Source organism: Cydia pomonella, chromosome 14 (assembly GCF_033807575.1).
Source record: "Cydia pomonella isolate Wapato2018A chromosome 14, ilCydPomo1, whole genome shotgun sequence".
NCBI classification, from domain to species: domain Eukaryota; kingdom Metazoa; phylum Arthropoda; class Insecta; order Lepidoptera; family Tortricidae; genus Cydia; species Cydia pomonella.
This window is the reverse complement of record NC_084716.1, coordinates 5,434,450-5,506,538: the sequence shown is the minus strand read 5'-3', so window position 1 is coordinate 5,506,538 and position 72,089 is coordinate 5,434,450. Positions and strand designations below refer to the sequence as shown.

The 72,089-nt window shown below is 38.0% G+C and overlaps 1 protein-coding gene, 1 long non-coding RNA gene and 1 pseudogene across 2 annotated transcripts; all 3 read right to left on the bottom strand.

Annotated features, from left to right (window-relative positions):
• Positions 1–27,729: 27,729 nt before the first annotated feature.
• LOC133525271 (uncharacterized) lies at positions 27,730–29,765 on the bottom strand. Its single transcript, XR_009800552.1, has 2 exons — positions 29,695–29,765; positions 27,730–29,520 (listed from the first exon to the last, which is right to left on the bottom strand). It is a non-coding gene; the product is annotated as an uncharacterized LOC133525271 (long non-coding RNA).
• A 5,908-nt stretch (positions 29,766–35,673) lies between these two features.
• On the bottom strand, positions 35,674–39,822 carry LOC133525339 (uncharacterized; annotated as a pseudogene).
• Positions 39,823–53,668: 13,846 nt separating this feature from the next.
• Positions 53,669–65,977, bottom strand: LOC133525338 (uncharacterized). The gene is made up of 3 exons (XM_061861626.1): positions 65,894–65,977; positions 54,591–54,798; positions 53,669–54,535 (listed from the first exon to the last, which is right to left on the bottom strand). Exons 1-3 carry the CDS (start codon positions 65,975–65,977, stop codon positions 54,291–54,293), a joined length of 537 nt encoding a protein of 178 aa, XP_061717610.1. The 3' UTR covers positions 53,669–54,290.
• Between the last annotated feature and the right edge of the window lie 6,112 nt (positions 65,978–72,089).

Here is a 72,089-nt window from a genome sequence, read left to right as displayed (position 1 = left end):
TTGAAACCTTCGCAACGCTCAAGATTCCATTTTTCGAACTACTCGCTACGCTCGTGGTTCAATTTTGGAATGTTTCGCTTGCTCGGGTATCAATATTAGCACGAGCGGTTAAACAACTTTGCCCCCTTGTAAAACAAATAACTATTTTTGGTCAAGTATCATTATCGTTTTTTCGCACTATACACGGTGTTGCAACACGTCGATTTTTTAAGTCTCTACTTTCATTTGCCAGACTCTAATTTGGACAGACTATAAATTATTAAATAATTGTAATAGTTCTAAAGTGTTACATTTTAAATGTAATATAAATTGTCATGTTTGCGCACGATAGCGCAATAAATTAATATTGTATTGTGACACTGCATATTTTGCGTGGATATTTCAGTATAACGTTTTTACAAATGTCTTAAATATAATATTTTTTTGGTATGGCAAGGAAGTCATTGAGATAGCAACAATACCTAATTAATAATGACAATTGAGGAACTACTGGCAGCTGGTAGTGTTGCTACTACAAATGAAATTTTAAATCATGGAACAATATTAATTAAAATTTTAAATGAAAAACTTAATTTATAATGACAAAAAGAGTCGAAATAAGTTTAGAGAATTAATTACCATTTATTTTTGTTTGTTGAACTTACATATAAAATTATTCCATGAACTTCAATATTTCCTGTTATTTTGGTCGTGTTATCCCAGGGGCAGTTAGACTTGAGATCATTTCCTGGTCAGTCTTCGCCCTGGATGGGTTGTTTCTAGATATAGAAGTGAAGCTAATATTTAGCTTCACTCGTGCCCTGGTAGCGTAAATCAGAGTCCAGAATAAGTTGTAGCCGCTGCGCTCATGAGTTAGGACACTTATGCAGTAGGTAGTTATTTCTCCACCAACAGTAAGTAGAATATATATTAATGTCTCCAGGGTTGAATTTTTTTGTTGAATCCTTGTTCTTGCATATGTGACCAATACGGAATACAAATTATTTCGAACGTGGTATAAAATAGTACAGACGAGGTACTATTTATACCACAGTGGAAAAAAGTTGTACCTTTTAGGTTTGCCAGTAATAAGTGATTTCAAGTGGCCGATAGAAAGTACCTATACTTTCCTTACATACTGGTCTATTACTGCTAAACCAAAGGAGTACAAATTATTTCGAACGTGGTATAATATAGTACATACGGGGTACTATTAATACCACAGTGGAAAAAAATGGTACCTTTTAGGTTTGCCAGTATTAAGTGATTTCAAGTGGCCGATCGGAAGTACCTACCTATACTTTCCTTACATACTGGTCTATTACTGCTAAACCAAAGGAGTACAAATTATTGCGGACGTGGTATAAAATAGTACATACGGGGTACTATTAATACCACAGTGGAAAAAAATTGTACCTTTTAGGTTTGCCAGTAATAAGTGATTTTAAGTGGCCGATAGAAAGTACCTATACTTTCCTTTCATTTTCATACTGGTCTATTACTGCTAAACCAAAGGAGTATAAATTATTTCGAACGTGGTATAAAATAGTACATACGGGGTACTATTTATACCACAGTGGAAAAAAAATGTACCTTTTAGGTTTGCCAGTAATAAGTGATTTCAAGTGGCCGATCGGAAGTAAGTACCTATACTGCCCTTTCATACTGGTCTATTACTGCTAAACCAAAGGAGTACAAATTATTTCGAACGTGGTATAAAATAGTACATACGGGGTACTATTTATACCACAGTGGAAAAAAATGTACCTTTTAGGTTTGCCAGTAATAAGTGATTTCAAGTGACCGATCGGAAGTAAGTACCTATACTGCCCTTTCATACTGGTCTATTAATGCTAAACCAAAGGAGTATAAATTATTTCGAACGTGGTATAAAATAGTACATACGGGGTACTATTTATACCACAGTGGAAAAAAAATGTACCTTTTAGGTTTGCCAGTAATAAGTGATTTCAAGTGGCCGATCGGAAGTAAGTATTACCTATACTGCCCTTTCATACTGGTCTATTACTGCTAAACCAAAGAAGTACAAATAAGTTCCGATATGGTACAGATTAGTACACAGTCGGTGGTACATCTTTTAAAGAATCAAAATATACGAGAATCATGAGATTATGGTTTCCTGGGTCATCTTATGGTTAAACCTTTCTCTGGAAAGAGGTACAAACAATTGATTAAGGTACATTTAGGTACAATATGGAACGATAAAAACTGGAGTACAATTTTTTTTTGACCTCTTGTTTACTGAAAAAGTAAGTGTCTATATGAAAAAAAAAAATGGGGTTGCTGGAGAGATGCTCTCCAAATCCAATTAATTGTACTCTTAATCTATTGAGGTGCAATTTTTTTTGAGTAAGTACAAATTAAGTAGGTACATTTTGAGTACATTTTTTTCGCGTCATAAAAAATCACAAAACTAAAAGTGGGGTTGCCAGGGAGCATGACATCAGTTTTGGGGGAACTCATGGCAGTCGGGTTTTTATTATAGATATGTTAGTTCACCAATGTATTAAGAATGTAGGGTTTTTCATTTTCACTCAATTACCAACATTATTTTCAGAGTCTGAGGAAATACTGGATGCAGTTGGTTTTATGACTTTGCCATTCCTGATGTCGGCCTCAATTATAAAAAAAGATAAAGCAAAAAAGCAATGGAGACCATCGAAGTATGAAGTACTAGAAAGTTTTATTAGCCACCTCAAGAGTGCAGCTGAAATAGAAGACACTATACAGCGACGTACAGTGAAACTGCAAGAGCTAGGAATGAGTCTTCAGCCTTTCATTGTTGTGGTTGGGCCTAGTCTGAAAACGATTTCTGCAAGGTACATAGTACTCAACAATTTGAGATATGAAATGCCATCCATATTGAAATCAGTGGATGCCTGCTTTAAACTGATTTTCTCATTGAATGCTGAATATCCTGCTGAGAGTAAACATGTATGGCAATTCATTCAAAAAGGAGTATACAAAATGACAACTAAATTTGACAAGATTTTTACAACAGTACGTACTCTGGCTTCTGACCTTGAATTAGTAATTTGAACACAAGTTATATGTTAGGACAGTTCTTTAAAATGATTACTTGCTTTTTATGTTTTAACAAATTTGTAGACGTTAGAAAATTGGTCTTTCACTTTACAATAGCTCACAGTGAACATAAATTTACAGTTTATCACTGTATAGATGATGACTGTGATCGTTCATTTTACTTGAGAAATACATTCTGTAAACATGTGAATAAATTTCATCTGTCACAAAACACTTTGCCTCCTAATGCCAATATGTTACTGTCACACGAAAGTACCGGTCCTGATTTAAGCCTACCAAGTACCTCTCAAACAGTTGAGATACAGCCACAATGTGAACCCACCGCTGATTTTGCGAGTTCTTTAAATGAAGTAAGACAATTCTCAGATGTTTCAAGTATATCATACTCTGATAATAATCATATACAATTATTTTTGTCTTCTCTGTACACAAACCCTTTGTTACCTAGAAAAACTGTTCAGGATGTAGTTGAAGGTGTCAATAAGTATGTTTGTGGTGCCATATCTTCTAACATAAGAAATATCTTTGACAATATAGATCAGTCTACAGCTGTAAATAACTTAGACTTAGTAAAACAAAAAGTGTTGTCAGCCATCTATGCCCCATTAGAAACATTTAATTCTGAACACAACCGCCTACAATATTTTGAAAAGGTTGGATCTTACATAGCCCCAAAAGAAATGGTTATTGGTCAAAGAAAAACTACTACAACTAAGCGCGGTGTAGTAAAAGCCGTTACAAAGGAATGTACACAGCAATTTATCTCACTTCGCAATGTTCTTCAAAAATATTTTTCCTTAGATGGAGTGTTAAAAGAAACATTAGATTACATAAATACTTTGACAAATGGTAATAATAATGTTACCATTTTTATACAGGGTGCATTTTGGACAAAATTTATGATGAAGTACAAAGACAAACTAGTGTTTCCGTTATTTTTATTTTTTGACGATTACGAAAGTGGTAATGTACTAGGAAGCCATTCTGGGATTCATAAGTTGGGAGCTGTGTACATTTCTGTAGGTTGCGTACCTCCAGAAAGAGCTTCTACTTTGACCAATATTTTTTTAGCACTACTATTTCATTCTTCTGACAGAGTGGCATTTGGTAACAACATTATATTCAAGCCATTAATTGATGAATTAAATTTTCTATTTGACACTGGTGTTGAAATTACAGTTCCTACGTTTCAAGGTCAGCTATATTTTGCTTTAGCTTTAATAGTCGGTGACAACCTTGGCATACATTCAATTATCGGTTTTAATGAATCGTTTTCCTCTAATCATCCCTGTCGAATTTGCAACGTATCAAAAGATATTATGAAAACTCAGATTTTTGAAGAAACAAATTTGCTTTACTATCTTTAATGTTAAATATTTCGTATTCTAAATATATATACAAGGTGGTCGCGAGGAACCCGAAGAACTTTAACAGCATATTCCTGACCTTAATCTAAGTTAAAAATGTTATATGGACTTAGGTCGAATTAAGACTTTTTTTTCTTTTTCATTTCAAGCAAAATAATTTGAATTAATTTCTAAAGTAGTAGAAACGAGCCTTTGGGATGGCCTGACAATGTCTGTTATTGCTGTAATGCATGTAAAACCATACACAAAAAGAAGTTACGGGGCCGCAAATGTCAGATTTCGGGTTATTTAGAAGAAAATTTTTCAAAAATTGTATCTCCAGAACCATGTCTCCTGACACCTGACACCATCAGCACCACAAAAAATGTTGACGGGTCATGTGCCAAACACCCTGTATGTATTAAAAATACACCATTATAAATCAAAATAAGCTGCATAAACTTAAGTCTAAAGTGGTAACCGAAGAGTTGCATAATTTAGGCCCCTTGAAGTAACATTTACATGACAAAGTGCGTGTGACACTAGGGTATCATGAAAAGTGTACACCGTGCGCTCTCTTTCAGGTTTTTGTACTTCAAAACAATGGAAGTGATCATCAAAACATATCGTATTTAATAATGAACACTCAAAAATAAATGCAGTAGTATCATGAATAAATATACTTTTAATGACCATAAAAGTAATTTCGGCAGGATCCTCTACAATGTAGAGGGTCCGTCTTAGTCCATGATGTAGAGTCTACATCATGGACTAAGACGGATCCAAGCTTATATTGTATACCTTTTATATTAGCCCATGTCACAAGAGTTAGTGAACTGCCTAGAGGTAATTTTAGTGAGTTTATGACATCATTATATTTGTTTTCTAGAAGCTTTTTAGAAGGACTTGCGGAAACTGTAGCATCCAACGTACCTCTAATAAAAATCTCATTTAATTGCAATTGGTGTTTTATTACAATTGATTTCGTAATGTTGCGACGATTAAACGAAGCTCGAGCACATATTTTTGACACCCTGTGTTTAGCTTCAAAACGCATTGACCAAATATTACATAAAGGTCCAAATTTCAATAAAAGGCTATGGTAATAAGTAAGGAAATGAAATTTTGGTTTTAATGTTTGACCTGAGAGTGTTAAATAAAGTTCGTTTAATTCAGACACTAAATATTGTAACAACTGACAACAGTTTTCATTGGTTCCAGTGGACATCAATAGGTCAATAATTTTGCGCAAAACTATATATAATTGCCAATAATCATCGCCAGTTGGTATGAAGTCACCTATAATAAGGCCAAAGTATCGCAAAAATGACAACATTTCAGACGCAGAGAGTCGAATATTTCCTTTAGAAATATATTCCATACTTAATAAACATGGTTTGCTAGAACTATCAGGCCCATAGTCGAATGACATGGAATACCAAAAACACATAAACATGTAAAAATAAATGTAGAACTCTTTGCTACTTTAGTGAAAACCAATGCTGAAGGTGAATTAATACGTGATCTAAAGTCATTCAACACAAAAACGTGGCTCAGCATTGAGAATGTATGGATTTTCCATCGTATTTTGAATAAATATTCTTGTGTATTTCCAAAAAATATGAAGACTTGAGCGGGACAGCGGTTGGGCGCTCGAGAAGATTGGGTTTCTCAACGTCAACATTAACAAATATTAACCACTCAAAGGATCTACATAAATACCACTCCCGCCATAGGTGCAATCGAAGAAAGCATGTGTTAACGTGAAAAATTGTGATAAGTGTTTTTTTTGGGCCATCATTAGTGCTCTCTATCCAGTTGATAAACATAGTGATCGTACCTGATCGTACCCACGTACAGACATTTCTAATGTGACAGGTATAAAAGATCCGGTTCGTCTCTCGGACATTAAACAAATTGAAAAATTAAATAAATTCAGTGTTAATGTATATGGTATTGATACAGATAAGAAAAGGGATGACATGGGTCTGACCATTGTACCTCTAAATATTTCGAAAATGTCTTGTGACAATCATGTAAATTTGTTTTAGAATTTAATTCCGTTGGATAATGAAAAGTCTACTACTACAAGTGCTACTCATAATATTCATAAACTTGTACCATGTAGCTTTTCCTATCATATTCATTATTACAATAATTTATCAAAATTTGTTATCTATCACGGTGAAGATTGTGTGGAGAAATTTATAGAGAGCATTTGTGAAAATGCTGATAGAATCATAAAAATCTTGAAAAAAGTTATACCACCAAAAAAATAACATCGACAGCAGTGGTGCTAGCACCTCCTCCAACATATGTCATATTTGTAGGAAAAAAATTGGAATAGATGAAGCTTATGTAATTGACCATTGTCTTTAACGGGTAATATAAAAGGCAAAGCACATAATTCATGTAATTTGAATCACCAAATAGTTTATACCGGTCGTCTTTCACAATTTGAGCGGTTACCGTTGTCATCTATTCATTAAAGAATTAAGCCAAGATTAAGGGAACGTTAACTTGCATTCCCAATTACAAGGAAATACACTCGGCGTCACGGAAATCGCACACCCACCGATTTTTGTTTCAAGCAAATATAGCTCTTATAATATGTATTATACTGTATCAATATTAATATCATTTAAAAGCACAATTAATAAGCTTTAAAACATGAATAAAGCATTTTCTGAAAAAATTATAATAATCACGAAATTATGGCGTTCTGAAAGAACACCTAGAATACGCGTTGGAAGGGTCGCTGGTTGGGTTACCTTGGCTAGGTATAAAAGGGGGGGTAAAAGTGAAATATGGGTCATTAGATCCCGAACGAGGCGCTACGTCACCTACCACTGCGCTCCATAGTGGCGGTGACCAGCCTCTTCAACGGGATCATGCGCTCGGGGCACTACCCGACCCCCTGGAAGCTTGGTCGGGTGATTATGCTGCCTAAGCCTGGCAAGGACCGTGGAAGACCGGAGAACTACAGGCCCATCACCCTACTCAGCACCCTCTCCAAGGTGTTTGAGCGACTTCTCCTAGGAAGACTGCAACCATACATAGAGCCCAGACCGGAGCAGTTTGGGTTCAGAGATGGCCACTCAACGACACTGCAGCTGACAAGAGTGCTCCACTACATGTCGACGGCCATGAACAAGAAGGAGCACACCGCCGCCGTATGCCTGGACATGGAGAAGGCCTTCGACAGAGTGTGGCATGAGGGACTAATCTACAAGTTGTCGAAGGCCGAAGCACCGCACTCCGAAGCATCACACCCTGCACCCCGTCGTTTAGTCAAGGTGGTGTACTCCTTCTTGACTGATCGGCGCTTCATGGTCGCCGTCGAGGACGCAACCTCAGGAGAACATCCCATCCACGCGGGCGTTCCCCAGGGGAGCGTACTCTCACCAGCCTGCTACGCCCTGTTCACGGACGACTTCCCAGTCGTCGGAGACGTCAAGTTGGGCCTCTACGCGGACGACGCGGCACTCTTCGCCGCGTCCATGAACCCCTCGCACGCCGCCAAGAAGATCCAGAGGTCCCTCGACGCCCTCCCCGACTGGCTCTCCAGGTGGAGGATGTCCGTCAACGTGGGGAAAACGCAGGCCATGCTCACCGGCTTCACCAACAAGCCCCCCCGCCTCTTCGCCTGAACAACGAAGACATAGCCTGGCTGCCGCAGGTCAAGTATCTGGGAGTGACGCTTGACCGGCGGCTCACAATGAAGCCGCACGTGGACGAGGTGGTTCGGCGCGTAAAAACCGCACGAACCCTATTGCGTCCAGTGCTCTGCAGCAACCTCCCCCGCCGCACGAAGCTGGGGATTTACAAGACATACATACGGTCCCGCCTGACGTACGCAGCACCAGCCTGGTACGCCCTGACGGCTGAAACCAACAAGAAAAGGCTGCGTGCGCAGGAGAATATGTCTCTACGTACCGTGGTAAATGCCCCCCGCTTCGTGCGCAACATCGATATCCAGCGTGGACTGAAATGGCAGGGCCTGGACGCCTTCATCAGTCATCTCTCGGGCAGAATGTTCGAGCGCGCCGACCACTCCAGACACCGCCACCTGCAGGGCATCGCGCCACTCCACGCGCGCCCGCCAGACACCCGAAGGCAGCGCCAGCTCCCTAGGACGCTGGCACAACCTGCAAAGGAGAAGGAAGGAGACAATTAAAGGAAAAGAAGAGAAGAAGCAGGGCCTCAGCAGCGGAGAAGCCTACCAGCCTCAAAGCCGCAGAAAGGCCCACACTTCTACCACTTCAAAGAAGCCCCGCCTAAAAGGCAACAATTGACCCGCCCGTCGTTACGGGCGGCGAACACCATACCGCCAAAAATCCAATGAAAGGATGGGAAGGCTACCCACTCCTCACACCAGAGGAGTTGGCAGATGTACGACTGGTTAAATATGGGTCATTCGGTATCCGAAGTTGACACAGGTCACACCGGAACAACTGGAGAAAGAAAACACCCCAAGAAATGGATACCACGGAAGCAGTAGCAGCTCAAGCAGTAGCCCTGGTGGAATCAGGAATGACGAAGTCTGCGGTTGCTCGGCAGCTCAACATAAGCCGTTTCCGAGTTCTCCGAGCAGTTCATCGATTCCAGAGAACTGGAAACTTCACCAGTAAGCCCGGATCCGGAGGACAGCGCTGCACTTCCGAGAGAGACGACCGCTTTATTGTGTCGTCTTCTTTGCGGAACCGTTTCTCCAACGCTGTTCAGCTGCAGCAGCAGCTACGAGCAGTTCGGAGAACCGTTGTGAGCGTCTCTACAGTAAGAAGAAGGTTGCGGGAGAAGAAGATCATGCCCCATAGAGCGGCTATGGGTCCCAAATTGACAGCAGAGCATCGGCGAATCAGACGTGAGTTTGCTCGCGAACACAAGGATTGGACGGTCGACCAGTGGAAGGCTGTCCTTACCTTACCAGTACCGTTACTTTCACTCGTGACGAACACACACTTGAACAAAATAAACTCTACATACGAAAACCGACTCAACTTCTTCAAGAAACATTTCGAGATCACCCCGCTAACGTTCAACAGGCACGCAATATTATAGGTAGTTTGTGCAATGTAAACGATATTGTCAACTCTGAAATCAAGTGTTATGCCGCCGATATTTTGTATAATACCTATATTTTCGATTGAAGCGGTTAAAGATTTATGAAAAAAAAACAATAACTAACCTATTTTTTTATTTATTTTAACATAGGAACCCTTATCTCTCTTCTTCACCTCCACCAATGCAATTTTAAGTGGTATAGTAATAACGCGCAGTAATAATTGAATAGCGCGCCTTTTTCTACTCACACATATTGGAGAAAGCCTTCAAAGGTGATTGACATGGAATACCAAAAACACATAAACATGTAAAAATAAATGTAGAACTCTTTGCTACTTTAGTGAAAACCAATGCTGAAGGTGAATTAATACGTGATCTAAAGTCATTCAACACAAAAACGTGGCTCAGCATTGAGAATGTATGGATTTTCCATCGTATTTTGAATAAATATTCTTGTGTATTTCCAAAAAATATGAAGACTTGAGCGGGACAGCGGTTGGGCGCTCGAGAAGATTGGGTTTCTCAACGTCAACATTAACAAATATTAACCACTCAAAGGATCTACATAAATACCACTCCCGCCATAGGTGCAATCGAAGAAAGCATGTGTTAACGTGAAAAATTGTGATAAGTGTTTTTTTTGGGCCATCATTAGTGCTCTCTATCCAGTTGATAAACATAGTGATCGTACCTGATCGTACCCACGTACAGACATTTCTAATGTGACAGGTATAAAAGATCCGGTTCGTCTCTCGGACATTAAACAAATTGAAAAATTAAATAAATTCAGTGTTAATGTATATGGTATTGATACAGATAAGAAAAGGGATGACATGGGTCTGACCATTGTACCTCTAAATATTTCGAAAATGTCTTGTGACAATCATGTAAATTTGTTTTAGAATTTAATTCCGTTGGATAATGAAAAGTCTACTACTACAAGTGCTACTCATAATATTCATAAACTTGTACCATGTAGCTTTTCCTATCATATTCATTATTACAATAATTTATCAAAATTTGTTATCTATCACGGTGAAGATTGTGTGGAGAAATTTATAGAGAGCATTTGTGAAAATGCTGATAGAATCATAAAAATCTTGAAAAAAGTTATACCACCAAAAAAATAACATCGACAGCAGTGGTGCTAGCACCTCGTCCAACATATGTCATATTTGTAGGAAAAAAATTGGAATAGATGAAGCTTATGTAATTGACCATTGTCTTTAACGGGTAATATAAAAGGCAAAGCACATAATTCATGTAATTTGAATCACCAAATACCAAAGTTTATACCGGTCGTCTTTCACAATTTGAGCGGTTACCATTGTCATCTATTCATTAAAGAATTAAGCCAAGATTAAGGGAACGTTAACTTGCATTCCCAATTACAACTATATATAATGTCAAGTAGCTTGGATAAACCAGTTTCAAACCTTTCAAGGGAGATATTCAAAATATTACCACATTTCTTACCACCATCCGATAATTGTTACGAGCGTGAGAAATATATGAAGTTGCTTACGCGTAAGGGAGTTTTCCCTTATCAATAAGTAAGTAACTGGAGGCGGCTTGGGGAAACTGCGCTGCCCCCTCAGGCCGCATTCTATAGCAGCCTTACCGACTTAAGAGGAAACGGGACGAGCGATTCTCCATACAAACGTAGACGCGTTCAATATTTAGAACTCGGGGGAATACTGTGACTTACATTTAAAGACCGACGTTTTATTATTGGTTGTCGTGTTTGAAAACTTTAGACAAGCGTGTATAGGTGCGTATGAATTAGATCCGTTTCAATGTCACTGCACCCGGTTTGAGTTGGGACGCCATGATGAATCATACCGAAGTATGGCTAGACTTGTTTACGGACTATGAAATGATTCAATTTATAAAGAAAGGTATAAGAACCACCTCTTCAAATCCTCGTCTGTCAAATCGCAAATCGTTATGCTAAGGCCAATAATATATTTATGCATGAATATGATGCGAACCAGGACAGCAGTTTTATCATCTATTTTGATATAAATAATGTTTACGGTCATGCCATGCGGCGCTCGCTTCCAATCGACAACTTTAGGAGGATGAGTGAAGACGAGATTAAACGGTTTGTGATATATCAACACAGCGGATAAACTCTGATGTTGGATATATATTGGAAGTAGATTTGGAGTATCCGCATAGCTTACATGACTTACATAATGATTACCCTTTCTATGCTGAAACTAAACTACCGATTGAGGGTAAAATTAAAAAGTTATTACTAACGTTCGATAAAAACCAATAATGTTGTGCACTATGCTAACCTCAAACTTTATATTGAAACAGGTTTAATTTGTAGAATTCTCACTTTCAATCAATCATCTTGGCTTAAATCATATAATAATAAGTCGCAAATCTGAATCCAGCCTAAAAACAGTTTTGAAAAAGATTTATTTTAAACTCATGAATAACTCCAAATTCGGGAAAACTATTGAGAATGTCGAAAGGGTTGAACTGTGGGATTCTTTACACAGCAAACATAAACAACGAACAAAACCTACATATGATCTTGATCGCTACATTTCCAGATCAAATTTCCACAGTGCCTCTATTTTAAATGAAGAACTGGTTGTTGTGCCTATGAGGTTTCAGTGTATTCGATTTGAGTAAACTAAGCTTTTGAAAAATAAAACTTAAACTATTTCTATTTAGCTTAGAATAAATTTCAAAGTGGAAAAAAGTAAGTAAAGTAGTAAGTCTGGAGTATCGATCCAGAGGCCTACGGGAAATATACCTTATAGCAATACTGAGCTTATGGCTCACTTAGACTTATCAAAACTAAAATTAGCTGACCCTGACCTTGATAAGGCGCGGGATGTGGACATCATTCTGGGAATAGATACGCTCAATTATATATTCACTGGTTCAAAGATGCTCAGTGAGCATCTTTGAAGTGAGCATTGCTCACTAACATTCCAGGTGTTGAAGCGTATGACACCTGCTTCGGTCACGTCCTGATGGGGGCAATTCCATCATCATCGGCTCAAGCAGAAGGAACGTCAGTCGAGGACTACGGTGTCCATGCTACTCGGCTTGAGGAAGTTTTAGAGAAGTTTTGGAAGGTGGAGCAGCCTCCAGAGGAGCGACTGCAACACCCTGAACATCTCGAATGTGAAAGGTTGTATACATCCACTACTCAACGTCTAGATAATGGGCAGTATATGGTACGTCTGCCATTGCTGGCTGACAGACCCAAGCTGGGCGAGTCTCGGGCTCTCGCCATGCGTAGACTGATATCATTAGAGGCCAGGTTAGCCAAGAATCGTCTTTGCAAATAAAGAGTTCATGCGCGAATATGAGGCCCTCGGCCACATGTCCAAGTCAGACTTTGATTTTGAGAGCGACCACTATGTAATACTGGAATTTTCAAAAAAGGATCCGAAAAGATCCGTGTGGTGTATAATGCTGCAGCTAAATCTAGCACCGGAGTATCTCTCAATCAATGCCTTCACTCAGGCAAACCACTTCAGAATGATATTACTCAGATATTGTTAAATTTCAAATTTTCATCAAGTTGTCTTCACGACCGACATCAGAATGATGTTCCGCCGTTCCGGCAGACGTGGATACACCGCAGCGATAGGTGCTACACGGAGAAAAAAGTCTCGTCCATGATACCTAAATACTGTAATCTGAACGAGAAAATCTAGTAAATTCTGAGACAATTGTTCACATAGTATGATCAACTAAACCAGTGTTTTTCAACCTTTTTCATGATGCGACCCCCCTGGTATAAAAAATATTTCGCGACCCCCTTGACCCTTCGGTTTTTTTATCATTTATGTATGTGTATGTTACTGAATTACCAATATTCATTCCATACAACGTATTTATGGTCTCCATGATTAGGATATAAGTACATACTTATCGGATATAAAAACACTTTTACAATTACGTACATCGGATACGACGCCATACGGTACGTACGCACGACTAATGCCGATGCCTGCCGCCCGGCGAGTGTGGAGTGGTGGTGGTGGCTTACGAGTTGTTGAGAGTGAACAAGCGAGCGGAACACAACGAACGATGCGGGGGAGGGGTGCGGGACGAAGCGGAGCGATACTCACTCAGTTCACGTCAACAATCAATTGTAGAAATAGTTTTTAACTTGTTGTAATAATTACGCATTTGTAGTGATTTGTCATAGTTTAAAATGGATAAATTCCTGAAAAGATCAACAGAACCATCAACTTCTGGTGATAGTAGTGGAAGTAAAATAAAGAAAAAACGTCTTTATGACGACAATTATTTGAAATTCGGGTTTACTGTGATTGACAATAAACCACAGTGCGTTATTTGCTTTGAAACTTTATCAAGAGAAAGCATGAAGCCATCGAAGTTAACACGCCACCTTAACACAAAACATCCAAATGAAAAAAATAAGCCCGTGGATTTTTTTGAGAGAAAATTGCAAGCTCTTCAACATCAAAAAATTGGTATAGTACAAATGTCCAACCTAAATGAGAAAGCGTTGCTTGCTAGTTATCGAGTAGCTTTTCGTGTGGCTAAAGTAGGAAAACCTCACACTATTGCCGAAAATTTGATTTTACCAGCTATATTAGATATAGCAGATGTTATGTTTGGGAAACCAGAGGTTGAAAAACTCAAAAGTATACCTCTCTGACAATACCGTTCAACGCAGGATAAGCGATATGGCCACTGATGTTCGTGATCAAGTCATAGAAAAAATAAAGGAAAGTACTTTTGTATCTTTACAATTTGACGAATCCACGGACATTGCGGGTTGTGCGCAGTTTGTAGCTTTTGTGCGTTTTGAATCCAGCGATAAATTAATAGAAGAAATACTATTTTGCAAAGCCCTTCCCACAAATACTACAGGTCAGTGTTTGCATAAGATGTTCCTTGAAGCTACGAAAGATATGAATATCGATTGGGCAAATAAATGCATTGCTATTTGCAGCGACGGAGCAAAAGCGATGACTGGTGCGAAGAGTGGATTTATTGCTAGGCTGAAAGAACAGATGCCAAACGCTTGTTGGGTGCATTGCTATTTGAATGTGTGGCAATTACAAGATAACTAGTTCACTAAGCTCAACGAATTTAAACAGATTGGTTTAGTAACTATTGGTTTAGTTATGATTACTAGAATATTTAGTAATCATAACAAGTGGAACGTACAAATAAAGAATATTTTTTGCAGAGCTTAATGAATGATATGTAAACTTAACTGTAACTGTACCCATTCTAGAAACCAGAAATCTGGGGATGGAAGGTGTCAAATTATTGTTTCGGAGCAAATCTGAGCTAAAAAAGTCATTAGCAATTTGTGCTGATTTAAAAGATACTGCAACTTTGTTGCGACCAAGAGATTTAATGGAGCCCTCAACAATACCTTCTATTCTATTCTTGCGAAGGAGCTGAGCCATTCTTAGGGCTTGAAGGGACAGCCCAGCAGACGGATCAGCTTCTGCTCTCTGAATGTGAACCACGAAGGGCCCCTTATCAGCATCTGAATACTTTAATGGAGCATCCGAATCACCATATCCAGGTGCTACGTATGATGTTTGGGTGGCATCAGCTGGGGAGTTTTTTTTTTTTGATTGCGTAGAATTTTTTTCATCATTTCCTCGTTTGAGATTATTTTGAGGCACCACTTCCATCATTACAGATGAAGAAATTGCATCCAGAAAACTTTCATTCGTCTTTTGTTTTAACATGGAGTCGGCGTCTCCCCCATCAGGGGGATCCGTACCATTCATAATTACAGCTAATTACTTACCAGTGTCCAGTAAACTAAGCTACAATAGTAACTACCACACTAAAATAACTCAACACTAAAGAGATATACGGAAATTCCACCGGTAACGATTATTTTCAAAACTATTCAACCCGAGCACATGTGTTTACCAACGCAGCAACGAGCAGAATCGCATGACGCAATGCAACGCCGCGCTGAGCCGCTGACAATGCTGACATTGACATTGCGTTTCGTTAGACAAGCGAAACATTTATTTATACGAACTTAATTTTTTTGAACAGAATTATTTTTTCGGTATATATTACGAGAATATTATTGTTATTTTTTACAAGAGGCGCAAAGTAACGCCAGCTATATAAACTATACTGCTACGTACTGCATTAACTACGATACCAAATGGTACTTATACATGGCGTTTCGTTACACAAACGAAACACATATTTATACTAACTAAATACTTTTTAAACAGAACTATTTGTTCACCAGTATACATTACGAGAATATTATGGTCATTTCTTTACAAGAGCTGCAAAGTAACACCAACTTATGAAACAGTCAAATCAACTATACTGCGATGGCATTCACTACGATGCAAATAGTAAAGCGCTCCACGACTGCGTTGAGTTGACAGCAATGCACAGATATTTATACAAACTTAATATTTTTAAACAGAACTCTTTGTTGAGTATACATTACAAGAATATTATTTTTATTTCTGTAATAGAACTAGACGCAGCACTCGCTGAGCAGCTACTGTCAGATTCGGAACAACTGGAACAGCGGTGCTACTTCTAGACGCAGCACTCGCTGAGCAGCTACTGTCGGATTAGGAACAACTGGAACAGCGGTGCTACTTCTAGACGCAGCACTCGCTGAGCAGCTACTGTCGGATTAAGAACAACTGGAACAGCGGTGCTACTTCTAGACGCAGCACTCGCTGAGCAGCTACTGTCGGATTAGGAACAACTGGAACAGCGGTGCTACTTCTAGACGCAGCACTCGCTGAGCAGCTACTGTCGGATTAGGAACAACTGGAACAGCGGTGCTACTTCTAGACGCAGCACTCGCTGAGCAGCTACTGCCGGATTTGGAACAACTGGAAGCTACTGTCGGATTTGAAAGTAAAAGCAAAGATTCAGTTTACTTTAATATTTCAATAATTTCCAACCATGTTCATACTCGTATCGATTTTAATTGAGAACCAAACAATTAGACCTCTGATTGTATAGAGTTGTCATTCCTCCCTTTATTCCCGTACCTAGAACGTAGGCTTGCAACCAACGTATACCAAATCATTAAAATAACTCATTTACAGTTGGAGTACATAAGAAAAAAAAACACAAAATAGTATATTTTATATCCCATGGTGTTACCAAGTCAGCTTATTGTTCTTTCTGTAGTAAGTATTGAGGCATTGACCTACGAAATATATACTTTTTTTAAATGTTTGAACTAGGTACTTATATACATACTGTGTTCCAACTAAACACAGTCGTTGCATTGAATTTTTAGTTAAATACATTTTTCTAAGTCACCTCTTCAACTCTAGTTATATGGCATATAAACTGACCGAAAATGCATTTCACTAGTAAAAAAATATCTATAACCCCATTCAACAATGGCAACCTTTCATGACAAGCATGTTAATATAACATGGATACAAGTTATATAGCAAATATACTACAAGTGACCCTTTAGTTGAAGAGACATGATAGCAACAAAATAATTGACCCACAAAAAAAATGTTCAAGTTGTACTGTATTTGTTAAAAATAAGAAATGTTGAATGATCCCATGTTAACAATGAAGTGAACAATTACATTTTGGCTCCAGTAATAGAAACGATTATGCAACGATAACGATACAAACGATATGTAGTGATGACGATGAGTAACCATAATATTTGTCATGAACTTATGATCATTGAGTAGTTGACTTATTTATTTTTGTAAACAAATTATTCTAGTTTTATTGCGTCGTATAGGTTTATGATAACATATACAAGTGTGTTTATTGCAAGTTTCAGACAAAAACGAATTATAGAGGATGATGACGACAATGGCCAGCCAGGGCAAGCAAATCCAAGCAGCCCAATGCTACATAGGCCAAGGACTGCTTCTGCCAGACGCCGTGTGCCGATCGAGACCGCCGGTAACCAAGAAGATACAAGGTCAGAGAGAATTCTATCTACCCCTAGGCAGAGTCGCCTCCGTAGACGTACTGGTAGTATTCGAACGGCTAGGAGTCGCAGTCGTGAACGAAACCCTAGTGGCTTCGGCTCAATCGCTAGAAGGCTAAGTGCGGCATCGTTTCATGAATATCCATTAACTATTTTAGAATTACATATTTAAATAGTTTCAGTTTTCTACCTTTGAATTCCGTAATATTGAAAAACTGCCTTAAGGCATTAAGTTTTAGTCCGGCCAATTCGTTATTTATCATAAAATTTAAGTTAACTCAGTACATAGGTAAATATTCAGTTGGTCCTTTAATATGTTAATAACTAAACCAAAAAGAATACAGAATAAGAGTATTATAACCATAAGGAATATATAAAAAAATATTCCGAGCGACGGCATGAAAGCAGCGGGCCTACCGCGAAAATCGAAATTTGTCAATTGCGGGCATTTTTCTCTGTCACTCTAATTACGTCTTAGTGAGGGTAAAAGAGAAAGATCCCCGCAATTTGCGAATTTCGGTTTTCGCGGTAGGTCCCCAGAGCCGGACAGTGAGATGCCATTGTTTATGCCCACTGCCCTTTTCATCTGAATACAAGCGTAAAAGAGAGACCTCTATTCTAGTTTGTTATCGTGGACAGAGTATAACACAGCGGTTCCTAACCGTGGGGGTACAACTGGTATTTCACGGGGTTAATAACCTTAATTAAAGATAACAAAGATTAGACCTTTAAGAAAGACTATTAATGATTATTGGAAAGAGGGGTAAAATCACGATCCCTAGTTAGCCTTAGGGGTGACAGGACTGAAAAGGTTAGGAACCATTAGTATAATAACTTAAAGATACTTCAATGGTAAATTATATATCTTCAGAAACACTTAAAATAATGCTTTGTGATCCTAGCGAAATTACGGTACTTCTATGAAATTCATTTCGGGAGAAAACGTTTTCCACTAACTAAATCTTAACAAATCACTTTTATTTTGATGTCGATCGCTTCAGCATAATATATTCTAGGTTTATAGGTTTCACTTAAAAATATATATATATATATATATATATATATATTTATGGAAAGACATTTTCTCTTTTTGTATGGACAATCATGTCGTATACTTCCCTAAGGTAAGTTCATTTGATCAGTAATATACCTCCATCGCCGAACTAAGATAGGAGGAGCATTCAGAAAGCATGTTCACATTAATTCATGAAGCTAAACCTTTAGATAATGATTTTGTTTGTCATGTATTCTTTCAGTTTTATTTTACAATTTCACTATACTTTTAATTTAAGTCTGAACTAAAATTATTTGTTTTTAACCATATTTAATACATTTAAACGCATGTAAATTTGTTTCAGGCCGAGTGCTTGGCAATAGAAAAGGCATGCAATATGTGTCTCAAACTTAACTCACTCAACTCTGGAACAAGCTACCATTGAACCATAAAATTCCAGATTAATATGCTAAATTTCTTCTATCATCTCACAAATTAAATCACCCTATATATGCAATAAAAACAAGTCAGAAGGAATTGGCCGTGAAATAAAACTGAGCAATAAAAATTAACATCAACCAAATAATATAAAAAAATCATGACACTTCAAAAGTTCAATAATACACAACACTCAGCCTAGTTTGGGCACAACTGTCATTTTTTTATGATGTAGTATTTTTGCAACATGCATTTAGATAAAGTAAGGACATACATGGAACCTTCAAGGTTGCTAGTGCTCCAGATAAAATGAGAGAAGCCCATGTGTTGGTATGGCCATGTTATAAGACACGAAGATGAGCACATCCAACAAAAGAGTACTTGCCATAGATGAACATAAACTAGGCCCGGAATGACAAGCAGCTACCTGGACACAAACTATTCAAAACAACCTGAAGGCTATCAATGTAGTACCAGAGACCCACCCCTCAGAACCCACAACTGTGTGATGTGGCGCAAAAATACTAGGAGGGCCCAAGTAGCCAGGACCATGAAGAAGACATAATATTTCCACCTCAATAAACCCTTTTCATTCTTTTTTCATGACCAACAACTTAAATACGATAAACAGTACTAAATAACAATAGAAAAAACTAAACCTTACAATCTCTATAGTATTAACAAACACAGACTTAAAGGTTAAAGGTTAACGGTTAACCTTTAAGTCAGTGCTTGTTAATGCAGTTAACCATTAACATAAGCATAACCCAAAATATCCAGCAGTAAAGCCCAACAGTCACCAATATCATTAGAGAGTATAGTTCTTACACCAAACAAAACTGGACTTCTTTTTAAAAAACTGCTCAAGTGCCTAATGTGTCTGGGCATTAGTATTTCCCTTGTTTTCTATATTTAAACCACACATATTCCACACCATATTCTATACAAAAAATAGGGGGTGGAATAACACAAATACAATGTTTTTATGGTTATTAATAGGCAAATGAAGAACTAAATATAACCTACAAAATGCCAACGAAATTTAGACACCCCGGTAGAGAGAGCTCTCGGAGAGCTTAAAATGTCAATACTATTAAAATATTAGATCATATCACACAACACGGGATCTTGAACGGAGCCCATGTTCGAGGTCGGGTCGGTAATGCGAAGGATAACGCAAGCCATTGCTGAAAATTAGGTAACAAAGGTTTGCTATCTATAACCTCGGTGCGGTGCCGTACGTAACGAGTTGTAGGTACGTTTAGTGAACTACCATGTAACATTTGCCATGTGTTGCTGATGCCGCTCATTAGATACCAAAATATAAATTGAGACTAAAACTAATTGACGCCAATGCAAAGAAATGAAATAATAATGCAATGCAGTAAGTGACGTTGACATAAAATGCCAATTACATCCACACTTTATCAGGCCTGATATCAGACCCGATTTCGAGCCCGAGAAAGAGCATTTTTCCGTTTCATGATATATCAGCACATCGTTTACAATATTCAAAATGTAAAAAAATGTTCACATACAAAAACATCAAATATGAAACATTTTTGGCAATTAGAGACAATGCGGCAATTAAAAAAACGATTATCAATCCTGAAATCGGGATAGATTTCGGGGCCGTTATCGGGAAATGTGGATGTAATTGGCGCTTAGCGATTAGTGCAATATAATATATTATTATATCCAGCCCAACAATACCCGACCGATCATTGCGTTGAGTATAGGCCAGGGGGCGACACTTAAAAATTGAGTTAACATTAGTAAAGAAGGCGTTTTTTTTTTAACTATTATGGCCTGGATGAGGCAATTTCTATTAATAGGATCCAGAACACCCGACAACCTACTTTTGCGTAAAGTTGAATTCCGATAGGGACTGTGCGCGTTGGAGGGTCTGCCATCTTGTGGTCTGAATCGGAACCATAAACAGACACATTTACACGTCAAGTGTTTTCTTGTGCATAGTAGGTTCTGCCATCTTGTGGGCTACATCGGAACAAAAAACATCACATTTACGCCTCGCGCCAAAAATGTGTGACGTATACATGTGCATGTTGATGACTCACTTGACGTGTACATGTGCATGTTTATGGTTCCGATTCAGGCCACAAGATGGCAGACCCTCCAACGCGCACGGTCCCTATTTCCTGTCATAAAAAATAAATATCGTTAACATCAAAGCTATGGTGTGTGGAATTAAAAGGAAGAAAATCTCTTATGGCAGAACTATTGCAAAAATGACTAGCTTTCAGATTTAAATAATAGTTCCTAATCCCTTCGGTGGCGCTAAGTAGGCTCATGGATTACATAAACCCTATGGTTTATACCTCTATAGGTATAATAATATAGAGATGAAATGGGGGAGAAAAGAAAAAGAAAGAACCCGACCAAATTACGTAGGTTGTTTGTGCTATGTTGTCAGGAATGTTAAAACGTGTTTTTAATTTTGTCGCATTGCGTATATTCTGTCCTTCACGGGCGCACGCGTATAGCTCATCTAAATAAATACTAGGTCTATGACGTTTCATTTCGGTGTATTGTGGCATTTGTGGCGCCGCCTATTCTATTTAATATTTTTGATGGACACTTTTCATCAAAGAATACAATACTCACTAGGGAAGACGCTAACTCCATACAAAATAATGTCAAAACTTCGTTTATACTAGTGGCGTTCTCTTTGTATCTCGTAGATCTCCTGGTTTCGGGGTTTATCTACTGATCTACTTGTTTTCCAAAAAATCTTCTGGATTTTAAAAGATCACAACCATATTATTATTTTACTCTGAAAAATCCAGTTTTCAGTACAAATAGGCGCGAAATTCAAATTTGGTATGGAAGACGGGCCCATCGCGCCTATTTTTGTTCAATTTTGGCTTTTTAAACTGACGAAAATGGCTTGCGAAGCTGGTGTCGTTCTCATCGATATTAAAATTATTGTTACATCGTAGGTTTAAAGACCACCCAGACGGTACAATAAAATTGGCAATTTGATCGGCTAATCTATATACCAACTTTCCTAGTGATTTCGTCAGATCAAAAGGTCTGTAGAGCAATAAAGTATATGAAAATTATATATTTATGATAGTTTATTGAATACATACATTTAATTAAATGAATTAATAAAATTATTGTTCTTTATTTTCAAATTCCCAACAATGTGGTGGTGTGTGGTGAGGTTTACAAACTACTTTTATTTTATGTATCTAACGATATACGTTGTCATTGCTATTACGAGTGTTTATTGAAATTGTTACGTGTTATTATGGATTCGCAAGATTCGGGAATAGAGCCATGTTCATCAAAATGTTCGCCTCCGACAAAAAGGAGAAAAAAATCTATTAGTGAAACTGAAAAAGAGATGATTCATCGAGTTTTCGTATATATTTATAATGAGATCGTAGACAGATTGCAGGACGAACAAGATATCCCAGAGGACATTCATATCAATAAAAACGAGTGTGTCATGAAAACATCCGAAATTCCTGGTATTTTGAGAAGTTCAGTTTTTAAAGTTTTGAAGGAACACAAAGAACAAGAGAAGTTTACTTCGCCTCTGAAACTTGGTCCAAAATTAACGTTCAAAGATAAGGTGGACGACTTTACTTTTGCGGCAATACGTCGAAGAGTGCATATGTTTTTTGAAAAAAACGAGGCCCCGACTGTTGCAAAGGTAAATTGTATTGCGATCTCCTAGTGAGTATTATATTCTTTGATTGCGATTTTCAATTATTTCCGTTAAGTTTGTTGTGTATGTAATATAGTCTGGCAACCCAAGTCCGACAGTAGAATATATTTTTTAATTTATACGACTCTCTTTTTTTCGCTCCGAAATATAAATTTAAAAAATATTCCACCGCCAGATTGTGGTTGTCAAACTATAGCTAAATTTTTATTTTATAACATACTTACATATTATCCACTTTGTCCACAATCACTTAAATTTCGTCATCATTAAAATTTGGATGACGATGCCTCCCGTACTACGCCTGTCACACGTGCGTGGCTTTGTGGACGATATAAACCTCAGTGTATCGTTAACCAGCATATACTCGTACAGATTATCCTAGCTAATGATACGGAGGTATGATTTGATACGCTGATACGCTATAGTTTCGGTGATAGTGGTACGATATGCCCCGTGTTAGCGTAAGTATATAGGGACCGTGCGCGTTGGAGCGTCTGCCATCTTGTGGTCTGAATCGGAATCGGAACCATAAACAGGCACATTTACACGTCAAGTGTTTTCTTGTGCATAGTAGGTTCTGCCATCTTTTGGGCTCCATCGGAACAAAAAACATCACATTTACGCCTCGCGCCAATAATCAGACGGCTCCTGTGCTGCCTCCTATAGTTCATGTACGCTCCCTAACTCCCTATACGCAAGCTCGATACGATACGCGTGCGATCGGCAAACTGATACAGGTATGGACCCAGCTTTATTAAACATAAAGTGGCAACACCTGCACTTATGTCATTTATTAACATGACATCAACGCAAAACGCCAATTGCCAAGCCATGAAGCCAAATATGCAGAGACCCATAGTATTAAAAAAACTATTATCTTCTCTGATAGTAGAAGCTGCCTACAGGCTATTGTAGGCAACCAATTCAAACTTAAAGCCAAATTTCCTTTGATTTTAGAAATCAAAGCTGTACTGCGTAGGTGTGAATTAAGGGGCCTAAATATTGTTCTCGGATGGGTTCCAAGCCACTGTGGTATTAGCGGCAATGAGATGGCTGATACATGGGCAAAACGAGCTATTGAGATTGGATCAATAAAAGAGGATATTTACAGTACAGACCTTCTGAGTGGATCACTGTCGGATCTATTTAATCATGTTTAGGTGTGGATGGAAAAACACCCCGGAATGCGATTGCGGAGCGCCTATACAATCTATCCACCATATTATTAATGAGTGCCCGAACCGAATGTACCCTGGTGACCCTCTGGACTTAATAGCGTTTAGTGAGAACGCAGCCCAATGGGTAAAGAACCTAGATATAAATCTGTAAAAATAAAACTGTAGAACGACTCATGATCATAATGCCATACGAATAAATAAATACATGGCAGCAGCATTGGGATACCTCGAGATTAGTGACGGGTAGACATTATGGCGTATACAACCTCGTATAACTCGAAAACCGTGGTTCTATCGATTCCGTACGTCTCCGAAATGGGTAATATCCACCATCTGTCGTTTACGTTTGGGCAAAGTATGTACTTTGTGAAATCGTGCTCGCCTGGATTCCTAGTCATTCAGGTATTCCGGGAAATGAAATTGCGGACCATACAGCTAAACAGGCTGTAGCATGTGGGGACAAAATTCCTTTCAAAAATTGTGCTTTCGACCTGCTCTCTCTTCCTAAAAAATATCTTTATAATTCCTGGAACGCTCGTTGGCATGTATCGAGTAGGACTAAGGCTAAAAATTACGGGTTGTTGCAGCCGGACATAGGGCAAAAACCCTGGTTTTATAAGCTTTTCTTGAGCAAAAGGGCGACTTCAACTATTATCCGAATGAGATTAAATCACTGCCTCTCCCTAGTTCACCTATCTAAGATGCATTATCGAGACACATCCTTATGTGAGTGTGGCCTGGATGTTGGAACCCTGAACCATATTTTCCTGAATTGCCCCCGTCTTAATTATTCTCATTTGTACTCTGGTCTCATTTTTCAAAAAATTCCTCTTCCGACACTTATGCCCTCTCTTTTAACTCCTAATCCCTCTGTATTTCGAATCCTTTCAAATTTTATCAAAATTAACAATTTAAAATTATAACTATTCCCTGCTCCTTAATCTGACCAACACTTTCGTGCTAAATTCGCAATCCCGTTTTATGGGGAACTATATTGACGTGATGCTGGCAAATGCCTTCATGGTGATAGCCATAAAAAAAAAGCTTGTTTTCCTGGATTATCTAGAATAGTTTATTGAAGCTTTGTATTACTTATTGGTTATTAAACATTTGGTAAATGAGGTGGTCTGGTGATAGTAAACTGTCAAAATATCTTAAGTGTTTCCTAGAGAGTGGTGGGTGACCTAACCTTTTCAAATCAGATGAATTTTGGAATCATTTGTAAATAAAATGATCATTCCGATCTATGGATTGTGACCGCTATTTTACTGTCAGCAATTGTGAGTTGGTTACAGTCATACAGTGTCTAATGTTCTTGGAGTTCAGAGTATTGATAGGGGAAGTCTTTTAAGGAACAAATATCTGAAGATTGTACTTCTTGAATTTTTGGTAACCATTATAGATAGGCTAACTTGGTTGTGTTGTGCACATCATAGTTATTTTGTCAAGGATTAACTTAGGAAAATAGTTTTAAAGTGTCTAACATAACGCAACTAAAAAAATTGCTTATGTGCTAGTCTATTGAACCTGGTATCTGATATTGTAAATTAAAGTAATAAGCCCAAACATTCTGTATAAAAGAATACTTAGTATTAGTAGTCATATAAATATGTACCATGCTTTGCAATAAATGATATTAAAAATTAAACCTGCTTCATATTTATTTAGGTATTTTTATTGGTATTGAACATTAAAAAAGATTTTTGTGGTGACTACTAATACTAAGTATTCTTTTATACAGAATGTTTGGGCTTATTACTTTAATTTACAATATCAGATACCAGGTTCAATATTTTTTTTTTAGTTCAGGAACCAAACAGTCATATCTTATACCTTTAAACGAGCAATTCTTGTATATATATAGTACCTGGGCGACCGAGCTTTGCTCGGTTATAACTATTTATTGTAATATGGTGGTGTATAGGTGATAATCTTAACTACATTTTTATCACCTATACACCACCATATTACAATAAATAGTTATAACCGAGCAAAGCTCGGTCGCCCAGGTACTTAACACATTAAAAAGGCAATACAAATGTACTGCAACAAAAGAACAAGGCAACAAAAAGACCTGGAGGTTCATACTTATAAATTATGTTAACTGAAATAAGTACTTACAGGTACAAGTACATCTAATGTATAAGTAAATCAAATGTATCAGATGGAAAATGAACTGCATACAACATAAATATATAAGTACATGGATACTAAAACAACTTATGTTTAACTATATTTTTTATACTAGCCTGATGAACTTTGAAACTTTTGATTGCAAACTACATCGTATAAATTTAATGTTTATTATAGTAACTCGGAACTCGTCTGAAAAAAGTATGTCTGGAGTAGTTCTTCACAGAGAAACTGATATGAAACCGCGATCGAGGGCGTAAGGGGAGATGCGGACAACTGAAAGTAATTAAACTTAAGAGATTATGACAATTAATAATACCTTTAAGCATTTTAAACAAAAACATGACGTCTAAGTATATCCCACGGTTAAAAAGGGAAGGCACACCAAAATGTTTTGCCGACAATGTAGAATTTACGAAATAAATACCTGTTCTATAACTTAATGATTTTAGGAAAATGTTTTGTATCCTTTCCAGACGGTCGATATGTGTTAGAGTACTTGCTAACTTTAACATTTACTTGATAAATATCTTGATAGTAATGTGAAACACGAAAGACGAATTCTTGAGATAAACTTGCTTTATTATAACATGATAGGTGTGCACACTTATATAATAGCGAACGTGAATATTTAGTGAATGAATAGGTACTTATTGACTAATTACAACACTTTTATATAAACTAAATGCTGATGGGGCAAATGAGCAATACGATGCATATGCAATTTACTTGTACAATATGGACTTGGTATTGTGGTGTCCAAATTACACTTCCGAATTCAAGGATACTCCTAACTAAAGAATAAAATAATAATTTATAAGTGTTTGGCCGTTTGAAGGGCTGCCCGACACGAAGCACGCCTACATAGATTATCAATATTTATTTATTTATTTTCATTATAGTTCAATTGCGAGTCCATAGTGACGCCTAAGTCCTTAATGGAAGATACTCGCGCTATGTTAATACTAGATAAATTATAATTGTAAATGATAGGATTCTGTTTCCGATTAAAAGTAATAACAAAGCATTTTTCTGTATTTAAAAACAGATGTTTGTTAGAGCAGTATAAGACGAAATTTAGGGGCTATCCAGTTTTGTGGATGCTAAATATGAATGAACTCCAATGTAGTTACATACTATGATTTTAATATTAAAAACTATACAAGAATGTAATCGGAGCCGAGCCATTGCCGCGGTGGCTATGGCTAGTAAGTCACGTCATCACTTCGGCTGCCCCCCGCTGTCACCTCACACATTTTCCTAAACATTTTCCTAAAATCATTAAGTTATAGAAAAATATCTGGCATTTCTGACAAACTACCGTTGTCTTTTTGTCACAGCCAGGCTTGCGGCAACGATGTTGCTTTTCGGTATTATATCTTGGCAGAGGAGCAGCTTGTTTTATTCTACTTTCCTGGGTAGGAACAGGGTTAATTAATATCCTGCGCTTTTAATGCTTTGGCTCCAGTTCTTCATAGTCAGAAAAGCGGTCATCCTCATCTTTCTCTTAATTTTCCGCGATTAATTTCATGCCCAAGTCCAACTTATATGATCTTAGTTGCATCATTTGTTTTTAGGATACCTTTTTGTTGTGTTGTTATAATAACTTTTTGTATTAGCACTGATCTGTACCGCAACCAAACGCTTACAACTGCTAAATCAAGAAGATGCGAAATCACACGAATCGTCCATTTTTTTGTCCGATTGCGAGCAGGGCAGACTAAAAGCATATGATCGGCAAGATCGACGCCGCCCATATTTTGATTATACATCTTTATGACTTCAGGTCGTGTATTGTCTCGTAACATTTCTTTTTCTTAGACCAGCGCTCACATGAATCGGTTTTTTCATCGTCATAACAAGTGGACATCAACAAGACTGGTTTGATATCCAACCACCCCTTCGGCCGCGTACGCAACCAGAGCTTCGTAACCAGATGCGATCGAAAACTATTTCTGCCTTGTACGAAACCGGTTGCGATCAAAAACTAATTTCGTCTTACCCGTAACCAGTTACGATCGAACACTTCTCGTTCTTATACGAAACCAATGTCTGGGCCATCTAGCTATAGGTTTTTTTCAAATATTTTGTCATGATACTCATGATAATTTCTTATCCTGAATGTCAGTGCTCCATGTCTCTTAAGCCAGTGTCTTTTAAGGAACGAGGTTACATTGTATTTGCCAACAAAATATTTGAATATTATCAACTGGTACAATTTTTGTGTTCTGATTTTTGACTAGATATATAACGTGTACAGTACTTATACTGTATAACAAGGTGTATAAATATAATCTTAGCTGACTTTATCAACGGTCGAAAGGTTTCGTACAACAAAGAAAAGTGTTCGATCGTAACTGATAACTAGTAAGACGGAATTAGTTTTTGATCGCAACCGGTTTCGTACAAGGCAGAAATAGTTTTCGATCGCATCTGGTTACGAAGCTCTGGTTGCGTACGCGGCCGAAGGGCCAACCACGTCGTAAGTGCAATTTTTTCGTCATTCCTTACTTTCATCTCACTACTGCCTCTAGAGTCATGCGTTCCAAGTGTGCGCACTTAAGGTTTGAACCGTTGTAACATCTAAAATTAGCAATATAATCAAACAAAACTTGTTGATTTGTCAAAGCGTTTATTAATCTATAATTAACATAAACAACAGACCTCCTACTTGGCACTCATTTTTAGCAATTGACGAAATTCTAGCACAGTCAAAATGGGGTAGAAATACACATCAGTGCGGGTAATCATACGCAATTGTAATAAATCACAGCACAACAAATACAATTGTATTTAATACAAATATTAATAAAACTTAAACATTCCTTTAGGTTAGGAGCAAATCTAATTAAGTATGTCATTAACATTAATAGAGTTTTGCGAAACAATCAACATAATATTTATATCTTATGTAAATATCTTTATCAATAAAAAATCACTAACTCCTTCGATAAATAAAGGTTGCAGTAACGTTAACAGTCATAGACTTATCTAAAAGAAAAATCAACGTAGCTTAGCAGTCTTATTCATAAAAATAATCTTGCTTAACATAATTACTCAGTGCATTTATCACAAATGAAATTACCCCGCTCGAAGCTGGTGTACTGTTCGTGCCACCAGCTATTGCAAAGGCTACACTTAATCCAGTCTTCTGTAGGTGGATCTTCACATTTGCCATAACAAAAGGGGCAATAGTAATCGTTTTCGTCTACTGGCTCTTTATTTGAAGTAGATTTTGTGCACTTTTTCGCAGTCTTATCTTTAGAAGTCTTACTCTTTGTAGTCTTAGTCTTATTATTATTATCAGTCTTATTCGATAGCCACTTATCAAACCTTCAAGCGTTTCCTCAAGGTACTTTCTTTCATTCCTGCTTGAGCTGCTGCTTGACGTTGACGCCTTGGGCAATAAATAACGTTGCCGCTTCAAATTGTTGCGCAGTTATGTTGCATCTATCGGGATGTTTTCTTTTATAGTTTCGGGGCATTTTTGATGGCAGGCGCAATAGATTAAAGCTCTATTTCAGTGGATGTGGGGTGAAGATTTTTAGTCTACAATACATGGAATGTTCAAATATAAATTGTAGAAAGACTTACGATTTAAAGTGTCTCGCGTTACAATCGGCGGAATTCGAACATATACATATACATCTGTCTCTTTTTGTTGTCGATTTTGCATGGCTGCACGTAAGCTGCAAGCAAATGCGTTATGCATGGAATCAATCTTTGACTTACACTTAATCCATGATATATAAAAATCACCTATGGTGCGCTGCTCTGTTTGTAACACTATGGTACAGATATGAAAAGGCTCCAAGCAAGTCAACGTATCTGAAATTTCCTCCTAAAATGCGGATGACACCAACCTTGCTATGGACTCCATGCTGTCACAAAAAGTTCTTAGATCTTGTAAACGCAGAAGCATGTTGTATTCAGATGTCCACCGAGTAGCACAGTTTATAATTGGGACTTTTAAGTTAGCCAACTTCAATAACTTTCTATTAGAAGGTGTTCGCAAGGTTCTAGCAATTTTCCTTGCTAAATCCAACGGTGATTGAGCCTCTACATCGTTTTCAATGGCGTCTTTTATTGCTAGTTGCATGGTATGTGCCGCACACAGCATCCCTCTGTTGAAGAAAGTTCCACGTCTGTTAATTCATTTAATGCAATTAGCTCTTCATCAGCGTTCTCGCCTTCATCGCTATTGTCTTTTTCATCATTTTCAAGATTAAGGTCGTCGTCGTCGGTACAAAAGTTACCTTTCATCAGTTTCGTCATTTTTTTCATATTACCACCATTATCAGTAGTAATTGAATTTATTTCTTCGGTGGGAATTACAAAATGAAAAAATGATAATATTTTATTGGTTTATGTAATGAGAAATTCGTTTAAAACTTCTTTTAAGTTTTTCTACAGAAGAAGTCTACAGATTATTGAGAATGTGACTGTGGAGACGGCTGGAAGTCTGAATATTCTTGGGAATGTGACTGTGGAGATGACTGAATATTTCCTCGCCGTTGAGAATGAGACTGTGGAGATGGCTGAAAGTTAGTTTTTTGTTGAGAAAATGATGTTTGATAACCAACTGAAGATTGCATGATTGATGATGATACATGTATAGGTTATGTTAGTTATAAGTTTGTAAAATCCACTATATTATGTTAAATAACTTTGTAAGTTACTTAAATTGTTTTGTATTTGCTACACCCTATTCAGGGTCCATGTGATACCGTAAGAAATGTGTAACTACTGCCTAAAAATGTACCATGGAAGCAAGAAATAAATGAATACTGAATACTGTTTTGATAATAATTAGAAGCTATTGGATTTGGATGCAAGTGAAATCCTGCATATGGTTGATTAGGGGGACTCTGAAATCGTGGGAACGCTTGCTGTTGTTTTAAGCGAAACATTACATTATCAATCTCATGCATGGCGATGTCACGAGTCAATGTGTCCATGGATTTTAACTTTGCACATAATAATTTTTTTGTATAAAGTGCATTCATCTTCAACTAGTTCTGGCTCTGCACTTATTTTTTTTCGAAAGCTTGGTCAATTTGATTTTCAATTTTTCTCTTATTTAGATCCCTTTTATTGTTTGGCTTCTTGAAAACAATTGTGTCAGCAGTAGATTCATATTCACGATCAGTTACATTATCTTCCTGAATAATTACTTCCTCTTCGGTTAGTTCAACATCAAGATCAACGGTGTCCTGAAAAAGTAAACTTGACATTAATATATTTTAAAATTTGATTGTGTAATTTTCTACATTGCATTGGTGCGCTTGATGGAAAACACATATTAATACAGAGCCCCATTCACAGTGGTACAGCATATTTCAATTTCCCCGGAACATTTAGTGTGGTGCTATTAGCATTAGTAGATGCTAACTATAATTTTACATATGTGGACATAGGGTGCCAAGGTAGAATTAGTGATGGTGGAGTCTACCGAAACTCCAGCATGTACCAAAAAATTAAAGACAAAGCACTAGATTTTCCGCCGGATAAACCTCTTCCACTTAAAAATGACCCTCTGCCCTACGTGATAGTAGCAGATAGTGCATTTGCATTAACGGAAAACATGATGAAACCGTACCCCGGGATTCATGATAAAGGGACAAAGGAGAGAGTATTCAACTACCGTTTATCGCGCGCCCGCAGAATCGTGGAAAATGTGTTTGAGATAATGTCTTCTGTTTTTCGCATACTTAGATCTCCAATTATGCTGGCACCAGAAAAAGTATCAGTTATCGTTATGACATGTGTTTTGCTACATAACTTTATGAGGAGGAGTAAGAATTCAAAACAGATTTATACGACGCATGCAACTTTCGATACCGAAATTGACGGTGAGTTTCAAGCTGGCTTGTGGCGAAATGATCAAAACGGAATTACATCACTAGTACCAATTAGGAAAATACCTAGAAGAGCAACCTTAGCGGCTAAAACTGTACGAGATAAATTTGCTGAATACTTCATAACAAATGGCGCATTAAGCTGGCAAAATAAATATTAAAATGGTCTTGATATTTTAATCATGTTTTAATAGTAAAAATCCCTATATAAATATAAATAAATACTTAAATATTATAGAAGAATGTCCTATAATAAGAACACAGATTGACTGAGTCCCGTTTGCGCTGTACGCTTTCGATCTTTTGGAAAATCATGTACACCTTTATTTTTGCAATTTAGAGCACTGCACTGTCATTTCGTATCAGAAATATCAAAAAAAAATGTTCACATTAATTGTTTACAAAAAAACAATAGGATTTGACAGATTACAAGTTGAGGTTAAGCACAGTCGATTATACGACATCTGGCGTGATATAAGGCAGTTTTTCTCCTAATTGTGTAAAAATATCGTTTACTTTATCTGACATAGTGGTAATACTGGTAATGGAAGTTTTACCTAATAGTTCTTGTGGCGTTTTTTTGTATCATCACTACTTCTTGTGATTTATCGAGTTCTACGTCTCTAGGTGATAAAAAATCTATTTCTTTAGTATTCGTAATCGGGGATTGCTGGGTAGCAGGTGGACGGAAACCCCGATACATTCGGCTGCCCGGTTGATTTCGTGAAATTTGATGGTGTAAGCGTTGGATTTTGGGTAAGTGTTTTCAAAGCGATGCCGGACTTAATACGTGAACTTAGTTTCTCATAATGCTGAAAACTGAATTGAAATATTAACTTTACAAATATAGGAAATCACAAGCGGCTTGTATGTACGGTAATTTGTAGTTTTTAACATTATTTTTCTAAAATATTACTACACTTAAGGGGAATTACGGTCTAGTGCTCGTCACTCCTTATAAAAAGTTGCATTTCGAGCCGTATGTTGAGATGATTTCGACATGTGTTAAGAATTAGTGAAAGAAGGCTAATAAAGAGAGTGTATAAGGGAGAAGTAGAAGGTGGAGCTGGATGGAGTAGACCTCGGCGGACTTTGTCTGATCAAACCGGAGAAATTCTGATGCTGAAAAGCTGTATGGCGATGGAGACATGCTGGACAAGCCATGACTCAGAACGCGGGTCATTTCCTTTTTCCCTGAGTCGCTTGCTAAGCTCTCGTAAGAGCTCACGCGCCTCCCGCCCCCAGGGCCCGGCTGTCTCGACGGCGACGGGCACGAAGTCGTAGGTGGCTTCCAAGGCAGAGTATTTCAGGCGCTTACTTTTGGCGGCAGTCTGCCGCTGAGCCTGCCGACTTAGGCCCTTTCCCCATTTGGCGACGCGGTATCAGTATGTAGTATTTTATACGTTACCGCGAGCTTACTGATGTCGACAAGATCTCCTCACTTAGCGATATACTGCCAGTGTACTGTCGATATAAAAACTATAGAATCTTGCAGAAACGTTTGCGTTATCGCGAGATAATGTCGTCGTCCGAGGAAGATACATTAGCGTGTTATATGTATTTGCGATTGCGCAAAAAAAGAAGAAAGTATTGGTTACATCCCTACATTAGAAAAAATATTAATTGCAGACTTTTTGTTGCGGAACAACAACTCTCGCAAGATGATGCAAAATTTCAGGCAATGTACATGATGTCAAAACAAACTTATCGTGAGCTATTGTGCCTTATTTCACCCATGATTACTAAACAAAATACAAGATTAAGGGAATGTCTTAGTGCCGAAGAAAGATTGCTGATAACTTTAAGGTAAGTACTACACAACTAATATAAATAAAACGATATATTATATTTTATCTTGAATGAATCAATTTTAATAATTAAATTCAGATAAAAAATTATCATCTCTCGAGCCGGACGGCACGTCAGGGTTAAAAGGTATCTGAGCAGAAAAGTTTATAGGCGTAGTTTGGTTCTGGTATCCTGGCGAGAGTTTAGACTGGTAGTTAATTGGAGCCCGGGGTTCACTTTCATAGTTGATCTGTGCAGAAGTTTCATGTCGGTAATTCGTCATTGCTGGTGCTGGAGAGCCAAATACAAATACAAATACAAAATTATTTATTTGTCCAACATAGGTGTACATAGGATGTTACAGATTAGTCAGTTTCACTATGTGGGGCCTTACGGCATACAAATTTTGAGAGCATGCATGTCGGAATATAAATGTATGTACATATTTACAAGTCATTATCATCTAAAAATTCTTTTATAGAGTAGTAACTCTTTTGAACTAACAATAGTTTTAAGGCATTTTTAAACTTGTTAAGCTGTAATACTTGAATGTTTTGAGGTATTTTATTAAATATTCTTGGGGCCATTCCAACCACATTTTTTTGGAATAACATTGTCTTTGGTACAACGGAATGTAATATTTTACCCCGTAATCTTGAACTTTTAAAGCTTAAGAATAGATGAGAGTTACATTTCACAAAAACACACATTTCATAAATATATAAACTAGGTAGTGTCAAGATCTTAAGATTTTGAAAATAAGGCTTACAGGATTCTTCGATGCTAATACCACACAAAGATCTTACACACTTTTTTTGAGCGAGAAAAGCCAGTTCCCGGTCTGTAGAGTTACCCCAAAATATTAATCCATACCTTAAAGTCGATGTTACAAAAGCATGGTAAACGGTGAGCACTGCAGATGGATTCACTCTTTTTCTTAAATTAAATAATGCATAGGAATATTGGTTTAATTTCTTACATATAGAGTCAATTTGATATTTCCATGTCAGCTTATCGTCTACATACAATCCTAGAAATTTTATCATGTTTGTCTCATCAACTTTTTGCCCCTTATAATCTACAGTTAAATTAGGTGTGTAATTAGTCCTTTGTTTAAATGTCATAAGTTTCGTTTTGTCCAAATTAATTCTCAAGTTATTATTGGTTAGCCAATCTATAATTTTAATTAATGTTCTATTGATATCATCCTCATAAGAATGCAAAACATTGTCAGAAAATATAATGGTGCTGTCGTCAGCAAAAAGAACCATTGGATGATCAGTTGCCTTTGGCATGTCATTTATATAAATCAGAAACAACAGGGGCCCTAAAACGCTCCCCTGTGGTACACCATAGCGAACTTCTCTTATATCCGATGAATATGTTACTTCCATCTTTGACTTAGGACATAGTTGATCAATTTGAGTAATTTGTCTCCTACCGCTTAAATAAGATTTTATTAAAGAGTGGACATTACCACGTATTCCGTAGCGATAAAGTTTGTCCAAAAGTATTCGATGGTCAACATAATCAAACGCTTTCGACATATCCATGTACAATGCAGAGACTGGACGTTTTTTATCTAAATTCTTTAAGACGGTTTGAATTAGGTCGTAGATAGCCATATTGATCGACATACTTTTGCGGAAACCTTTTTGTTCATTAGCAAATAAATGATTGCGTTCAAAGTAATTTGATACGCTGTTATAAATACATTTTTCTATGATTTTTGAAAATACGGGAATTAGCGCTATTGGTCTGTAATTGTTAATGTTTTTTTTACTATCTTTTTTATGAAGAGGTTTTACAATGGTTAACTTTAATTTCTCCGGAAATTCTCCACACGTAATGGATAAGTTTATGATATGACTGAGAATAGGTGAGATTATATCAGAAACTTTCTTTATTATAATAGTACTAACGCCGTCATAGCCAGTGCTGTTCGTATTTTTAAGAGAGGTTATTATTATTTTTATGTCTTCGGTAATAGTCGGTTGCATAAATAAAGAATTAAGTGAATTGAATGTCAAATTGTTATAAGTCATGTTAATGCCATTAATTACTGTACTAATTGGTTGAATTTGGTCAATGAAATTATTGTTAAATTCTTGTGCAATACTTTGCGGGTTAAATATAACATTATTATTCTTTACTATTTGTGAGATATATTGCTTCGGTTGATTTAATTTTGCGTTATTAATTATTTTCCAGGTGGCTTTGGATTTGTTTGGAGCCAACAGATGATATTGGTGAATAGACTGTGTAATACGATTCTCTGGATGTACAGGGGGTGGAGTCGCTCGGGGGTGGAGTTGTCGACGGTGCGGTCTTAATTTTGTCTATGAGTTGTAGAACTTGAATTTTAAAGTTACGGATTTGTTACCCATTCATATCGGTAAATTCTGGTATCAAACTTTGAAAGAAAAGTGACATTTGTTGTTCGTTTTTATTTGTGCTGTGAAGAAAGTCTTCCGCCTTTCTCGTTTTATTTTTTAAAGAGTTAATCATTGCGGCGTCTATTTCTGAAGCTGGTGTCTTGCGGCGGCGTACTCCGTGGGTTGATTGAGACATTTGAGAAGCCGGTGGTTGGTGCGGCTGCGAAGAATCAGTCTGACCATTATCTGACACTTGCTCTGTAGTTTCCACGTCGCTGGTCGTTTCTGCATCTAGGGTAACTGGGGTTGGTGGAATGTTACCGCGATTACCGGATTCATTTAAAGGTTTTACGTACGGTAAAACGAACGTTAAATATTCGCTTAAATAGTACGGCTTTTTTGTTTTTGAGCCACTTGGTTGACCTTTGATGCTTCTTGTAAATGTGCACCTAATGTTGCGCCATTTGTCCTTGCATTCAGCAGCTAAAACAAATATTACATACTTCAAATTAATCGACGATCGGTCGCTGTGGAAATCTCTGAGGGAGGCCTATGTCTAGCAGTGGACGTGATTTGGCTGATAATGATGATAGTGTATAAAATCCTACTATTAATTTAAACAGAACGAAAGAGGAAGGAAAGTTTGTACCTAGTATTAAATTCCGAGTAATTAAAAAATAAGTAGGTATTTACCACCCACCCAGATCCACCCTAGGGGCAGTGCGCAAGCTATTGGAAATCGTATTAGACCATCTCGAGTCAAAAAGGTACGTTGCTGCTATATTTTTTGATTTGTCTCGTGCATTCGACTTAGTTGACCTGACCATGAGTTGACAGCGGCGAAGCTTGAACATTACGGTGTCCGAGGTAAGGCCCTAGATATAGTAAAATCATTCTTAGCCACTGATGTGAATGGCGAGATTTCTGAATGTGGCTCAGTCGGAGATAGGTCCGTTCCGCAGGGCTCAAACGTCGGTAATAGCATATCCGCGATACTGATGAATGACTTGCCGTTCCCAAGTCCTATTGCAAAATTCATCATGTACGCGGATGATATATGTGCAATAATCCACGGTCGTAGCCAAGAGGAACTGCAGACGAATGCTAAAGGCATAATTCTAAAATTGCTGCACTGGTTTAAAGCTAACGGCATGCAGTTAAATATCGAGAAAACGAACCTCCTACACTTCTCACTTAATTATAAGGTACAGCTACAGCTAGATTTGTCTGTTAACGGGGTTCAAATAGAACCTGTAAGTTATGCTCGTTACGTTGGTTTTTGTTTCTACCTAGCTGACGGCCTATGTCGGTTTACGCGTTTGGACGCAACACTAATTTCGCTCAAGAACTCCGACAACGCGACTAAGTCGGGAGTTCCGCTATTAGATTGCCTATACTTTGCCCATTCGTAACGAGTGTATACTGTAGTTTCCTAAATGGCAGTTAATACCATTCTCATTTTTTTCCACTTTTTATTTTTCTCGTAAGCTTCATTTATCAATAGCAATTATAATCATTCTCATATTTACCCATTCTATGTATTTATTAGTAGCTTATTTTCTCGATATGTTTTTGAACCGTTTTCATATTTTCCCATTCTGTGCATTTATTAGTAGCTTATTTTCTGGATATGTTTTTTAACCATTCGCATTATTCCCATTCTATGTATCTAGACGGGTCAAGATTAGGATGATATGAACAAATTAATATCGTTTATTGAAACTTAAAGAATGTTTTTTTTTATTCTTAAAAATTATGTTTCATAAATATGACTGACAACTGTGAAAGTTAAAATCAGTATTCATTAACTTAACTGACAAGCATATTAATACTTCAAGCAGGCCAAAAGTAAGATGGTTTTTTTAATGTCATATTTTCCCAGCAGAAAATTATTAACAATGTTATCGATTTTCATGTCCATTGCAATGTATTTTTTAGCCCTTTTCCGAAAGACATCAGGGCGAACATCATTTTGTAGCTCTTGGAAATCCACTGCCTGTGCCTCGTCCTTCAGTTCTGAGAGCACTAATAAAATATTAGAATTTTTTCTAATGATATTATTAATCTTTTTGTGCCAGCTCTCAGTCACGTTGTTCGTTCGGTGACGCTGCTTAAAGCACGATACTATGTGGATCATTTCTATTTGAACCCATTGCGATGACATGTATTCATTAAAGTTTTTGATGCCTGGCATTTGTGGCATGTCTGACGAAATTTCGATCCAACCTTCGTGAATTTTTAGGGCCGGCAGATGGGCAAGGGCCGCACATTTTGCTACATAGGTACAACCCTCGCGTCTAGATAATATATTAAATTTTTCTGCATTGTTGTACACTGCTTGCGAAAAATGAAAATAACATCCGGTGATTTTTGCTAACGGGTACAGTTTGCGGAACGCGTTGATTGCCGCTTTCTCAAAATCCACTTTTAATTCATCAGGTTGAAACCCAGGAATGTTTTGTTGAAAACTTTTAAACATTTTTTCATAGGTCTCCTGCTGCTTGTTGGGCAATAGAACATAAATGCAAGGCAGTACTCTTGTGTGGTCAGCAGTAGACCCAATGTCCGCATGAAAAGTGTACAATTGCACAAACGGTTCTGGAACGATCCGAAAAGTACCGTCTGCAAAAAACTTCTTACAATTTGCGAGCCATTCCTTGGATTTTTCAGTAACAAATATTAAAAAGTCGTCTTCTTTGACACAAAGCCAGTCCTGGGCTAAGCTTTCTGGTAACAGGATGTCTTCGCAGCATTCGAAAGATTCTTCCTCGCGGCGGGCTCTATATAAACTATCTTTTTTGTTGCGTAGAATCGGCAGTTTGTCTACATACTCTTCGGTCATAAACTGCCTCATTTCTTCCTTAAACAAGGTTGGGATTGGTTTATATGACGTGGTCACCATCTTTTTTAAATTAATTATGCTGCGCTCTATCTCAATGGTCTCATGGTCTGGTATACAGCAATGTTCGCGCTCTCGAATTATCTCAGTTTTGTCAGGGTTGAGCAATACTGAGCCATAGCAATGACCAACCTTGTCGCAAGTCCATACAGAAGTCCGGCATTTGTGATTTTCGCGTTTTAAGTAATGCCTCCGACCGCCCTTGATCAAAATTTTACCTCTGCGGTTGCTTTCAATGAAGCTAAAAGTTGCAACACTATCTTTCAAATTGCTTGAAGCCATTGAAAGTCCTGACAAATTACTTTTTTGAGAAGATAAGAATTATATTCTCACAACGACTAAATTATGTTATGTCACATATGACAATGATAGATACGTATGTTGAAGTGTATGCATATTGATTATTATCTAGTGTCTATGATTATTTAAACGTTTATGCCTAATCAACTAGTTTTCAACCTTAGAGTATTTACTAATCATCAATTTACGAACCGACTACTATTACTTCTTTGCTAACAAAAATATTTGAATATTTATTATTTATTTATTTAATTATGCGGCTGGTCATAAAACATATAGGGATATTAAGCTATTCATAAAAAAAATGTATGGAAAATAATGCGAATGGTTACAAAACATACCGTGAAAATAAGTTTTTCAAAAAAAAATACAATGGAAAAATATGCGAATGACTAAAGTTGCTATAGGGAAAGGAAGATTACGAGAAAAATATAAAGTGAGAAATAATGCGAATGGTATTAACTGCAATTAGGAAATAACGATTTTCGGAACATACAGTATACACTCTTCGTAACGCACTATCAGATTAAATTTGTCCACGATTTTATTTACAAGTTCAGGCGCGTATAGGTACTTATCTTGCCGTAACGATTTGATGGTAGCGACGGCGTTAGCGATATGCGCGGCGAAAGAGGCTATATTGCCATTGTCCTCGGCCAATCGCGGCACACGCTTCACGTTATGCAACTCGGTGAGCACTATCTCTTCCGGGTCGCCGAATTTCCGTTCTAGCGCCTCCATAATTTCGTACGGGTCCTGAACTGTGTACATGATGGATTTTACGGCTGTCCGAGCCTCCCCTTTGAGTGCGCGCCTAATCCGACTCACGTTGTTGGCGGCACTAAACTAGCGATCCATTCGGTTATATCGCCTGAAAACGCGGGTAACTCGGGTGGTTTATGAAAGATCGGCGCGTAATTACTATGCGGGACCTCGCGGTTGTGGTCGGCTAGGCCGGTCGACGTCGGCGGGCGGCGCGGTCTCTTTCGGTAGAGGGAATTTATCATCGTTCGCGATCTCGTGTTGTGGTCTAGCATGTCGTCCTTACCAATTTCTAGTACGCCGCTCAGAGTCGTCAGCCACGACACTGCCGCCGTCAGAGTGCGCCTCCATTTGCGCAATCTGCAGCCGTACTTTGGCAGTCTCGGACTTCGTCTGGGCGACGGCTAGAGTGGCTTTATGGACCTCCAGCTCGGCCAGTAACACGGTTATTTGACTATCGCGATCCCTAATTACCGAATCGCGGTCTACGTTCGATGCGCGAACGGACGGCGCGCGCGGCGACGGCGGTGCGACTACGGCGTCTTTGTTGACTAGCGTACTCGACCTACTGCGGGGTATAACCGTATGTTCTAATTCGTTCTCCGAGTTACGCACTGATTCCCTATCTCCACGAGCGGCTTCGGGAGAGGGGTGCGCCGGTCCGTCTGCGGGATCGTGCGGCCGGCCACGGTGAGGGCCGCCTTAATGTCCTCCGTGATTGTTGCTTCTGCTGTGTTGACCTCTTCTGCGGTCGAGATGGGACCTGTACGGAGAGTGTTTACCATGGCTTCTGAGAAAGCCGTCCAGTCGTAGCGGCGTCCAGACCCTCTGGTGAGTCTCGTTGTCGGCTGGTCTGCGATGGTCAGGAGCACCGGCCTGTGGTCGGATGAGAGATCATGGAATACCTCGTGCCGCGTAAGGGCATTGACTCCGCGAGAGATCGCGAAGTCGATGGTGGTGCCTCTGTTGTACACATCGGAGTTGTGGTAGTGGGTGGTCCTCCACGATCCGGTAGATGATGTTTCCCGGTTGGGAGTGCGCGGAGGAGTTCCAAGCGGGATGCTCGGCGTTGAAGTACCCGGCCAGGATGGTCGGCACGGGGGAGTCCACCAGTAGCTGCTTTAGGTCGGCTTGCATCTCTGCCGTCCGGCAGTGACCGCAAGGCCTGTAGATAGCAAACAAGCGCAGATTATGTCTTTGCAGTTTGATATCTACCCCTAGTGCAGAGAATGATGATGGCTGTTGTATGTCCACCGGTTGGTGGATGATAGTCCTCTTTATGAGGATTGCGAGGCCTCGGTAAGGGGCCCCGTCGTCGGGCCTTCTTTGGTCGAAGCGGTACGCGATGTAGCCGCTGGCTGTGAGCGTCATTGACGGTTTCAGCTTCGTCTCGCTGATCAGCATGATGTCGATGTCCTGGCTGTGGAGAAAAGTGCGGAGATCATTAATTTTACCATTTAATGTCTGCGCGTTCCAATATACAACTCTTAAATCTTTCTCTTTAAGGCCGTATAAAAGTGCAGCTGGTGAATAACTTGCGTTATTGCTGAGAGGGGTGGGCTAAGTCTGGGTTTTAGCCAGACTTAGACAGAGACTTAATCGCTAGTACAAACTCATCCAGCGCTGGTTTCAAGGACTCAGTTACCGCGGTTTGCACCGCGGTGACTGTCCTTGTGCAGCGCTGTGACGTCGAGCGCGGGGGGCGCTGCGGGTGGCGTCGTTCTGGGCTCTACTTGCGGCTTCCTCTGCTGCTGTTGTTGTTGTTGCGGCTGCCTCCGCTGCTGTCCTGTCGTCCGGGTCCTCGGCTGGTTGGCTGGTGCCATTAGGGAACCTCTGGAGGACTCTCCTACCAAGTTTGGTGTGTTCGAGGCCCTCGTGTCAGGGCCTCGTTGCGGCTGGCGGCGGGTGTGGGAGCGTGTACCCGCACGCCAATTCCTTAGCTCTATGAGGTACGCGGGGCACTGCCTGTGGTTGGCAGGGTGGTCCCCGAAGCAGTTGCAGCATGTGGCTGGTTCCTCCTTCGGTCTCCTGCACTCGTTCGAGGGGTAGTCCAGCGCGCACTTGACGCACCGGACCGCCCTGTGGTAGCTGGTGATGGTAGAAACTGCAACAGTATTAGTACTTCCAGTATTTTCTTTTACTGCATCCTTAATACTTTTCACAATGCAGCACTTAAAGACCAATTTATTTACTCTTTTTTCAACTATCGACGTCAACCGTCTAAGTTAAACCGCACAATTTGTGCAATGTTAACTTATGTTAACTTTGTAATTACCTAGGTACCTATTTGGTTTTATGAAACTTTATGATAAGAGTTCTTATTTGTTTTTTAAAGTAAAAATACACAGTCATTAATCAATTTGTTCATTTATTATTACACGACAATACATGAATACCCTAGTACCCTAGTAATTGTAAATCACTTGTAAAGCCGGGACTTGCGTTGAAATCCGGGGACGCTGAGCTGGAATCCTCAAAATCCGCAATAGCACTCCCACTTTTCTCAGGATCTGAGTGATATTTTGCACCTTGGACCAAAAACACTCGGCAACATTTTTTTTAGCTATTAGGTTGACCGTCTGAACACTCACAATTTCTTCAAGTTTTATTACAAAGATTATTTTTATCTTAATTACATTTGCTATACCGTTAGAATCAATAACAACAATGTCATCAATCTAATCTGACATTTTGATTATAGCCTTCCGATTACTGAAATTTTCTGCACATTTTAAAACTAGACAGGACTGTTATATGGTAACCGTAGCAACGCCAGCTTTCGTGGAATTCGTGATCAGTCATTGGCTAACCAATTTTTGTTGTAACGTAACCGTAGCAACGTCAACTTCCGAGCAAATGGTGATCAATCATTGGCTAACCGAGTTTTGTTGTATGGTAGCCGTAGCAACGTCAGCTTCCGAGCAAACTGTGATCAACCATTGGTTAATCGAGTTTTGTTACGAGGTAACCGTAGCGACGGCAGTGTTATTGGTCAACATAGTTCGACAGATGTCGTAATTGCGGAGTTTTCCGAGGTCCCCTTCGTACGAGTCCGGACGCCGATTTGCATTACACAGCTAAATTTGAATCGAAGGAGGTTGATCATAATCCTGCGGGCGGAAACACGCCTAGTGTGTGCAAGCCTTAAATACTTAAGTAAATCATACATTTAGAGAACTGTAGCGGGTACCCTTTTATGGTGAGGAGATAAACGAAGATTCACTTAATTACATCTATTTATTCAGATTCCAAATTAGTATCAGAAGGTTACATTAATAGAAAACACAAACGTTTAGAGAAAAGGCGCAAGACCAGGCGGCGTCGCGGTATCGCGTATGTATTAAGAAAGTGCGCACTTGTCGAGCTGCGCTAAACGACTGCTCGTACTGAATGTTCATTTAAACTGTTTACCAAAACTGCTGACTCTAACGCGCGTCGACGCCTTGCCGCTACACATTGACGTATATGGACTTGTTATACCTACAAAATGACGTATATGGACTTGTTATACCTACAAAATTGTTATACCTAAAGTATACTGGCCAATAAAATGGCCGTTTTTCCGGTAGTGATGCGGCTAATGCGGCGGGTGGGTGCGGCTGTTCAAAAGTTTAAATACGTTGATATCGACATTTCATTAATCTATACAGTTGAATTTTTAATTCGATAGCGACGTTTGACAGTTTTCGTAATAAATATCTCGTTACTCTGAGTATATTTCTTACAAGTATGAATGAGACTACGTTTAATTATTGATATAAAGTTGATTTTGTATTCATGAGAACAGCTATAGTTGTACCAGAAAACAGTTATTTTAGTCTTAATGCGCATTTATCTGTCAAACGTCGCTATCGAATTAAAAATTCAACTGTAGTTAGATTATTTTAACACTGTTTATTTGACAGCTTTTATCCACATACATGTGTTAGAATCTAACAATAACAAACTTTTTTAACAAATTCACTCATACAGATTACACTATAATTCTACCTTTGCAATACAACGCACAAATGCATGTGAATTACAGCTGTCAAGTAAACAGTCTAAGAAAAATCCACCTAAAACTAAAACATGAGAGATGCATGAGAGTGATAGAACCCTAGCACTGACTTTTGAAACAAAATGAACTGGAACAGACGACAGTGATAGCGTGGATTGGATTTGAAAAATATAAAATGGCGGTCATATCACTCAGCTATTTTGGTGCTGCTCTAGTAGAGCGGAACCATCCTAGCTTTGCCCAGATATTTTAGTTTCTTATCTGTGAAATCTGTCACTACTTAATTATGTGTAATTCGTATGGATTTGATAGATTTCACAGATATTAAGATACTAAAATATCTGGGCAAAGCTAGGATGGTTTCGCTCTAGTGGTAATAATCTTTATCGTGCACCACAAACAAAAAAGATAACAAAATAGAAAAAAATACAAACTAAAATACACTGGGCAACGACAGGCGGTCTTATCGCTTAAGAGCGATCTCAGACAACCTTTGAGTAGTGAGCTTGCCGAAATATTAATTAGGAAGGGTAGTGCAACAAATTTTGAAAGTAGGTATAATAAACACATGATGTTACGCGTGGTAAACTTTATCGATAAATCAAACAAGTTGTTACATTTTAAAACTTTTTTTTATTACTAGTTATGTACAACTTTACAATAAAAAAGTAATATCTTAATGTAAGAAAAATAATGTATAATAATCGCTCACATTTTTACAACTTGATCTAAAAACAAATCTCTACTCTACATATTTACATTTACTTAGTTTGACTTACTCATTCCGGAACAATATGATTTTATTTAAATAGTTTCGGAAGGAAACTTTGCCGTTTAATTTCTTTCCGAAAAATCGAAACCTTATATCTAAGTAAGTTTGGATCACGCTTTTAATCAATAAATATTTATGATTTGAGTCGTGGTGCGAGTCGGATTCGAATATATGGGTCGATTCAAAATAGTCCATGACGAACTTAAATATGTACAAGTAGTAGTTTTGAGGCATGTTTTTGTTTTGGTTTTATTATTTTTTCAGTTTTGCGGGTTATATTTTCCAGATCTTTAGATTAGTATTTTAAACCTCCTCGGGATTTCACTTTTATCAATGACCTTTCATAATCATTTGGCTCCCCAAACAACATTGCATTGCAATTTTCGCATTTGATAGTGCGGGCCAATTTTTTTGCTACAAATCCGGCAATGTATGTAACCACACTTTCCGAGTATTGTGACAGTGTGCTGTTAAGACAATCAATGTACTCTTCATATAAACTGCTGTCATCTTCGGGTATTTCCACAAACGAACTTCTTTCAGTTAAATTATTTAACACATGGACTGGATTATCCTTACTAGAGCAGTTTAAAATGCGTATTTGCTCCAGAGGAATGCAGTTACCAAGTCCACCGTCTCGTATTTCTGCTCTGATTAATAGTCTTTTGAATGCTGCTTTAAACTGGACGGCATTTGGATTGTTGTTGAATCCGCCCCGAGCCCTGATGGCAGAAAAAAACAACTCGACGTGGTCCTGGCTCATTTTGTACATCGGTAGATATTTTAATATTTGGCTATCTTCTACCAGGTGTCTATACAGATTTAAGGCACTCTTCATATTTATTATCATACCGATAAAACCCGTCTTCCGTTTCGATTTTATGAGGAGCTCTCCGGTCGGTAATTTTAAATTGGAAATGTATCCAATGGCTCCTTCAAAGAGAGCTTCTACCAAGCCCACATTTTCTGGGCAAATCGCTTTTTTCCACCCAGGTGGACGAACCGAATGACTATTTAAAACATCGAAGATATCGTTGAAAATTCTTACAAAGTTTATTGTTCCTTCGCAATCTTTAAATTCTTCCATTTGTAAATCTGTTTTACAGAACTCCAAGGCATCTGCTACGGAGTTACTTAGCAATTGCGTAGCCAGACGAACTTTCATTTTTTGTTTTGCAAAGTGTAAGTGTGCTTTTGTTATTTTATTTGCTAAGTGCAGCCCTTCACTGTCTTGTATTTTCAGTAGTAACTCAAGATAATTATAATCAATTTTTCTGCCATACATGTCGTACAACAGCCTTAAATCACCGAAGGTGTTGCGCACTAATTTTATAGCATGGCAAGGATCAATAAAAGCATGAAGGGTACTCTTGCTGCAGTCAAAAGTAGTCACGTTTTGGTCTTTGGATAATTGGCACCCAAGCTCTGAGGTGCTCGTTATCATCGTGTGTGTTTATGTTTTACGGTATGTAATCACGTGGGAAAATATTATTTACTGTAAAGTAGACCCTGTTTTCCACTTCAAACTTCATGCGCCTTATCAAATATGGTGTTTGTATCCGTTTATAATTATTTTATTTCTTTATTTGTACTGATAGTCAGCCATAGCTGTAGGTGTATTTTTAAAGCGCACTATTAGACTATTATAAGATTATTTACACTAAATTCTGCATTCAGAATACAAATGATATGGCCATGTTGAATTAATTAGGGTTCCTTGGTTTACTTACTAAAACCCTAAATACATTTGTTTATCCTTACTAGATCACTTGACACATACTAATAAACTAAATGTTTTTTTTATTTAAGTGACAAGATTGGTGATGCAAAATGGTTGTATTTATGGATATAGACCATACCATTACTTGATGAAGAAAGACTTCCGCATGTTAAAACATTTAACATGGCCTTGGGAAGAACCACAATATACAAGTCTTGTTATTAAGCTACTATGCCAATACATTCCAGGAGACAACTCATTAATTTGCACAATCTCTTTGTTTGTGTTAAGCAGTGTCCTCGCGTCCTTTGGTAGAACATTATTTAGTCTTCTGTTTAAAATAATTAGCAATCCATTTACTGCTGCATGAGGGATATTAAATTTTAACGCCCATTTTTGTAATTCACTTTTTAAGGCAAAATCTTTCTCATAATCTGTTTCGTCATCGGTCGAAGATTCTTTTCACTAAAATCATTAATTTCACATACTGAAACATTTTCCTCAACCTCTACATCTTTCATGCAAGCAGAACCTACAGAACCCTCACTAATATGTTCACCAACACTACCTTGTCTTGGCAGGAGCTGTATATGTATTTGATTTACTTATGATTTTTTTGTACTTCTGAATTTTCCGCCGATAACCATCACTTCTCGAACGTTTTTTCCAGTTGTCGTAATCCATACCTATTTAAAATTACACTCTTACTTTAAATTACAAAAAAAAAATTAATTAAATAATTAAATATCATACTTACAAGTGTTCCCAAAATCGATTTAAGATCAAACGATCTTATATTGATCTTGTCTTTTGTGATATAAGTATCTTTATCCTATATCACTCTAATATCTTACTAAAGTGCTGCTGTTGATCTTATTATGCTTGTTTATAGCTTTAAATAAAATCAGAAAAGTACGTACTTACAGTGTTCTTATGCTATGTTGATATTAGTCTTACATTCTTACAATAGCATTTATAAAGTCTAATATAAAATCAAATGAACTTAGAGAATGGGTATATAAGACTAGGCACTCTCAAGTTCAATAAGACTTCGTAAATGTTATTGTAGGACCGAGAGGCTTATAATAGTATTATACTATGTTGATATTAGTTATGACGACCGGTTTGGCCTAGTGGGTAGTGACCCTGCCTACGAAGCTGATGGTCCCGGGTTCAAATCCTGGTAAGGGCACTTATTCGTGTGATGAGCATGGATATTTGTTCCTGAGACATGGGTGTTTTCTATCTATTTTAGTATTTATAAATATTTATATATAATTATATCGTTGTCTAAGTACCCTCAACACAAGCCATATTGAGCTTACTGTGGGACTTAGTCAATTTGTGTGCTAATGTCCTAAAATATTTATTTATTATTATTATTTATTATTAGTCTTACATTCTTACAATAGCATTTATAAAGTCTAATATAAAATCAAATGAACTTAGAGAAAGGGTATATAAGACCAGGCACTCTCAAGTTCAATGAGACTTCGTAAATGTTCTTGTAAGAGCAAGAGGTTTATAATAGTATTATAAAATGCTCTTATATACATATATAAGACTAGGTAATAAGACTGACCTTACTAAAGCCGGTACTAGCTTGTCTAAGACTAATATAAGAGTGATGATATGTTCCAAAACAATAATAAGAGCTCTATAAGCTCATCAGTTTTATAAAGTGCGCAACCTGAGACTCTTGCTAGTTGGGCAGCTTTCAAGTGTTTTTTGCGCTTTATGTGATTAATTAAGTTTTGCGTTTATTTCGCATCGACAATAACTGCAGAAGGCTTTCCTATTGTCATTGCTGACTTCTTTTAACCAGCCCGGAAAATCAGGCTCAGAGAGCCATTCCTGGCGGAATTTCTGGGTGTATGGTTTACTACAGGACATAATTTCACAATAGTCTTCACTTCAGTCACTTTCTTAACAAACAAACTTAACTTTAGAACAAAACAAGCACCAATCTCTCAAATGACATAAACTTTTCACATACGTAAGATGAATGAATACCATGTAAGCGCAAGAAAGAAATCGTGTACGGCGACTGTGGGGAATTCCCCGTTCGCACCGCGCCGTCGACCCGAATCTCTTTATGATCTATGGTTAAGTACAATACAAAATGGTTGCGTTCAATAATTAACCTGCACTTTGGTAGTGGATTCGAAGCCGGAAAGCCACCGTGGTATGGCTAACTGAAAAAGAGCTGGAATAGTCGTAAAAAGAAGCTAAGGAGCTAAACGGTTTTTTTAGAGCTGATACATGATAAATAGAGCCAAATCTAGCTCTAAAAGAGCTGAATTGGCAACACTGAACACTGTGGTCAGTAAAATGGCGGCCGGCAGCCGGAAACAGACATGTGGTATTAATGTCAAACGAAATCGGAATAGAAGATTGCGAAATGTCGTGCTATCTCTTTTCGCGCACAGAATGCGCTATGGGTAGGAAAGAAACAAATTGTGTTTTGTGATTGCTATATCGATTTACTGTATATTCGTATAACTCGAAGTGTATATAGTAAAATAGGGCCTCTCCTTTTGATTTATTCCTCATTGCCGCTACATCATTCCCCCCCTTTTTGAAAAAAGAAAAGGAAAAGAATAATCAAAGTACAACAATACAAGAAACAAGAAAAAAAATATCAAATTTAACAAAACAATCTTACTCGCTATGAGTGTGACACATACCTCATGCTTAAATATATGCAAAAAATGCTTATATTGTATTCTAGCGCTACGAATGTAAACAAGAGCTGTGAAATAAGACTTATACCTATTACATTACACGTTTGAATAATAACATTGTTGTTTCATTTATAATGAACGTGGTGGTCCATAGTTCTGAGAACTTAACAGCGATTACAATTACACCTTTGAGCACTTCATAACAACACTTATTGATACACTTGTTGTGGGGGACTGGCAACAGTATGAACTTTAATAGCTGTGGGTGGTAAATTTCCGATTGTTTTCTGCACCCACGATCTAGCACATTGTTTGCATTTCATTCTCACAAAATAACATATTGCCAACAACAAAATTATTCCCAATGCGATTAGTCCAATTCCCACATAATTTAGTTTTGACTCCACTTGATTAGACAAGTTTTCCACTTTTGCTATCGCTATGGCATTGTGCGAGTTGTTTTCCTCCTTTCCTTGACTTAAACCCATTTTTACAATTTTTCAAAACAACTTTACTGACAGGAAATTTTACTCTTTAACGTGGAACAACGTGCTGTACTGACTGTATATTGAATATAATTGTAGTTAATCTAATACATCTTACTTAAATATGGATCAAAAATAACAAATCATTACATTTTTTCTTACATTGTCACGTACAGCTTCGATACGTTTTTTAAAAAGAATCAAACAATGTCACAAAACATTTATGACTACAGTATAAAAACTCTTACCTAAGTTGCGGGTCTCGTTTTTCAGAGCCCGACTTGAAACTGATAAACCGGTACTTATAATTACTATTTGAAATGTAGCCATCCACCCAGTGCAATGGCTACCACACTACTTTCGGGAAATAGAAAATCTACCCCCGGGGTCCAGGCTCCATCCAGGAGATGCTAAATTAAAAACAAAGTAGCTGGACCCGAATTTCACAATTTCCAGGAAAATCTCAAAAATTTAAAATGTGCCATCCCTAGGCAACGTCTCCGTACAAACAACCTAACCCTGCAAAATACCTAAGCGGAAACGAGTCTCAGTACTGTCTATATTTCAACTGTGCAACCTACGTGCTACAATTTTTATTCATCAAGCATAAATCTAACTGGCCTATTTACCGTGCGTCCGCTCCTCGTGGTACGAATTAAAGGTGTTGGCGTTTTACTCACTAATGGCTTTGTAGGCTCACTTGTGGTAGTTGTGGTTAAACCATCATTACCTACGCTTCTGTTACTACCAGAATTATTATTGCTTTCAGGTTGCTCTTTTAATAAAAATGCTGGCTTTAGCCTATCAATCGATATTTCTACCTGTCTATTGGGTAACTGAATTTTAAAAGTTTTAGGTCTCCTATTTAAAACTAAATATGGTCCATCGTAATTGGGAGTAAGCGGTTTTTTCACCATATCGTTCCTTATAAAAACGTGAGAACATGATTCTAATTCTTTGTGGACAAATATTTTACGCGAATCGCTATTCGCTCGTGACACGGGACGGAGGCTATCGACGATCGACCTAAGTTTCTCTACATATGAAAAAGGGTCATTGCAATTTATTTTGGAATGTGTGTAAAAATCACCTGGCAATCTCAAAACATGACCGTAAAGCATTTCTGCTGCACTTACTTCGTTATCTGACCTGGATGCTGCTCGAAGTCCCAGCAAAACCGTAGGTAGCTCATCAGCCCAGGACGCGTTGTCTGCTAATCTGGCTTTTAAGCTACTTTTAACTGTCCGATGCCAACGTTCTACAAGCCCGTTGCTATTTGGGTGATATGGGGTTGTACGTACCTTGTGTACCCCTAAAAATTTCATTAAGCTCTTAAACAAATCACTCTCAAACTGTCTGCCTTGATCAGATGTAATCAAACTTGGGCAACCGAATCTGCAGATCCAATTTCCATAAACCACTCTCGCTACTGTCTCAGCTGTCATGTCAACTATTGGAATGGCCTCTGGCCACCTGGTACGTCGATCTATCATTGAAACTATATATTTGAAATTTTGAGCTGTCGTGGGCAAGGGCCCCACGATGTCCACATGTAAATGTCTGAACCTCTCCGCGTCTTCAAATTGTCCTAATTTAGAAACTGTATGCCTACTTACCTTTGCCCTCTGACACTGCACGCATGCCTTTGCCCATGTGCCTACATCTTTATTCATGCCTGGCCAAAAATACCTCTGGGCTACCATCTTGCGTGTGGTCCTAATGCCTGGATGACTAATGTGATGAATGGCCTCGAACGCTATCTTCCTGAATTTCTCTGGTAAATACGGTCGAGCATTATCACCTGATATTTCGCAATAAACCTTACCTTTTGAGTTTGGCATACCTAACAACTTATATTTCGTTTTGTCCGCTGTAAGCAATTCTGCAAACTGCCTATCGGTTTCCTGTGCTTGCGCAACTTCCTCGAAATCGATGACTACAGGGCAAGCTATTGTTTCTACACGTGAAAGCGCGTCAGCAACTATATTCTGCGAACCGCTAATGTGTTCTATCTCGCTCGTAAATTCGCTGATATACATTAGCTGTCTCGCTCGTCGTGGCGTCTCTTTTGCTGACCCTACCTTTGTTAGCGCTACCGTGAGAGGCTTATGGTCCGTGTACACTATTAATCTCCTGCCCTCTATCATATTCCTAAAATACGCTATAGACATGAATATTGCAGTCAACTCCCTGTCATATGTACTATACTTTTTTTGTGCATCTGAAAACGCTTTCGAAAAATAACCTAGCGGTCTCCAGCTATTGTCTACTCTCTGCTGTAACACGCTACCCGCTGAGGTTCCCGATGCATCTGTCATAAGCGCTAGCGGAACGTCTGGGACCGGAAACGACAATGTAATGGCGTTTTTTAAGCTCTCCTTACATTGCTCAAACGCGGTCATTGCTGCAGCGTCCCACTCGATCCTGGACTGATCCTTTTTCTTTGAATTATGTAAATACTTATTTAAGTGACTCTGCACATCCGCCGCTTTGCCTAAATGTGCCCTATAAAAGTTAACCATTCCTAAAAAACCTCTAAGTTGCTCGACGGTCTCTGGTCTCGGATAGTCTACAATTGCCTTAACTTTATCGTTGCGCGGTCGCAGTCCGTCTGCCGACACTGTATAACCTAAAAACCTGTGACAGCCCAAATTGGCACTTGCCCAAATTAATTGTCAAACCTACTCTGTCAAAACTCTCAAGTACCTTACCTAAATGCTCTCTGTGCACGTTCTCGTTCTCTGATGCTATTATTACGTCATCTATGTAGCAAAATAGGGATGAACTCGCGCCTTGCTCGTCAGTGATGGTTTCTATGTCTTGCAGCTGTGCATTCATGAAGCGCTGGAACGTCTGTGCTGCGTTTCTGAGCCCAAAACAGAGTCTTGTAAACTCAAATAAGCCGAAGGGTGTGATCACCGCGCTTTTCTCGATATCTTCTAGCGCGATTTCAATGGCATGGTAAGCGTGGTTGATATCTAGAGTTGTGAATATTGACTTACCCGATAATCCGTACGTGAAGTCCTGTAGTCTAGGAATTGGGTATCTGTCCGGCTTGGTGACAGCGTTCAGCCTCCTGTAGTCGCCGCACGGTCTGATCTGCCCGTCCTTCTTCGGCACTACGTGTAGTGGGCTTGCCCAGGGACTCTTGCTCGGTCTGCAAATACCTAAAGCTTGCATGTTACGAAATTCCTGCTTCGCCTGTTCGTACCTATCTCGCGGTAACGGCCTAGCGCGCGCATAAACCGGAGGTCCCGAAGTCTCTATATAGTGCTTTACATTATGTTTAGCAGGCTCCTTACATTTAATGTACCGGTGCAAAATGTTTACTTCATGAGTAGTTCTCTTGTTAGGGCAATACTGCTGTAATAATTATCAATATATAGCGAATGCCCTAAATTTTCCAAATCTTTCATTAAGAACTTTACAACTTTGTGAGAATGCCCACGTCCACCGACAAGAGTGTCCCTTGCACCAGTGTACTACATGTGTAGTTTCCAACAAACTCCTCGTACGTCTGCTAGACTATAAAACTTCACTCCATATTGATGTCGCTTGGATTTCATATATTGACGAAACGATAGTCTTCCTCGAAATAACATTATTGATTCGTCTATCGCTATTTCTCTTGTAGGATGATAAATGTTCTTCATAACGTCGTTAAATGTATCTAGCAGCGATTTTATTTTCTTGATGCTTTGCATGCCGGCCTCCCGTTGAACATTTAACGCTTTCATTATAAGTAGAAATTTATTACGACTCATGTACTTTGAAATTACTGAATTTGGAAATAAATAATGAGTCTTCCAGTAATCCACAGTTCTATTTAACTTTATTGTCCCCATGTGAATTAGGATACCGAGAAACGTCTTAAACGTATTTACATCAATCGGGACCCACTCCTTAATGCGACTGTGAGGCCGTAGCGGTGATTGTAGTAAGTTATTCGCATATCTATTGGTGCACGTGACAATTAAGTCCATTATGCTGGGCATCAAAATAAGGTATAAAAAGTCAATAGGACTTTTCCCTGCCATATCAGATTTCAAGCCAGGAACGGCAGTAAAGCGAATATCATTTTGAACCGGTGGGTTACCATTCAACCAGTCTTCAACTGTCTCTGTCGACGCTGCATGATGATCTGTGTCATCGTCATCCATAGTTAAATAATCCACCAGCAGATTTGTTTCCGTTGTGTCAGCACCATCTTCATCCTCTTCAACTTCCAAGTGATGGTCGATATTTTCACTGAGAAGGCCGTACAGTTCATTTAATGATAGTGATTCTTGTATACCAGAATCCTCCTCAACCACGTCTTCCGGCTCCTGCCATGAAGATAAAGTAGCGAAGATATCGTCAACAGGGTCTCGTGAACTCGACGGTCTTTGTTCCATTTTAAACTAAAACAAGAAAAAAGAAATTAAAATTTAACGAATTTTCGCGTATAATTACTACTTAATTACATGAGTGTTAACCTTAATTCGTTAAATCGTTTTATGTGAAAGAATAACAATTCCATTAACAGAAAACAAAATCTTTTTTTATTTAGAATACGTAGGTAGCTTATAAAATACCATGCGGAAACTATATTATATTGTAATCTATTATTATTAATTTCAAACTTAAAGAAAACTATCTTTTAAAATATAAATGTCGCCCTTGGAAAAAGTGACAGCTCAGGATATTCTCATTATTAATACTACCACACGTCGCACTCCAGGGGACATTTTAAGGGTACGACAATTTTTCATCTGCCATTATTCAAAAACCATTTCGAGATAATAGCCTGTAGAAACGGAAAACATTTTTTTTTTTTTTAATTATTTCCCTTTCCAAAACAATTGACCTTACTAGTAACATTAGCCTTATCAGCAACTAAGCGCTGTGCTAAAGTTACACCATCCTTATTCTTTACTGATGCAATTCTTGCAATGCTTTCTTTAGATACTTTACCACTCTTGAGTTGCTGTATGGCACAGAGGAGTGGGTAGTAGTCAAATACTTCGGTAAAATGTTCAGCACCTGGAGCAGCTGAATAATACAGTTTTTTATCTGTATCACCTATGCCCAAAGAAATGGCCATTGCACATTTTGCCAGAGGGGTTACACGATTTCTAGCACAATAAGCAGCACATACCAGTTAGACGATTTAATGTATACTCTCCATCACCAATGGTGTGCCCAGGTCCACCTTTCTTTATTTGCAGTGGTTCTTCTTGAGTAGCCATAAGCCCACCTATTTCCAAATACGACCCTGGCTGAACATTCTTCAACTTTTCACGTATTTTTTTACCTTGGCATAAAATGTTTTCTAGATTCTTTTGCTCACTTAATAACAAGTATGTATGTATGTATGTATGTATATACTTTATTGTACATAGAAATAAAAACACGAAAAACACAGTTACAGAGTAAATTAAATACAACAAAGGCGAACTTATCCCTGTATGGGATCTCTTCCAGTTAACCTTTGAGGAAATGAGTAAAACAGAAGTAACGGTGAATGAATGACAAACACAAACAAAAGTGTACAATCACTGAAATTAATGAAATGCACGTTTTGAATACACATTGATACAAATATATATAGATAGAAAAATAACCATAAAATAATGCATACATATATATATAAATAAAAATAAATAAATATTCAATATATAATATAAATAAATATGAATTCGAACCAGAAAAGTAAAGGAAATTAAAAAAGTAGAAGTACTCCAAAGAACTAGGAAGTCGTAACCAAAGTATCGGAAAGCCACAATTATTTAAGCTTCTCCTTGAGTGATGCTACAGATTGGGATTGCCTCACGGACACCGGAATCTCGTTCCATAACTTGACGGCATGGACAGTAAAGGATTTCTTGTATGTGCGCGTCGTATTGGAAGGAATCGTGAGTAAAAGATTGGTGCTTGATCGAAGGCGATGACCACTACCAGCAGCTAAATAACTAAACCTTTCGGAAAGGTAAGGTGGCGAAGCAGGATTAAATAGAACATTGAAAAGCAATGATAGGACATGCACATCTCGTCGACGACGAATCGGAAGCCAGCCAAGCTGAGATCGAAACTGGGATACATGATCAAACTTACGTAGACCGAAAATGTATCGAATACAAATATTTTGCAATCGCTCGAGTTTGTCCAGTAACTCCTCACTAAGGTCCAAGAAAGCAGTATCAGCGTAATCTAACAACGGGAGTAAAAGTGAACATGCGAGAGTTATTTTGGTTTGAAGAGGAAGGAAATTTTGAAGACGCCTTAGTGAGTGGAGAGACGCAAAAAGTTTATTGCTAATGTCAGAAACATGAGCTGACCAGGACAAGGTTTGATCAATGATGATACCCAAGTTCTTAACTGTAGAAGAAAAAGGGATAATTGTTCCATCAAAACGCACTTTGGGTACCACCATCTCTGACAATTTGGACACAAAATAAGGACCACCAATGACAATTGCCTGCGATTTTTTTGTATTAACTTTCAAACCAAACTTATTCGCCCAGCAACGAATTGACTCAAGGTCGCCATTTATTCTATCAACTAAAGATGAAAAATCATCAATGCTAGCCGCTGCGTAAATCTGTAAATCATCCGCGTAAAGGTGGAAGTTACAATTTAAGGACTCAGTAATGCCATTAATGAAGATCGAGAAAAGGAGAGGAGAGAGTATCCCTCCTTGGGGGACACCAGCAGAAAGGTCACACCACTCCGAGACCTTGTCGTCAACCTTGACACGCTGGCGCCTCCCAAAGAGATAGTTACGGAACCAAGACAAAGCTGCAGGAGAAACATTTAACGTACGAAGGATATGAAGGAGAATATCAAAATCCACCGCATTAAAGGCACTACTGAAGTCTAAAAGTACCAGGACCGTGAGCTTTTTATTCTCAATATTAAAACGAATGTCATCAGTGACCTTCACCAAAGCCGTGACAGTGCTATGCCCGGGGCGGAAACCTGACTGAAACCGATTCAACAAATTATGCTTGTGGAGATGTGAAATGAGGCGACGATTAACAAAATGTTCGATGATTTTAGACAAAACTGGGAGAATGGAGATGGGTCGATATTGAGAAAAGGATGTGGGATTAGATGTTTTAGGAAGAGGGATAACATGAGCAAGTTTCCACATAGCAGGGAATGTACCAGAGGAAAAGGAGAAATTTATAATTTCGGATAAGATAGGGGCAATTATATCCGCCACGAGCATAAGCATATCCAGGCTAAGGTGATCCTCACCGACAGCCTTCGTTTTAATATTTTTTAAGATTGTAACAACCTCTTGTGGAGAAATATTGTCAAGAGTAAAAGTAGAGTCACAGTCAGAGCGAAGGTTATTGGCAAGAGAAGATAATGTTGCATGCTTGACGGAAGGATCTAATGTCACCGGGGATGTGCTAAAATGCCGATTGATTGAGTCCAGGTCAAGAGTGCCTGAGGAACACTGAGGAACTTTGCCCACTCCAAGTGATCTCAAGAACTTCCATAATTTGAAAGGGGGGCATTCATCAATGGATTTATGAATATAACGGCGCATCAAGTCATTCATATGCTGAGTATAGAATTCCTCACCTTTGAATGTAGACTGCTGCACACCTTCATCAAATTCAAATGTGGTCATTGTACCTTCTATGATACTCCTATTCAAACTAGAGAGTTCAACTAATGGCACAATATTTTCTATCAAATTTAATGGCAGCTCTGACAAGGAATCGTGATATTCGTCACTTGAAGTTGAACTAATGGATACCTTCCTTCGAACTTCTTTCAATAGCTCACTGTACTCTGGGTCTAGCTTTTGCAATTGGCGGCTCTTTCTTTGTTCTGTCAGTTTGGGAAAGTTGGTTAAGATTTAATCAATATAATATACAGTGCACTACTGACGATATTTTATTTATTTATTTATTTTATTTGTGACACGGCCGGTACATGGCTGTCACGTGGGCTGCCTTGGTTGCTAAAACATCTTCGGGACTAATCGACGTCGAATATCTTTCTTCATATTCTAAAAAAATGCGGTTTATAAAAATAAGTTGCCGACATAGGGTAAGCTGGGTACGGTTGTGACAATTTTGGTTTGATCGCCTATAATTTTGTAAATTTACCAGTTAGCTGGGAGAAAAATCACTTTAATACTTAATTTGATTATTTATCTACCTAAAATTGATAAAAAATTGTCCCTAGCTACGCTGTATTAGGCATACGATCAAATTAAAAAAAAAAGGGAAAGTGTCACAACCGGCCACACCCCAAGGGCGGTTGTGACAGTGGTTGGGGTCGGTAGTGACAGGCATACAAAATAAATCCAAATAGTTTTAATGACTTTTATTGTTACAAATAATTAACTGAGCACAACATAATCTTCTTCTAAACAAAGTTAACAATCACTTTATGGCAAAAAAGCGAATATCTGTGATCACTTCTCTTCTTAAAACTAATAAGGCACTGTAACATAAAACAGTCTTCTTTATAATCAGTAAAAATGTTAGCTTAACTACTTCAAAATTTTAACAAAACTGTAACACAACAAAGAAAAAATAAACATTTATAAATGTACCAATTAAAATACTGAGTCAAATTCAACATGTGACAAATGTGATGGGGACTATCACCTGCGCACTCTACGCGAGACCAGAGCCTAAAACTAATATAGCACTGTACCATATAACAGTCTTCTTTAAAATCAGTCAAATTGTTAACTTAACTTTAAATTACTGTAGCTAACTGGAAAAAGTTTTACAAAAATTTAACAGAACTATAACACAACAAAGAAAAATTAACCATTCATCTTGATTCATCGCCGGCTTTGTCGCGTTTGCGTAGGTATCGCAAGAGCGACATGCGATTAACTTCGTGTATTTCCGCAGCTCTCCGTAATGAAGAACCGCGTTTCACCTCTTCGTAAGCATTTTCATATTTACTCATATCAGACAGGCCTCTTTCGGTCTTCCGCACGCGTTTCCTAGGCATCTAAAATAAAACAAAACAAAAAAAGCAATGTCACAATCGTACCCACAAAATTTGTCACAACCGTACCCAACGCATACTTTTGAAAACAAAAAATGACCATGACTGAGCAAAAAGATCTGCATTAAAAGTAATTACTCGTAAGTAACTGCCAATGTTCAAGTTATAACAAAAAAAAATAAAAGGCAATCTATCTGTGTACAAATAACCGTAATTACAAACAGAAATCGAACAAAAAAACTTACTTTTGACTGTCGAAAATCAATGTGGGCTCCTCCTTACGTTACCGTCGCACGCCGGCTGAAGCAACACTGGGACACGCGTTTAGACTTGCATGCCGCTTGTCTTTCCCCTTGCACCCCTCCCCGCGATCCGTATAGTTTCGCTGTTATAGCGATTGTCACTACAGGTTACCCTACTTAAAATTCTTACGTTTGCAACACAGCACCCGCCAAATAACCCCATTTTGTACATAAGCCCTTTTTACTTAAGTCACAATTAAAAATGACTTTATCATAGAAAATTAAGGATTTTCGAAAAATAAAAAGATACTGGTAACTTGAATTTTGTTTTATTTCTAACCATTTACTAAAAAGTCAGGGTCAACATTTTTAAATAGGGTTAATGGGTAAGTATGCTTTACAAATACATCAATTACTTAGTAATTTACGAATAAATCAGATTTTTTTGAATAAAAACACCAAAAACTATGCATCAAACGTAAATTGCTAATTGGTTTATTTGTAAAACAAACCAGTTGACGTGCCCGCAAAACGCCCCTTGTGGTGCGACCTATGATTATTACTTTTATTTTATTGTTTAGTAGCTTTATTATTGATCTGTACCGTTTGACGGATAAATCCGTCTTTAGTGGTCATAAAACAGATCGTAAACAGTTCATAATGAAAGGTAATATGATAATAAACCATTCAAATAACTACCTTACGGCCTAATTTTTAAGGTAAATTGCAAACAGTAGTAGCCATACACCTCGCCAATAGGCTACAACAGGAATGAGTTCCGACTTCGACCAAGATATACTTTGTTGGCTTTAAGTATTAGCCGGCTTGTGTCAATTCAATTGCGTGGTGTTTTTTATTATCCTGCAATTAGTGCAACTATAATATACATAACCAGTGATCGGAGATTTCTATGCCTCTTGGGGTGAATCACCTCAATCATTATGCTAGTAAATATATAAATAAATCCCCGATCACTGTACATAACATAAGGTATAGTCGCTTTATACGTTACGTACGTTAATACGGAATTATGTAGGCCTATGGCCTATACAGAAGGTTATCAATGCATGTAATCAAACCATATCATTTGAGTAGGTGCTTTAAAGAGACTAATGTATATAAATAAAATAAATAGATACAAATTAAAACCGTTATTTAACATTTGTACCTACATACAATACATTAAACAGCTAATATACACGCAACACGTATAAATTAAGTGTAACATAATTTATAACATTTGATAAAGTTTTCGTACTCACCGCCCAAGCCTCGTTATCCTATTAGAAGTCACTGCGTCTATTCACTTCCAACACATCTTCCAAAACAGTCCAATACGTAGAAGTAGTATGGAGAGAAGCTCAACGTTCCAAACACATACTCGAAAAAGCTTAGAAAATCAAAAAATAAGCGGAGGACTGAATGTCAACACAACGCAAACAATACAAAATATAGGACGAAAGAAATTGCGAACTCTAAGAACATAAAGTTGCAAATGAGGTGAGTCCATTTGCAATCCTTTACGGTTTACCTGGGGTTGCAGTGGGGATTAGCCACCGGGAGATTAAGAGTAGGGGTATTAGTCACCGCGTTCTTTTGTTTCATGTACACGTCGGCATGTCGGCAATGAATGGGTCAAAAGGATACTTCTGTCTTACTATTAAACTTTTAAGTTTATTTTCCGTTTAGATATATTACTTTAACAAGAAGTATACATAGGTAAAACCGGGTATTTTCTTAACGACTCGCAAGTGGCTATACCATATTGGTTGTAATAATTTCTTATTCGTGACTAGTAACAAAACTTAGTATATAGTAGATCATTATTTTCTTCACACTTTAAATATTAAATGCAACCCATTTTATTATAGTTAAATATACAGTCGAAAATGTTTAGTAGCCCTGGACATAAACATGTCTGCGTATCTAAATTATTTTAGTAGTTCGTATTCAGAGATGTGAAAAATACTTTATAAAAAGTATTTAAATACAAAATACAAATACTTCCTTGATATACTATTTCAAATGAAAATACAAAATAGTTTTCAAATTTGTATTTAAAATACTAAATACAAAATAGGTATTTTCAAAATGCTTTTTTAAAATACAAATACTTTGCGATAAAAGATACTCTTAAATAGTGAATACCTAGTCTGAATTAAAAAGTTAGTACTTATTGCTCGGAATTTACAAGTTGGAAAGGCTTTCTTTATTCTTTAAAAATAGTGTGTATATCAGTCCTCTAGAGTACAAATTTTGTGTCTCCTCATGTTTACCGGTTGAATGGACTTTTATTTTAAGTGATGGTTTTTAACGATCAATTATTAAAAGCATTAATTTAGATTTGTAATGTTTTACAGCTAGTATATACCTCTCGTTGGTTGGTGAAAACGTCTCGTTTGTGTTTCACCAGGGCAGAAAAGTTTGTTTACCTCTCGTGCCTTGAAACCCTTGCAACGCTTAAGATTCAACATTTTTAATCTCTCGCTACGCTTGTGGTCATTTGCGGCGTTACTAAACAGATTCACCAGTTCAATGTTAAAATAATAAATAAATATTATAGGACATTATTACACAAATTGACTAAGTCCCACAGTAATGACCTCATTAAGGCTTGTGTTGTGGGTACTAGACAATGATAAATATTTATAAATACTTAAGTACATATACATAAGGTCGATATTTAAACGATAGATACAATAATAGCTTCGACAGGAAAACATAACTAAGTGATCGGTCCGCGCGATCTTGCCAACAATTACATAAACCCTAGAGGTTTTCAATAGTGGCTTATTGTGTTAAACCCTGTTTCAAAAAAATCATAGTGAATAAATACACAAAAAAAAAAGAAATCACCCATGACTCAGGAATAAATATCTGTGTTCATCACACAAATAAATGCCCTTACCAGGATTTGAACCCGGGACCATCGGCTTCATAGGCAGGGTCACTACCCACTAGGCCAGACCGGTCGCCATAAAAGAATGAGAGAGTTGCAAGGATTGTAACGTCAGAAGAGATTGTAACTCCTACTTACTTCACCTAATAAAAAGTATTTTGTATTTTGAAAATAGAAAATAGGTCCCAAAAACTATTTGAAATAAAATACAAAATAGTTTTCTTTAAAAGGTATTTAAATACAAAATACAAAATAGGTATTTTGCATTTTGTATTTGCATTTTAAATACAAGTATTTCAAATAAGTCACATCTCTGTTCGTATTATTAATTGCCACAATCACTTATAAAGTATATGGCACATGATTAAATTACTATCATTAAATATTTTTCGCGATAAAAGGTAAATGACAATTACCTAATATAAACATAATGGACGGGAATCCGCCTCCGCTTCACCCGAAATGAAAATGTTGAGTATTACAAATGTGTTTATTTTAATAACCGTTAACAGTATACAATTTGTCTTTAAAAATTACATCTCGGGATAAGTTTTTTTAAGTAAGTGTTTTTCTAGCAAAAACTATTTTTTCTAAATTACAAATGCACTGAATCCAAAAACCGAAGTATAATATTCTCCTTCAAAAAATAAATAAATAGTTGTTTTCTAGTAAAAAAACGAGGCCGCGAAATCGCGACCCCGGAATTACGATCGGACGTGAATTCGCGTCTTCGGCATCCGAGATAAGAATTATGAAAATTACAAATGCACTGAATCTAAAAACCAGCAACAGTATAATATTATCCTTCATAAATAAAGTAACATTTTGGTATCAGCATTTAAGTACAGTTGTTTTCTAGCAAAAAAAAACACAACTCGAGGACGCGAAATCGCGTCCTCGGCATAACGATTACACATAACAAGGGACGCGAATTCGCGTCTTCGGCATCCGAGATAAGAATTATGAAAATTACAGATGCACTGAATCCAAAAACCAGCAACAGTATAATATTATCCTTCATAAATAAAGTAACATTTTGGTATCAGCATTTAAGTACAGTTGTTTTCTAGCAAAAAAAAAAACAAATAACTCGAGGACGCGAAATCGCGTCCTCGGCATTACGATTACACATACATAGGACGCGAATTCGCGTCTTCGGCAATGAATGGGTTAAATTCGGCAATAGGTATTTATCATCTCCCGTGGGTCATTAAGACGCCAATAATCGACTACCATTCTCCATTTTTCACACCCGATGCGTCCATCTTCTTTGGCACGAACTGTACGAGGGCATTCCATGGGGAATGAGATTTTCGTACTACGTTATCTTTTAGCATCTTATCCACTTGCTTTCTTATTTCCGCTGTCTGACAAGGTGGTAATCTGTATAATCTAATATGAATTCGACCTTCATTCTTAGTGCGTATCCTATGTGCGAGACAATATAAATAGAAGGGGTCCTGGTCCTGACCGTGTCTCCACATTAAAACAACTCACTTTAATTCTTCATCATTTTATTTTAACTCTACCAAAACTATCACATTTTTATTTCATTGACAAGTCAAATTCTTCTCTTGTTCGTCTTCTTTTGTTTCCATAGACTTATAGACAATAGAGTAAAAAAAACTTAAAGAGTTTCAATATAAAATTGTGTTCGGTTATGAACATCCTTTGCTTCACCTGATTCGTAAATGATAGGGGAATTTCTTCGCAGTAGAATATGTATTACCCGCAGATGCTTTACCTTTGTTTCTTCGTCGTTTATGTGTTCGAATCTAAGTTTCTTTAAATTATACGTAAGTATTGTAACGTTATACGTTACATGAAAGTACTATTATTTAAATAAACTACATGAATAAATGAAAATACCACTTAAAACTAATTTTACAAATTGGTATTTTCAAATTTAAACATAAAAATGCAACAAGTATTCGTCGGCGCCGTTTTAGCGCTCTTCGAAAGATTTCGTATGCAACATTTTAGCGCTCACGGTAACCAGTTCTTTTGTTTGTTGAATATACTTATGGGGAGTTGCATTAGCGAATCGCTCCCACCATTCCCGAACTACACTCGAGATAAAACACACGTCACACGGATCATCGGTCTCTGATACGTACCTTATTTTGGAAAATGTAACCGATATGATATAATTAATATTCGTGTTGTCGTCTCTTAACGTTCCTCAAAGTGTTTAGCGTCGTAAATACGTTCAATGTTATAACGCGAGTGTGAATAAACCCCAAATTTCACAATTCGTCAATTTATTAACGCAAATGTAGTTCTATGTTGCTAAATAGGTATTAAGATAATTCTAGTGTTTTTACTTTGCATCATCAAATCATTTCACGTTAAATTCATTAGTTTAAATATGATTTTGCCCGATCATGCTGCTGTAACGGTATTGCATCAGAATTTATTTCCACCCTCATTTTAAAATTCTAAATTCTTGCATCATCTTTACAAATTGTAATCTCCGACTCTGATTGTGAACATCCACGGCATCACTGCTACATTTCAGGTGCTTTCTTTTTCTGCCGTTTGCCGGGGATGCTCACAAATTACGTTGCCGGACTTTTTTCCTTACACATTTGGATGACACGTTCCAGGGTCCAACGTTCGGGCTGCTATTTTGGGTGGAGGATCCACCGCAGCCATACCTACCACCAACGCTACTCTCGCCAGTAGAAGGGCGAGCACTTCATCAAGCCCCGGGCAGCCAAGTACAGTCGTCCACAATTGCGGCGTCCGCGTACACCACCGACGGCACAACCCAGGCGAGAGTACCTAACCGCAAAGTGGATAGGATCTTTGTGTGAATTTATAAAACTGTAGCGGCAAGGCGTCGACGCGCGTTAGAGTCAGCAGTTTTGGTAAACAGTTTAAATGAACATTTAGTACGAGCAGTCGCTTAGCGCAGCTCGACAAGTGCGCACATTCTTAATATATACGCGATACCGCGACGCCGCCTGGTCTTGCGCCTTTTCTCTAAACGTTTGTGTTTTCTATTAATGTAACCTTCTGATACTAATTTGGAGTCTGAATAAATAGATGTAATAAAGTGAATCTTCGTTTATCTCCTCACCATAATAGGGTACCCACAACAGTACCCTAAAAAACCAAACCTGCGATCCATTTTAGTTAAGTGGCCCCCGCGTATTCCGGATCGTTGTTTATTTTTATTTTAAATTAAATGTTTTTTTTTTATTTGCACGAATCTAGTCTACTCATTTCTCTCTCTTAGTTAGTATACTAGATAGTAACCGTGACAGTATTTTATCTACATTATCGCTACTGCTATCGTAAAATTTGTATTTGTTTCTCGGCCTTCCCAAATTTCTACTTAAAATGGTGCTGTTACTTAATCCCGCGTAAGTTCCTACCATTACCCCGCTCTCGCCCGTATAGTCAGTGCGGGGCAAGTCGTGTTGCTAGTGTGCTGCGTTGCGCGCGCGACCAAGCGAAATTCTATTTCGAACGCATAGTTCTGCGCGCTCGATCTTTTGCAGCGGGTGGTGCGGTGAGGAGTATAAGTTCCGCTCAAACGCGCGAGGCTGTTGGCGTCAGGTGCAGCCTTAAAACAACTAGCTAGATTACTCTGAAACTGTACTTACAATAGGATAAGGTTTATCCATGCCAGTAATTAGTTTATGTAGCTATAGATACCATAGTTAAAAAAGACAGTGAATTAAAGTTTTTCATTCTAAACTTGTTTTACTCTATTTCGTTTGTTTTATAAGCTACTGTGCAAGGCGGTTTGTTTACAAAGGGCATACCGGGAAACATGTAAATCGAAATTTATTTACTTATCTGCCTCTTCATCGCTATGATAGAGAGGTTAGATAACGAAATTTCGATTTTCTTGTTTCGCGGTAGACCCTCAGATTGTGATGGATTGTGGTAATGGTGCCCCTGCGCAGAGTTTCGCGTAATATTCCTGTGAAGATATGTAACCTCCTTTACATACCTACTTGTTTGCTTAGCTGATTTTTGGTAGTTGCCTAGCAAAGTTGTTTGACATGTTTTTTTGACTCTGTTGACTTGATAATATAAAATATTGAATGAAGTATGTTATGAATTAAAATAAGAGTTTAATTTACGTTAGTAATTATATTTCCGTGCACATGAAGAAGTTTTTACAAATAGAGTAAAAACAAACTTCATAATTCCCTGTTAAATGAAGATAAGGGCAAATGGAATAAATTTAATTGTTCAGTGATTGATGAAGAAAGTTTCACATTTTTACTCTTTATTCTTTATTTATTTTGATTAGGATCTTCAGATTTCTTCTTTAATGCTAATTAATATACTTACCGATGTTCTCCTTTTTCTTGCAGAAATCTTCCCGAGGAAATCGTAGTAGATATTGATGAAGGCGCTCCTCAAGAACTTCCTCATCGTCATGCGCAAAACGGACTCTTATTAAGAGTGGCGCAGGAAAAACGTGCGCGTCTAATAAATGCATATTTTGCTTATTACTATGTTTTATTATGATACAAATACCTACCTAATAGTCAGTCAAACTATTTTGCCAGTAGAAAAAGGCGCAAAGCTTTAGATTACCTTAACTTTGGTATGTCTACAGGAATATATAAATATGTATTTTCTTTCAAGAAATGTAATCAGAACCGTTATTTTACTAATAAAACACAGTTTTACAAATCAGTAAACTTTAATACTCTTTGCTTGAAAAACATATAAAAACTCTAAAACGCCCCCGAAAACATTTGAGCCAATTCCGAGATCCCCGTAATCATTGACATATATCTAAGGACGGGCCTTACGGGCAATAAGAATAAATATACAGTGTGTATTTTTGATATGACTGCAAACGTAAACTAGACGGAGGGTGTGAGGACAGAGCGCTTAGCTCAGACGTCTTCCTCTTCCATTATAGCTGTATCTTCCAATTTCTCAATAATCTCGGTGTCCTCCAATGTGTTAATACTCTTAATACTGGAACAATACCAAAATATAATTATTAAGAAGTGGTTCCTTTATTCAAGGCACGAGATATTATTGAATATTGTATGTACACCCCACATTGGATCTATAGTATACTTAATCTATGAGAGCTCATGAATGACGTTTGCTCTATCTGGGTGTCACTGTATCTATGACACTTTCTTCTTGTCAAAAATTCTCCGCAACACGAATATGGCTCCGTTATTGTGATCCTTAGTTAAATTAATAATCCTAATTAATCTTTTAAGTGTTTATTTAAAATTCGATTCACAATGTTGTGAATTTATTATTTATTAAATAATAAAACAACATTGGCTGGATTTTGGGAATTTATTGAAGAATATAATAACCTCACGTAAGTAACCTTAACAACTTATTTCATATCCACGACGACGCGAACCACAGCGCACTTGATCTGCCAATAGTTTACTAGAGTCCAGATATAACGCCGTGCGATTATAACTGCAAGAATATACACCAAGAAGGTGCTAGATATATAGTTTTTGTTTTGAGGTTATATGTAGATTCGACAGATTTGCACTTATGTGTGCAATTTTTTAAATCTTCATCCGAATCCAGCCAATAAACCTTAAAAGATGTCTAAAAAGAACACGGATATCCCCGTCGAGAAGCTAGATGGCATAAACTCGTACGTTCATTGGAAATTTGCTATGCAAATATTGCTGACCCTTGATGGCCTATGGATATGCATCGATAGATAGATAGATAGCATTTATTGGTAAAAAATAATATTTTACATGTCAAGTAGCAAAAAAAAAATAGGTACATTAGTTTTATTTAAAAGTAATTACATTACTAAAAATTACATTTTATAAGTTATTAAGTTTTCAGGTAAACCCATTTCACATATAATAATAATATATTTAAGGAAGTACCTACTTTAATCAAAAAAAGTCATATACTTGTAGACATGGATAAAATTAACAAGAAAGTATGTAATATTATATAATTGTGGTACAGTATTAATTTATATCGTTACAAATAGGTACAAATGCAATTACAATTGAAAAAATCAGTCTACATGTTGGTTGTTCCCTGTGAGGAATTCGTCAATAGTGTAATAAGCTTTTTCTATGAGTAGCTTTTTTAAATTACGCGTAAATATTTGGTCACTGGCAGAATCAACTATTGGTTTGGGTAGTGAATTATATAATTTAGGTCCCATGACACCGAGCGACTTTCCAAACTTTGCTAGCCTGTACCTTGGAACAAGTAACAGGTTTTGTCGGCGAGTACTTCTAACAGAAGCTCGATTGAGAATTATATGATTAAGCATATTTTCCCTTACATGTGTGCAAGCAGTTTGTATATAAATACTTGGTAACGTGAGTATTTTATGTTTTTTGAATAATTCTTGTGCCGGGTAATCTAAGGGTTTGTTATCAATTAGGCGTACTGCGCGTTTTTGTAATTTAAAAAGTTTGTTACGGTCGGCTGCTGTTCCCCATAGGTCCACGCCTTGAATAAGTATGGAATGAAAATAGCCATAGTAAGCCTTTTTCAGGTTTTCAGTTGATAGGCTGTTCACAAGCCTGGAGAGTGCGTAATTGGCCGAGGCCAGTTTGTCGCAGCGCGCGTCAATGTGCGCACTCCACGTCAGGCCAGCGTCAATAATGAAGCCTAGGTACTTCACTTGACTTACTTGAGGGACCATTACATCATTTACTTGTATATTTAACCCATCAGTAGAAGTAGTGCGCAGCTGGAAGTGAATTAAATTGGTTTTTTCGATGTTCAAAAGCATGCCGTTGGCTGTAAACCATTTGGTTATTTCGAGCATTGCTTTGTTCACATTATGTTCCAAATTTGTTACATTTTCGGCATTAACAATGACACAAGTGTCGTCTGCAAACATGACATACTCAAGCTCGGGGCAGGCTATTGTAATATCGTTTACTAGAATTAAAAAAAGATTATTCCCCATGGTGGACCCCTGAGGAACAGAACAACCGCCGATAGTTTCAGGTTTAGATTTTGAATTTAAAACGTAGGTTGTTTGTTTTCGATTTGTTAAAAACGAATCAATTGTGTCATATATTTTGCCTTTAAAACCGTATCGTTCGAGCTTCCTAAGAAGCAGCGAGTGGTCAATCATCTCGGAGGCGCGCGAGAGGTCACAGAATATTACTGCGACTTGCTGCCCCCCCTCGAGGTGCGTGAGCACCCGCTCCACCAGGTCACGCGCCGCGTGCGTTGTTGAGCGCCCCGCTTGGTATGCAAATTGCTGTTCGTTCAATAAATTGTTTGAAACGAAGTGTTTCATTATCTGGAGACTTAACATGTATTCAAAAACTTTAGAAATTATAGGTATTAACGATATGGGTCGAAAACATTTAGGTAGATGCATTTCACCTTTACCTTTGTAGATTGGTTGAATCTTTACTAATTTTAGGACATCGGGATACACACCTACATTAATGCATTTATTAAACATATTAAGTAATATCGAAATAACAACAGGCGGAAGATAATCAAGAACATGTGTCGACATTTCATTGATATCTTTTGATTGTTTTCGTTTGATGTTTTTAAGTGCGCTTATTATATCTGACAATGTGAAGTTTTCGAAATGAAACGTTGGGGATAGCGATATAAGGTGTCGTTCTAAGTACGCGAGGGCGGTGTTTACACAGGGCTTTGTATTGTTATCGCTCGTGTGCGCGTAGTACCGGTTTAGCTGGTCGGCCGCAGAGGATGCGCGCGCGCCTTCGCATTCGCCAGCCGACACGCTCACGAGAACATCAATCGCACTACTTTTATCTTTTTTAGATTTACACGTCTCGGACGAAATGACACGCCAGACGCGGCGGCTCATGTCCTCTTGGCTGTTGGATATCTGATTGTTTATATATTCGCTTCGCGCATCTTTTAACGCAGTCCAAAATTTTGATTCTAACAATAGTAGGTTATTACAAAGTTGGTCGGTGGCATTAGGGGTTTGTGTTAATTTGGTTTTTATTCTACCAATGTCGTAGCGTAACTGACGAATATTGTCATTGACCCATACATTTACATTTTGTCTTATTTGAGTTTTTTTTAATGGAAAATAAATGTTAAAGTAATGTTTTATTACATTTACTAAAAGTTCAATTGTTTTTGCAGGACATTGACATTTGTTTAAAAAAGAGTCCCAGTCAAGAGTCTAAGCCGAGATAGAAATTTTTGATATTTTGTTGGGAAAATATACGTTTAAATGTATGCGTGCAAGTTGTTATTTTAGGAATTTTTAATGTCACACATGTACCTAAATGATCGGAAACATGGAAATCCTCACAGGTCATATTACATATATCTACTTTAGGTACATTTGTGTAGACATGGTCAATACATGTTTTAGACAATTTAGATATTCTACACCGTGTCCAATAAGTTCGAATACAGTTATGATCCTTAATGAAATAAATGTACGCGTAGTTTATGTTATGAAAATTATATTAAATGAAAGCCACATTTATATACAATATTTACAACAAATGTTTTGGAATTACTCCACCTTTAACTTTTTTTACAAGTTTCAAACGTTTCTCAAAAGAGTCACAAGCGGCACGCACCGCATCCATCGGCATATCGTCCCAAATTTGCACGATAACCTTTTTAAAATGGCTCAGGTTTGCGACTTTATAATTATTTAGCTTCGAGAGCATGTATGACCATACGAAATAATCTAGTACGTTTAAATCTGGAGAACTTGGTGGCCATTCATTTTTCGGCAAAAAATCGGTCAAATTAGCCTTGCACCAAGCTTGAACAGCGTTTGCCGTATGCGACGGAGCTCCGTCTTGTTGGAAAACATAATAATCGTCTCCAAACATATTTTTTAAATTTGGGGCAACATTTTTCTCCAAAACCTCCGATTTATAGTATGCCGCATTGATTTTAACGCCTTTATCAATAAAAACTAGAGGCAGTTTGCCCCTCTTACAAAGAGCACCCCAAACCATCACTCATGGTGAGCTCTGGAACCTAGGCACATTCTTTTCATACTCTGGAATGTCTTCTATCCGTGCTGCCCACAACCGGTCGTTCTGGGCGTTATGAGGCTGCTCTAACACAAAGAGTTTCTCGTCCGAGAAAACAAATTCGTCACCTGCGTGCCAAGAAAGTATTGTAGCGGCAAGGCGTCGACGCACGTTAGAGTCAGCAGTTTTGGTAAACAGTTTAAATGAACATTTAGTACGAGCAGTCGCTTAGCGCAGCTCGACAAGTGCGCACATTCTTAATACATACGCGATACCGCGACGCCGCCTGGTCTTGCGCCTTTTCTCTAAACGTTCGTGTTTTCTATTAATGTAACCTTCTGATACCAATTTGGAGTCTGAATAAATAGATGTATTAAAGTGAATCTTTGTTTACCTCCTCACCATAATAGGGTACCCACAACAGAACCCTAAAGTGGTGACCCCGCGTTCGTTTTTGTTTTGAACTCTTAAATAATAATAGGGCAGGCCAGGCGGGCAGTGAAACACCGCGCAAAGACATTAAGTGCGTGTTGTTTGTGAACGTGGACTATACCGGGGGGGTTGTAGTTCAAATGTACGGTAATACCCTGCTCGGAGTACCAGTGCAGCAGCCCGGCGCGGGACAGGGAGCCACCGGGACTACGGAACAACAATCCGCTAAGTTAGCGGGACCCCAGCTCACCGGATCAGCGGGATCACCAAGCACCAGACCTACGGAACCGAGACAAGTAGCAGCTATGGAGAGCGATTTAGCGGCCATTACGGTATCGTCGAGGATAGCTCCATTCTGGAAAGACATGCCCAAGCTTTGGTTTAGTCAGTTTGAGGCAATACTGGCGCCACAGAAATTGGGCCAAGAGGCGAAATTCGATCTGGTGATCAGCAAGTTAGGTAAAGAGGAACTGAGCACCGTGGGCGATTTGCTGGATAATGCTACGGCGAGGAGCTATGAATCCCTCAAGGCCAGATTAATTTCAGCATTCCAGGAGAGCGCGGATCGGCAGTTTAATAGGCTGGTCAAGGAAATGGAGCTCGGGGAGCAGAAGCCTTCACAACTCTACAGGCGAATGGCCGAGGCGGCCAGGAATGCTGATGTGTCGGACGATACAGTGAAAAGGTTGTGGCTACAGCGGCTACCGACGGCGACAAGGGCGATCCTGACGGCGGTCGGTGAAGAGACAAAACCAGAAGATTTGGTATCTATGGCGGACAAGATTGTGGAGTCCATGGGCTCAGGGGTGGTTGCGACGGTAGCAGCCCCGGCGGCCCAGGCTACTGCATCGTTGAGCGCCGTGTCCAGCGACTTGATCTGCGAGTTCAGGAACATGGCCTTGGAAATCAAGCAGCTCAGAGGCGAAGTAAGTGAGCTCAGGTCAAGACCAAGAGGAAGAGATTTCCGGCTGAAGAGGAATCGTTCGCGGTCGAGGTCGCGCGGACCAAACAGGAAACCCGACTGGTTATGCAGGTACCACTATAAATTCAGAGAAAATGCACGAGGATGTATCCAGCCGTGTGCCTGGGGGAGGCCACAGCAGTCGGCAGGCGGGGCGCCGCCGGCAGCGTAC

Bases quoted from the DNA above. Each gene is read 5' to 3' on its own strand.
- LOC133525338 (XM_061861626.1), bottom strand. From the start codon at position 65,977: ATGAGGAAGTTCTTGAGGAGCGCCTTCATCAATATCTACTACGATTTC. The intron at 54,799-65,893 runs GTAAGTATATTA...TTATTAAGTGAG, and splicing joins CAAGAAAAAGGAGAACATCG to CAAAAGAATCTAGAAAACAT. The intron at 54,536-54,590 runs AGAAATCGTGTA...CTTTGGGCATAG, and splicing joins TATGTGCTGCTTATTGTGCT to GTGATACAGATAAAAAACTG.